The sequence below is a fragment of the Macaca mulatta genome, chromosome 12 (assembly GCF_049350105.2).
Source record: "Macaca mulatta isolate MMU2019108-1 chromosome 12, T2T-MMU8v2.0, whole genome shotgun sequence".
In the NCBI taxonomy this organism is placed as follows: domain Eukaryota; kingdom Metazoa; phylum Chordata; class Mammalia; order Primates; family Cercopithecidae; genus Macaca; species Macaca mulatta.
This window is the reverse complement of record NC_133417.1, coordinates 86,006,636-86,078,724: the sequence shown is the minus strand read 5'-3', so window position 1 is coordinate 86,078,724 and position 72,089 is coordinate 86,006,636. Positions and strand designations below refer to the sequence as shown.

General features: G+C 35.4%; 1 long non-coding RNA gene across 1 annotated transcript; it reads right to left on the bottom strand.

Moving 5' to 3' along the window:
• Positions 1-34,193: 34,193 nt before the first annotated feature.
• LOC106992647 (uncharacterized) lies at positions 34,194-51,092 on the bottom strand. The gene is made up of 5 exons (XR_001438672.3): positions 50,882-51,092; positions 49,111-49,197; positions 44,579-44,634; positions 38,580-38,610; positions 34,194-34,951 (listed from the first exon to the last, which is right to left on the bottom strand). It is a non-coding gene; the product is annotated as an uncharacterized LOC106992647 (long non-coding RNA).
• Between the last annotated feature and the right edge of the window lie 20,997 nt (positions 51,093-72,089).

The following is a 72,089-nucleotide window of genomic DNA, read 5'->3' as shown; positions in this document are numbered from 1 at the left end:
AAGAATACGACTATTTGGGGAAAGGACAGGGCACAGTATACAGGAAATTTTTCCTAGCAGTTGTTTTGAAATTTTAACATTTGAAAAAAATATCAAAATTGGCACCTGTGTTGTACAAAATGCATAGCTACTTAAGAAAATCTTATTTTTTTCTTGTAAAAACTTGTTTCCCCAGTTGCACTGTTTGAAAATGAATCATGTACCAGAAGGTTGTTCAGGATTATGAAACTTAATGCATTTTATCACAAGCAAATATAAACATTTTCAAGGAAAGCACAGGCAAGAGACATGAAAGACCATATGTTTTCAATGCACTCCATGTCAAAACAATACCAGTCTCCAGAAAATAACTGCTAGTCATATTGAATTATTTTGCCTGATATCTTCCAAAAGTTACTTGGAAGAAATTACAGTGCACTCATGTACCATATAATGGGTAAAAATAGATTTCCCCAGACCAAACATATTACATTCATGAATTATTTTATTGGCCATAATACTTTATAGGATTTCCCAGTTTTATTGCTCATGGGTTAGTGGCAAAGTTAAAAAGAAGATAAGAGAAATAGAGGCTTAATTTTCTGGAAAATATTTCTCAACAAGCTATGTAAACTTTTATTACATGAATAGTCTTACTATACAAAAATAGGCAGGGCATGTTCTCTTCCCAGAGACAGATATATTTTTTCTTCTGGTGAGAGCCTGTAACCATACACAGGTTCACACTTCTCCTGCCATGCTCCACTTTGAAGCTCAAACACACACATGAACAGAAAAAGAGAGAACAGCAGCAAATCCACTTGAAAAAGAAGAGGCTGAAATAGCGCTTCTCTAAGCAGCCTTCTGGCTTTAACATTTCGCTAGTCTCCCTTTTTGACCCATGTCAAAACACCGCTCAGGTGATTAGATGGAGCACTGCAAAGGATTTGTTCAACATATAATCCTTTTCACTCTGCTCTTAGAAATGGCCTCTTGCATTGCCAAACCATTTTCTAAATAATTATATCAAAAACATGGTAAAATAAATCCTCAAAAAAAAAAAATCTTCAACATCAAAGAGACAAATCACACCCTAGAAACAGCCTCTCACACTGCAGGGAGGAGGCAGGGCAGGGAGAGCGAAATGGAAGGATCCTTCCCTAGTGATGCTGGTAGGATTCCTTGTCCCTTTCACAAGATCATTCCTAATCTTTTTCTGTGTTTTGGGCCCACGGTTTACTTCCAATATTCCTTCTATTTTTGAAGGCCTAATGTGTACCAGACCCTTTGCTAGATGTTTACTATCCCTTACCTCATTTAATCTTTTCAGCAACCTAATGCACATCTTGACACATAGTGTGAGCTAGATAACTTGCAGAGCTTAATACAAAATGAAAATTTGGGGTGTGTGGTCCTAAAGGCAAGGAAAATTGTCATGACAGATTATAATATATAAAGCACTTACTTTTCTTTCGCAGCCTCTTTCTTAGGACATTCTTCATTTGCTAATTAATGTTGTGCTCCTGGGGCACGGGAACACTCACCAGGCGAGTGAAGATGCTCACAGGTGTCCCCAGTCTCGCCCTGTGTTGCGTGCACTCACCTGAACACGTGTAGCTCATCAGGTGCTAGATTGCCCCTCTTGCTGACTACCCAATCAAGGCTTCATGCCCCAGCTCTGGGGATAGGGGCATTGGGCCAGGCATCTTCCCTTCCTACTAGCCCAACTCCAACCTGAGGCAGATGGGACACACTAGGAAGGTACCTGGATCGCAAGTGGGTAAAAGTTTCATTCCCACCTGTGCAATGTACCATGACACCACTCCAAGACACTGCAGGACACGCAAGACCCTCCCCGTGCCTTCACCCTGGCCCCTGACAAGGAAGAAGGGCCCCAACAGGCACCACTAGGTGAGGGAGGCCAGTCAGGGCCCAGGGTGCAAAGGGGAGGGGAGCTGGCAGCCAGAAACACATCTGGGGTGGTGGGGAAGCCCCCAGCACTTGCTCCATTGTTATTTCTGACTTTATTTACAAATCAGCAAATGAAAGATATAATTACTAAGAATTTATAATGGTGACTATACAACCTTAAACTAAGTTCAGGACACTTCTGAGGGGGCATGGAGCTTTGGGTGACTGCACTGGTCACACTCCCATGAAATCAGCTTTGCTAACGAAGAGAAGACATCTAATAAATATTAGTTCCTTTCTCTTCCTCAACTATTCTCTCTAATAGCCCTTAGGGCCCCCACCCACCCAATTGAAAGCATGAGGTTTCTTTGACAAAAACATAGTAGATATATTTCCACCAAGAGAAAAAAAGAATCATTATTTTCTATTTCCTCGTTTCTTACAAATGAGAAACTGACTCGGAGAGAGATTAAGTAACATGGTAAAAGATCCATCTGGTATGCACGTGGTAGACCTGAGTCTGAAACCAGAGTCCTTGGCCTTTGTGTTACATGCAGCTGTCGGGTAGTAGGAGTGACAAATGCATGATGAACACTTCCTAATAAACGTGTTGATATCTGATAATGTTTTTACCTACTTTTACCACTGACTTTTAGGAAAAAAATAACCAAAACATCTTGACACTTTAAGCAGATGTTTATGAAATGTCCAACTTGTATGTTATGGTTTTAATGTGAATGCATCACTTTTTGAGAAAAATAAATCTCCTCATAGATAGCCATCACTAACCTGTTAATTGTTCATGTATAGTATAATGTATAATGTTTCATTGACTCATGCTTTAGAAATAAAGGGTACCTAGTTTTTGTAAACTTATTTTTGTAATAGTCTTAAAATATATTATAAGCTTAACCTTGCACATAGTCTTGAAATGCACATACATGCCATTACATAAGCCTATAAATTTTAGATAAATTTATGTTTTATTCTTTAATTAATACTAATCAAAACAGTATATTATATTATCAAAAAATTGGAACATAAGGAAAAGATAACAAATCACTCACCTGACCACTCTCACACAACCACACTTAATTTTAGTGTATTTTTTTCTAGTATTGTGTGATAAAAATATGAAATTATAGTCTAGCACTTTGTTTTAAATGAATGGAAAATCTAAAACCAACAAGCAAAGTCCCCACATATGATTTTATTATTTTGCCAAAGGCACAGAAGTGGACTAGAAAGTTTTAAAGTATCTTTTCTATATTGAAACTAAAATTACAGCTTTTTATTTTGAAAAATGTGAAAAAGAAAAAGTAAAAATCTCCCAGAACTCACCTATGAAGTAAAATTTTCTTCTATTCCACGCACTTAATTCTCTATGCTAGACTTAACTATTTTTAAAGTTTTTATACTCTTTAAAAATAGTTAAGTCTAGTATAAAGAATTAGATATAAAGGTATATATCTTGCTCAAAAAAGTTCTCAAATTCAAGATAGATAGATATATGTAGATACACATGAATATACACACTATTGTATTATAGGAGTCATACTATACATATTGATGTGTAACTGTATTCATATACTCAATAGCTTGTAACCTCCATCTAACTAACTAAAATGTTATATTTTGACCTTATATGTTTATTAATGTCTATAAAAGTAATTAAAGCCTACGGGGTAAGATATTTTCAGATCAGAAAATAACATTTTTCACACTGATATATCTAGAAGTCTGTTGGACATGCAGATCCTTTTTTCTTTTCTGTTTTTTTTTTTTTTTTTTTTTTTTGAGACAGGGTTTCACTGTGTTGCCCAGGCTGGAGTGCAGTGGCACAATCACAGCTCACTGGAGCCTCGACCTTCTGGGCCCAAGCAATCTGCCCATCTTGGCCTCCCAAAGTGCTGGGATTACAGATGTGAGCCACTATGCCCAGCAAGATACTTTATTTACCCATTATCAATGGGGCATCCTTTCGAAGCAAAAATACTTTGTTCTACCTCCTAACCTCTCTTGACCTTCATATGTACCTTTCTGGTAGAACTTACTACAGTCTGTTTATATTACTTACAGTTAAGAACCCAAGTCAATCCTCTCAACTAAATTACAAAATATTGTGGAAAAGAACAATATATCTTGTTTCTCCCGTACTCTTTAGAAAATAGTGTCTTTATTTCCTTGGTTAATGTTTATTGCTTAAACAAATGCATAAATCAGTAACTCAATTTACTTTGACTTGCTTCACTAACAGTAGTATTAGGTTTGCACTAATCAAACTCCTAATGTAGTTTTTCTTTGTGATGCACATTTGAGATGACAGGCCAAGTTCAGTGTGTGAGCATTGCCAAAACAACAAGTGCACCCATGTAACAAGTAAGCCTGAAGCTGTGTTCTCATATCCTGGTAATTAGCAGGGAAATTTCATTATCACTGTAGCCTTTTAAAATACCCCCTCATACATGACCATTTTTAATCTACTTGAAGAGATCATGACAGTGATAAGCTTCTAAAAACCTCAGCCTTTTCAGTCTCTGTAAGTAGAGACTAAAACCTTTTATTAATCGGAAAAAACCTGTAAGATTTTGAACTCAGTTTTATCGAATTGCACACATATGCTTTAATTTCTTAGTAAACACATATGCCATGTCTTTATGTGTTTGTTTTTCTATTCTCATATATGCTCAACCTTATAAATAGTATTTTTCCTTGTTTTGAGTCCCAATTTCTTCTAGATTTTGACTACATAAATTTTCAAATATACCTAAAAAAGAGTAGTATAATAAACTCACCCCACAAACTTCAACCATAATTTAATAAACATTTAGAGTCCTAAAAGTTAGATAATTTTTTTCCCAGAAAATTTTATGACATTTCTTGTCAGCCTCTCTTTCAAACTCTAGACAAAGTTCTACACAAAAGTAAACAGGAGAAGAATCACCTCAAAACAAACAAGCTTCAGGAAGTGAAAACCAGAACCACATGTGCACCCTGAACCGCATCTTTCAAGGCAAGACTGGCCTTATACTTAGGCACCTTGTTTGCAATATAAAGCAGTGGAATGAAGAGTTAAGAAAAAAGGATGCACATGATTAATAGGTCCTAAATGCTAGCAAAACTTTATGCACCTGGAACTGCACTGCATCCTGTAGACTACACAGAGGTGGGATAAGGCATGATCCTTGCCATCAAGGAGCTCACACATTTGTAGGAAATGAGAAATTACCTAATTACCAGGAGAAAGGTATACATTTAATTTGAAAAGTCAGAAATATATCATTATGATGGTGTTGAATCATTTATTTACAACCTATGTATTTTATTTTTTCTTTCAAAGCAATAATTCCTTTTTACTTTATATTACTAAGAGACATATTAATGATAATAAATATTTAGTAGTTTGGTAGAAGATTCCCACTTTCCTGCCTTTAACTATCAACAAACTATATCGTTAAAAAAGTTTTCATGCAGTACATATGTTACCAATGATCTCTTGTTTCTCCTGTAGCCCATGATCAACTTTGGCAAGCTAAGTGAAAAGGCATGTAACTTCTTTTTAGTTGACTTATCCACAGCAAAGTTTTATAGAAACTCTTCCTCAGCTTATCCTTTCAGTATGACAATTTACTCTGACCTCAGGCTGACTGCTGGGAGAGAAGGGGGGTAAAGTAAAATCAAGTGGAATTATGAAACTTACTCCAAATCATCACTCGCATTACGTAGTGTGGTCCAAGGGCCAGGAGCATAGGGATTCCCTGGGAGCTTGTTAGAAATGTCTTATCCAGCTCTCCTGGAGAAGAATCTGCATTTTAATAAGATCCCCAGCTGATTTCATATGCCCATTAAAGTATGAGAAGTACTCTTCTAAATTGTATTTGATCTCTATGCAGATCCTGTGACATCATTGCATGATTTTACCCCTCCTCTGACAATATGGTTGCTTAGGATTAGAGAAACAGCTTTCACTTACCTTTTCTAAATGATATACACACTCATGGATAAATTTGATTTAATAATCTTTTACATAGAAATCCTAGGTTTAAAGCCTTTTTAGCTACTGTCTATGAAAATTAATACTTGATGATAATACCTTTGATTTTTAGAAATCAATTAGAATTCTCAACTAGAAAAGAAAGTCATTTCACATTTCCATAATAATCAACAGATTTATCTATCTCTCTATGTAATACTCAGCAAAAGAAAGTAAAGAAAGATTAAACACTAAAACCAAAAATATTAGATAGAATAAATAGAATTCTTGCCATTAGCATACTCTAACCTAAGCCATTTTGAAAACGCATACGCACATAATTTCATAGCATATTCCACACCCATTTTCTACAGAGCAAATGTGGATTTAGTGTTTAAAACCTTTTGTTTTCTGAATAACTGCAAAATGTTTTTTCCACCTTGATTTTTTTGGGGTTTGTTTGTTTGTTTTGTTTGTTTGTTTTGAGACAGGGTCTTGCTCTGTCACCCAGGCTGGAGTACAGTGGTGCAATCATGGCTCACTGCAGCCTCAACCTCCCAGGCTCAAGTGATTTTCCCACCTCTGCTTCTCTATTAGTTTGGACCACAGATGTGTGCCGCCACACCAGGCTAATTTTGTTTTTTTATGTTTTGTAGAGACTGGGTCTCACTATGTTTCCCAGGCCAGTCTCAAATTCCTGGGCATAATCAATCCTCCTGCCTCAGCCTCCCAAAGTTTACAAAATACTTTTAATTGGAGAAAACCGAGAAGGCTAAAGTGCTTTTCATTTTATTATATTCCCCTCTCACATTTTAGTGGAGCAAACTCTGGCTTTTAAAATTATTTAAAATGTGAATAAAATACTTCTTAGTTCACTATTTGTTTCTTGTTTATCTCTAAATATATTTGCACTTCAGCAATGATAGCAATATATGTAAGTAACAACTATCTGCATGAGTTCACAAATATTCAACAAATCTCTCCAGAGTTACCCCTACTATTCAAAAGACACATCTGATTTCAATAAACTAACAGGTCCTTAGGAAAACTATAATTGAAGGGGTAGAAATGAGATGAACTGGTAGAACCAAAGGAGAATTTGGTTTTGATGGTAAATGAATGGATCCAGACATTAGTCATGTGGTTAACTCTAGTGTGGTGATGTGGTTTGGCTGCATCCCCACCGAATCTCATCTTGAATTGTAGCTCCCATATTTCCCATAATTCCCAAGTGTCGTGGGAGTGACCTCACGAGAGGTAATTGAATCGTGGGGGAGGGTCTTTCCCATGCTGCTCTCATGATAATGAATAAGTCTCATGCAATCTGATGGTTTTATAAAGTGAAGTTTCCCTGCACATGCTCTCTTGCCTGCCACCATGTAAGATGTGACTTTGTTCCTCCTTTGCCTTCCACCATGATTGTGAGGCCTCCCTAGCTATGTGGAGTTTTGAGTCCATTAAAACTCTTTTTCTTTATAAATTACCCAGTCTCAGGTATGTCTTTGTTAGCAGTGTAAGAACAGACTAATACAGTAAACTGGTACTGGTAGAGTGGGGTACTGCTATTAAGATACCTGAACATGTGGAAGTGACTTTGGAACTAGCTAACAGGCAGAGCTTGGAACAGTTTGGAGGGCTCGGAAGAAGAAAGGAAAATGTGGGAAAGTTTGAAACTTCCTAGAGACTTGAAGGGCTTAGAAGATAGTAAGATGTGGGAAGGTTTGGAACTTCCTAGACACTTGTTGAATGGCTTTGACCAAAATGCTGATAGTGATATGGACAATAATGTCCAGACTGAGGTGGTCTCAGATGGAGATGAGGAACTTCTTGGGAACTGGAGTAAAGATAACTCTCGATATGCAATGAGACCAGTAGCATTTTGCCCCTGCCCTAGAGATCTGTAGAACTTTGAACTTGAGAGGGATAATTTAGAGCATCTGGCAAAAGAAATTTCTAAGCAGCAAAGCATTCAAGATGTGATTTGGGTGCTGTTGAAAGCATTCATGTTATATATTCAAAGATACAGTTTGGAATTGGAACTTACATTTAAAAGGAAAGCAGAGCATAAAAGTGTGAAAAATTCGTAGGCTGACAATGCAATAGAAAAGAAAAAGCCATTTTCTGAGGAGAAATTCAAGCTAGCTACAGAAATTTGCATAAGTAAGGAGGACCCAAAAGTTAATTGCCAAGACAATGAGGAAAATGTCTCCAGGGCATGTCAGAGGTCTTCATGGTACCTCCTCCTATCACAGGCCTAAGAAGAAAAAATGGTTTTGTGGGCAAGGCCCAGGCCCCTCCCTGTTGTGTGCAGCCTAGGGAGGTAGTGCCATGTCCCAGCCATTCCAGCTGTGGCTAAAAGGGGCCAAGGTGCCACTGGGCCCATGGCTTCAGAAGGTGCAGGACCAAAGCCTTGGCAGCTTCCAGATGGTGTTGAGCCTGCAGGTGCACAGAAGTCAAGAATTGAGGTTTGGGAACCTCTGCCTTGATTTCAGAGGATGTATGGAAATGTCTGGATGTCCAGGCGGAGGTGTGATGGAGGGGTAGAGCCCTCATGGAGCACCTCTGCTAGGGCAGTTGAGAAGGGAAATTTGGGGTTAGAGCCCCCACACAGAGTCCTCAGTGGGGCACTGCCTAGTGAAGCTGTGAGAAGAGGGCTATCATCTTCCAGACCTCAGAATGGCAGATCCACTGAGCTTGCACTGTGTGCCTGGAAAAGCCATAGTCACTCAATGCCAGCCTGTGAAGGAAGCGGGGCTGGGTGGGTAGTTGTACCCTGTAAAGCCACAGGGGCAGAGCTAAGTCCTTGGGTGCCCACCTCTTGCATCAGTGTGACCTGGATATGAGACATGGAGTCAAAGAATATCATTTTGGAACTTTAAGTTGTAATGACTGCTCTATTGGATTTCAGACTTGCATGGGGCCTGTACCCCCTTTGTTTTGGCCAATTTCTCCCATTTGGAATGAGTATATTCACCCAATGCCTGTACGCCCACTGTATCAGGTAAGTAACTAACTTGCTTTTGATTCTACAGGTTCATAGGCAGAAGGGACTAGCGTCGTCTCAGATGAGACTTTGGACTGTGGATTTTTGGGTTAATGCCGAAATGTGTTAAGACTTTGGGGGACTGTTGAGACAAAACAATTGTGTTTTGAAATGTGAGGACATGAGATTTGGGAGGGGCCGGGGCAAAATGATATGGCTTGGCTTTGTCCCCACCCAAATCTCATCTTGAACTATAGCTCCCATAATTCCCATATGTCATGGGAGAGACCCGGTGGGAGGTAACTGGATCATAGAGGTGGGTCTTTCCCATGCTGTTCTCATGATAGAGAATAAGTCTCATGAGATCTGATGGTTTTGTAAAGGGGAGTTCCCTGCACACTCTCTCTTGCCTGCTGCCATGTGAGACATGAATTTGCTCCTCCTTTGCATTCCACCATGATTGTGAGGCCTCCCCAGTCATGGGGAGCTGTGAGTCAATTAAACATCTTTCTGTTATAAATTATCCAGTCTTGGTTATGTCTTTATTAGTAGCATGAGAACATACTAATACAGGCGGGGAGTTGGAGATGGAGGGGGGTAAAGAAAGTGAGACAACTCTTCCTCTTCTTCCTCCTCTTTCTCCTCCCCTCTTCCTCCTCCACCACCAAATTCTACATTATTTTCTTCACAGTTCAAAGGACTTCTGTCCTCAGCACTTGGAGAAAGCCAAGAAAAATATTCTATAGACTACTCTCTACAATTAGCCACAGGTAGTTTGCTACTAACTGTCCCTAAAGACAGAGATAGCTGGAGGTCTCCACTGTAAACTAATTATATTCATGTTTTTAATACAACACAAAATAACAGATATGATCTTAGTAGTTAGGAAACCCCCCTTAAGTTTGTACTAGGACAGGTGTATACCCAATCCTGAACCATAAACGTAAGAGCAACTCAGCATCAGGCTTGCCCAGACCCAGGCTGCCTAAGAAAGGGATGACAGACCTAGGGCTGAGAAATGAAACTAACTTTATCATGGTTCCAGAGGATGTAGTTAAAAATCAAAAGTAGATCCTCTAAAAAGGATATAGAGAGGTCAATTCATGCTTGGTCCATTTTAACATCCATAAACTTTGGGATCCAAACCTGTAGTAGGTGGCAATAGGAGTTGCTGGCAGTGGCCATCCTGTAGATAGCCAGGTGGCAGCATCCTTCTGAAATATTTTCTTCCTCTATTAAATGATTTTATTCTCACATTCTACAAATACATGTATCTTCAATTCTATATTCCCTATATTTGGGAATCGGAACATAGGTATCTGAGGGTACAATAATAGTTTCTAATTATTTTTCCTCCTGAGAAATTCTTGGTATCTTCCTCTTTTTGGTTTCCCTATGCCCAAACCCTCTCAATTCCTAAATACTCTTCACCAACCTAAGGTTATTTTGACAGACTTGCATTCTGTAACAAGATGTTTCCTCCTCTTGTCAAACCCATGTGTTTTTCATCATGAGCAATGGCATTTTTAAAAATTATGTTCTTCAACATTATTTGTGGGCTCAGTGTTTCACTTCCCTTATTCTTCTTTCTATGCCAGACTTCACAAATGCAGGAGGAGTTTTATTGTTGTTTTTAAAATTCCACCTGTAAATCCAACCTTTTCAGTTTCTACCTTAGAATTAAAATTTATAAGAAATACATTCTAAGCCATTTTCTCAGTGATATCATTTTCTTCTCAGTATATTCACAAAAGCATGAAGAAGTTGGTGGGTTGTAAGAATCTTGGTATGCCTCATGACTTACCATGGAAACTACCCAGAACAGGTGGTCTCCAAATATCACCAGGATTTTTTCTCCAGGGCTGACATAAAAAATCATTATTATTCCATAGAATGCGAGAACCTTCCATTTCATCAAAAGACCAGAATTTATAGTTTGTGAGAAGAGCCTCATCAAACTCCACAAACACAGTTTCTTCAAATTTTTCTCTGCGGCATATCTATCTTCACTTACCAAGATTTTAACTCTAATATTTGTTTTCATCTGTCTCCTCGAGGTAGTTTATAATTTATTTATAAGGTATTTGTAATTTATTTTGTTTCTGTGTTGTGTGTGCTAGCATTTTGCCTAGCTCTTCATTCTTCTAAATAAACTGAAGCCAAACCAGATATTCCTCAAGAGGTTTCTTAAAGTTTTGTTGTGTTTTCCTCATGTAGTAGTAATATTTTTTACACACTTTTAGTGTATTTGAAAGCACTCTATATTTTTAAGCCTACCTTCTCTCTCAAAATGCTATATTCTCCCCAGAATATACTATTTATTTTCAAATACAGCCAACCACCATCACCACCACTGCACCTAATACATTCATGACATCAACTAGTGATCCAACAAGTGCCTGTTGAATTACAAAATGGAAAAAAAACCACACACAAACATTCTTTTGGTGGCCATAATTACAAGTGAATTATAATTCACTTTAGTGAATTATAGTAGAGCACCAGTGAAAATTCTTGAATGATCTGGGGTGGTGGGTGGTTCTTTGAACTCTGACTGTTCACTTCTTGGGTATAAAAGCTACTAATCTTCTGAGTGTTAGAAATTAACACTAATGTGCATCACCCAATGAGGCCAAACTCTTTCAGAAACCACAATAGCGTTGTAACAAAATCTACCCTTTTCCTGCCTTTATCTGTATTTCCTATTGCTCCTTGCTTTTGGTATATCAGATTCCTGGAAATGCTGTTTTAAAGACTTATTTGGCTACTTTCCAATCTCTTGATCCTTTCTGTTAGAAATTTTTTCATTTTTAATTGAAGAAGACATTAGATTCCTAAGAATAAAGTGTATTTATGTCTTATATTTATATATTTTTACTTTTACATAATCACAGTGAAACAGAAAATAAAACTATAAATCCTTGTGTAATATTTCGGCAACTTGCTATCGGTTTTCTTTCTTTTTTAAATTTTTTTTAGATAGGGTCTCACTCTGTCACCCAGGCTGGAGTGCAGTGGTGTGATTACGGCTCACTGCAGTCTTGAATTCCCAGACTGAACTGATCCTTCTACCTCAGCCTCCTGAGAGGCTGGGACTACAGGTATGCACCATCAAGCCTGACCAATTTTTTTTTTTTTTTTTGTAGAGCTGGGGTTTCACACTATTGCTCAGGCTGATTGCCAACTCCTGCGCTCAAGTGATCCACCCACCTCAGCCCCCCACACTGCTGGCTGGTATGAGAGGTGTGAACTGCCACACTTGACCCAGTTTTCAAATATTTTTAAAAGCCCTTTTACAATTGTATAACAGCAACAGGAAAAAAACAACAGCAGATTCTGAAATAGATCAGAGAAACAGTAAACTCTAATAGTTAGAATTAGAGATCAAATTCCAAGGAATTTACAGTTAAATAAATACTAATTATCATCAACATACTGCTCATTGAACCCACTCTTTGGTCTATTAATCTTTATAAAAATTATTCATCTTGAAATCTCCAGGACTTAGCATTGGGTCTAGTATCTGATAAGTAAGTGTAGCGAATCTATAGACAATATTAAATCACGTACCAAGGAGAGTTAATGATAGAAATAGGGAACATTGGTTTATTCTTAAGAAATTTCAGTTTAACAAAGTTGCAATATGTAACAAATGTAATCTGAGTGTTAGAGTATATATATATATTTATAAGATTGGATACAGAGTGAAATTAGTTTCTTCATTTATAAAGCACTGAAAACTTTTTTTTTTTTTTTTTTTTTTGGGATGGAGTCTCACTCTGTCACCCAGGCTGGAGTGCATTGGAGCAATCTCGGCTCACTGCAAACTCTGATTTCCTGGTTCAAGAGATTCTCCTGCCTCAGCCTCATGAGTAACTGGGATTACAGGCACACACCACCACACCCAGCTAATTTTTTTTTTTTTTTGTATTTTTAGTATAGACGAGGTTTCACCATGTTGGCCAGGATGGTCTTGATCTCCTGACCTCATGATCTGCCCACCTCAGCCTCCCAAAGTGCTGGGATTACAGGCGTGAGCCACCGCACACCTTAAAACTTTTAATGTGTTTAGGTACACTGAGAAAGGTAGATAACAGTGAGCAGAATTACCCAAGTTTAGTTGGGCACAAATTTCTTCCCTCACCCCTCCCAAGGAACACTTATTAACATCTTTCAAGAAAGCAATGTTTCACGGCCTGGTGCAGTGGCTCACGCCTGTAATCCCAACACATTGTGAGGCCGAGGTGAGTGGATCACAAGAGCCCAACAGTTCAAAACAAGCCTGGGCAACATGGTGGAACCCCATCTTTACTAAAAATACAAAAATTAGCTGGGTGTGGTGGCACACACCTGTAGTCCCAGCTACTCGGGAGGCTGAGGCAGGAGAATCGCTTGAACTAGGAGGTGAAGGTTGCAGTGAGTGAAGATCGGGCCACTGCACTCCAGCCTGGGCAACAGTGTGAGACTCTGCCTCAAAAAAAAAAAAGAAAAAAGGAAAGGAAAGAAAAGAAAAAAGCAGGGTGCAGGGTTCCATAAAAAGCCCTTTCTGAAACTGAACTAATGTGATGGCAGTGACTGAAATAAGACATGACTAATCAAAAAAAGATTCACAGGCAGGAGTCCTGAACTGTGTCTTGAAAAAGGTTGGCATGTTTAGAGAATATGGGAAAAGGTATGGCAAGACAAGACTAATATTATGTTCTGTAACTCTTACTTATTATGTAAGGATGTAAATAATTGACTATAGATTAGCTTAACTTTAATTTATGAGTAAACCAAAGATGTCAAGAAAGGAATGTTTAAGTAGAACTTACTAGAATAAATAAAGAATAGTCCCTACTTTAGAAATAGGTTTCACAAAGATTGTACTTGTGAGTATACCTGTATAGATGTGATTATGGGTACGCAAACCATAAAAAGATGAAAATAGATGCAGTTTGCTAACTATACTAGGAGATACAAATTTAGTGGTATATCCTGCTAGTCCAAAAATGAGTTCCATTATCTGCTTGAGAGACTGAGGGTCATGTTTCAGAGTGCCTATTTGGGTGAGGTGAAATGCATTTAAGATTTTGTAATTTTTTACTGAAAGGAGGAAAAGGAAGTATGTGGGAGTTGGAAATTGGAGGAACATGAGGAAAGATATGAGAAAAAATATAATGGGATGGCCTGGTGTTATTCTGCCAAACAGTTCTAAGGATGGGTTGGGCAATGAATGAGGAAGAATAATCAAAGTCAGCACTAAAGAAGCCGTTGTCCAGTGAATCTCTAAGAGTATGGGCTCTGGCACCTAGTAATAAGTTTAAAACTAATATGGAAAAGGAATATCCCCACCTCTGGACTGAAAGAGAGTAGCAATATCCGGTGGGGTCTGAACGGCACCGGCCAAGCAGTGGTAGCCACCCTTGAGGGCAGTGGAGTCTCAGTGAAGGTGCTTTCCTCACAAGGGCTGCAGTCCTACCTCAGCTGCAGAGGCTGTGGTAGGACAACTCCCTCCAAAGAGTTTCTGGCAGCAAGGTAAAAAACATGAGTGTTTTTTTTTTTTTTTTTCTTGTACGTGTGTGAGATATCCCTGGATATATGCAGAAATATGTGGGGCTGAAGTTCTACAGTCATATATGTAGAATAAAAGAAACATAATTAATTAGTATTAACATTAATGAGACTTTATTTGAACTTGAAGCGTGGTTAGACCTGGTGATGTTTATGTAATGTAAAGAAATAACATTTCTGGCCGGGTGCAGTGGCTTACGCCTGTAATCCCAGCACTTTGGGAGGCCGAGGCAGGAGGATCACGAGGTCAGGAGATCAAGACCATCCTGGCTAACACGGTGAAACCCCGTTTATATTAAAATTACAAAAAAAAAAAAAATTAGCTGGGTGTGGTGGCAGGCGCCTGTAGTCCCAACTACTAGGGAGGCTGAGGCAGGAGAATGGCGTGAACCCGGGAGGCAGAGCTTGTGGTGAGCCTAGATCGCGCTACTGCACTCCAGCCTGGGCAACAGAGCGAGACTCAGTCTAAAAAAAAAAAAAAAAAAGAGATAATATTTCCATATGGTCCTTGAAAACATACTTCTGGATCAGGGATTGCAAACACTAATATCTACAGGGGATGTGCAATAACCACAAATATTTGTGATGTGTCAGATAGAGCACAGTTGGTGCAAAACAACTCATATTCTAACTAAGCATCACTCTTGTCATGGGATATCACCTTTTAAAACATTATCCAGGTATGATCAGAAGGCTGTATAAAGCTAACATACCTCCACAATTTCACCATTGCTTTTGATGCTTCTCTCAATTCTTTAATTGATATTCTAGAATCCAGCTGAAAACATATTATGAATGAATAAATAATAAATACATTTTTTCTTACTGCTAAAAGCATGGTGGTGATAAAAACTAAATTTTGTAATTTTTCTTCAAGAGTTTGATCCCGTATTTCTCCATGAAATGGACATCAACTATAGAACAAGGATATGACTTAATTAATGCTACAAGGGAAAGTAAGAACACTTCTAATTCATTTGCAGTGTCCCATCATTTGACTAAGAGACATGTACACCAAAATTTCTGCTCCAATTCCTCACAAAACTGCAAACCCTTACAAAATGGTTCCGCATTCTTCTTTAGCTTATTCAAAACTAAAGAGACTGACTTTTGCCCTATAGACTGGTCTTGTGCGTAGACGCCGTAATGTCTCCATCATTTCAGCATCACCTTCCTCCATGGCCCCAAGATCCAGCACATCAAACTTTATCCCTATAGACCATTTCCATTCCATCCAAATAGATACACACCAAGGGCAGTCACTATCCCCAAATACCCAATTTCAATGCATGCTGTAATGAATTCACACTGCTACAAGTCTATAGAAATATTTTTTTCTCTAGTTTGGCTAAATTAATAATGTTAATAATATTCATTCCATATTACTCTCTATAATAGTCATTGAAATAAAATCCATGCACCATAAAGAAAAGAGTATAGCTTTGAACACATTCTGTCTTTGTGAGTGGTGCCCATCACCATAATTAAATGGACAAGCAGCCTCCAAATTCTCATCAAGATGCTATAGATAAACTACTCCATTAAAATATAGCAAATGTATTTGGTTGAAATCACCAAGACTCACATATCACCAAAGTAGAAACAGCTTTTCTGAGTTTTAGCCTAGGAAAGTTCAAAAGCAGGATTTTGAAATACCATTTTTGGCCACTCTGATTTCTCTCACAATAACAAAAGCTGAAATGTAATAGCATCTTTTAAAATTTGTTTCTCTTAAAATTATTTTGAGTCCTTAGATATGTTTGAAGAAAATGAACAATGGCCAATGCGTGACTATTTACCAATTGAGCCAGAAAAGTAAAATGGTGCTAAATGTAACCTTGAGGTTATGGAGTTACTTTCTACAAGAATCTATGTTGTAACAACTTGGCCAGGTTCATCATCCCACTTTTACTGATGAAAAGTCAACTCAAGAAGCTTCCTAGTTCTCTGGTGCAGATGCTGCCTCCTGACAAGTCTTTCTTGTCTGTAACTGCCCTGGCAGACATGCCGATTACATATGCTTAGTGCATGGATGAAGTTTCAGATGCTTGAGTCTTTAAAAGCACCCAGCCCATAGGATCTGGAAAGGTTACACCACAGTGACCCCTCTGATAAAGCATAGCTGACTCCACTCACCATTCAAAAGGTTGATTCATGTAAAGTTGTTTGAGTTCTTTGTAGGTTCTGGATATTAGCCCTTTGTCAGATGAGTAGATTGCAAAAATTTTTTCCCATTCTGTAGGTTGCCTGTTCACTCTGATGGTAGTGTCTTTTGCTGTGCAGAAGCTCTTTAGTTTAATGAGATCCCATTTGTCAATTTTGGCTTTTGCTGCCGTTGCTAACCCCATCAAAAAGTGGGCAAAGGACATGAACAGACATTTCTCAAAAGAAGACATTCATACAGCCAACAGACACATGAAAAAATGCTCATCATCACTGGCCATCAGAGAAATGCAAATCAAAACCACAATGAGATACCATCTCACACCAGTTAGAATGGCAATCATTAAAAAGTCAGGAAACAACAGGTGCTGGAGAGGATGTGGAGAAATAGGAACACTTTTACACTGTTGGTGGGATTGTAAACTAGTTCAACCATTATGGAAAACAGTATGGCGATTCCTCAAGGATCTAGAACTAGATGTACCATATGACCCAGCCATCCCATTACTGGGTATATACCCAAAGGATTATAAATTATGCTGCTATAAAGACACATGCACACGTATGTTTATTGCAGCACTATTCACAATAGCAAAGACTTGGAATCAACCCAAATGTCCATCAGTGACAGATTGGATTAAGAAAATGTGGCACATATACACCATGGAATACTATGCAGCCATAAAAAAGGATGAGTTTGAGTCCTTTGTAGGGACTTGGATGCAGCTGGAATCCATCATTCTTAGCAAACTATCGCAAGAACAGAAAACCAAACACCGCATGTTCTCACTCATAGGTGGGAACTGAACAATGAGATCACTCGGACTCAGGAAGGGGAACATAACACACCGGGGCCTATCATGGGGAGGGGGGAGGGGGGAGGGATTGCGTTGGGAGATATACCTGATGTAAATGACGAGTTGATGGGTGCAGTACAGCAACATGGCACAAGTATACATATGTAACAAACCTGCACGTTATGCACATGTACCCTACAACTTAAAGTATAATAATAATAAATAAATTAAAAAAAAAAAAAAAAAAAAAAAACAAAAGGTTGATTCAAATCCATTGTATTTTTATGTCGCATATCCAACATCCATTTAACAGACTAAGTGCACTAAATCTAAGAGCTTCAAAGAACCACAGGCTTCAGATGGACTTTGAGAAATCGCTGAAGACAAATTCTTGCATATAAGCAATGCTATACTTAAGCCACCCCAGAAAACTACCCTGTTTTTAAAGACCATCATAATGTTTTTAGTCTGCCTATATATCCCATTACAAGCCCCTAGCAGTCTTCTTTCTCAAAAAAAAATTATTCCTTATAGATTATCTAAATCCTTCATATCCTGGCTGAAGCATGCTTTTTCTACTTCAATTCTTTGCCAACTCACCATCTCTCCTACAAATTTTCATGGTTTATTTCAGTTGATGGCATCATTTTCTTAGTTATCAATGATCCAAATTGTAAACATCTATCTACTGTGACGTCTTAGCCAACACTTTACAATGATCACCAGTCAGTGATTACTTTGTAACTTTCCTGAATCCATTTGCCTCCTCTATATATCCAGAGTCCCCATCCTAGTTCACTACGCTGTGCAGTAAGTGTGGTACAGTGGAAAGCATGTTGAACAGAATCCTGGAAACTTATCTCTCACATTGGTTCTGCCCCAAAACATGAATAGCGTCTGATAAGTCCCTGCACCTTCCAACTCAGTGTCAATTTTCTCCTCGGGAAAGTAAAGTAATTAAATTTCTCAGATCAGTTTAACCTCTATTGTTTTGTGAGTTTTGAGGCACTTTCACATCTCGTTAATGGGCTCTATTTGTGTGTTCCCTTCACCCTGCACACTGTCATTACATTAAAATTACTGTTACCTCCTCCTGAGGAAACTGAGGCTTAGAGAGAGTCACTTGCATTTCCATGGTCACACACTCCACAAATGATAGAACTGGGATATATTGGGGGTCAGGACTAGGGTCAGGCAGGCAAGGTGTACAGGGTACAAAATTTAATGAGATGCCCTAGGCTAGCACAAGTGCGGAGCTGGAATCTGAAGGTGCACCCTGGGTACCTTGCTTGCCACATCTTAAAGACACATGTTCTCTTACCTTTGTAATCATGTGATCATCAAGTTTTTAAATGCATTTTACTATTACTTGTAGTCTATTAGAATTGGAAAGATACATAATTTGTTTATAAAAGTATTTACAGTATTATTCATTTGAATAAAATGAAGAAACATGCATTCTGCTTCATTTTGAAATACGATAGACTTCCAAGGTAACTAAACAGTAGGGTGAGACATTATATTTACAATATTTCTCTGTTTACCTATAAATAAACAAAAATGACTTATACATGATATTCACATTATTATATTTTGGACAATACACCATAATGAAATATGTAATACTATATTTTGTAACCATCCCTTGAAACCATTAAATCAGACGGGTCAGCTTCCTTATGAGGGAAAAACGAAGTTTCCTCACAAAGACCCAGATGGAATCACTAATCTTCTGATGTGCAATGCTGGTATAAATTGTGGTTAATGAACACGTGCTAGGGTGCAGTTAAGTTGTGTTCACTCTAGGATTTAAGTGTGAGTAGTCATAGCTACTTGGTTCCTGAAGAAACCCAGTCTCCTAGACTGAGTGTCTAAGAAGTCTCTCAGATAAAAAAGAGAAGAGAAAGTAGAACTGTAAATATCTCATTCAAGAAAAGCAGGTCAGCTTCCAAGGACAGACTTTCTGTCAAGTGGATTGCCCCCTGCCATGGGCTCATGAATCTATATAAAAGGCTAATAATCAGAAAGCATGGAAAAATAAAGAGAAATGCTTCCCAAGAATTTCCACAGGCTATTAAGAAGATAAAGTATCAACTTCATTAGTACTAATAGTTTCTGCAGTGACAAGAACACAGTACCTTCAATGTCTTTGATGGATTAATGAGTATTACTGATATAGTATAGATAATTTTCCCCTCCAAATCTCACATTGAAATTTGACCTCCAATGTTGAAGGGGGCCTGGTGGAAGGTGTTTGGGTCATAGGGGTGGATTCTTCATGAATGGCTTGGTGCCACTCTTACAGTAATGAGTTCTCACTCTTTTAGTTCCCTTGAGAACTGATTGTTTAGAAGTGCCCCGAACCTTCCTCCCCTTCTCTCTCTCTTGCTTCCTTCCTCTTGTGATGTAGTGCAAATCCCTTTCCCCTTTCACCATGATTGGAAGCTTCCTGAACTCCTCACTAGAAGCAGATGTTGGTGTCATGCTGCTTTTGTACAGCCTGCAGAACTGTGAATCAAATGAGCCTCTTTTCTTTATAAACTACCTAGCCACAGTTATTCCTTTATAACAACACAAAACAGACTAAGACAGGAATCAACACTAATCTTAATGTATTTAGCTGACATTAATAACAAGTATGTGTAGTAAAGAATTTGGCCTAATGTATCAATTTAAAATTTTAAAAAATATACGTTAAAAAATAGAATTTGATCTTGCCCACCAAGAAGCGCTGGCCTTTAGGAGGTAATTTCAGCCAGGAGATTTGTGAAGGGTCTCTCCTGATAGAAGTGTCTTTGTTTACCTTAGGCCATGCCAGATTGTCCAACAATATGATTTAAGTTGGAAGCCATACCAGATAGTATTTAGGGTGGGGGATAACCACGTGAGAAAGACCAATTATTACAATGTAGAGTTGGGGCTTTAGGTCATGCCCAGAAGGGTTGAAGAATTCATAATGGAGCCACCAATAGAAACTCTGAACACCAAGGCTCAGGCAAGCTTCCCTGGTTGACAATACTGTATGTATATTGTCATGCACCAATGGCAGGAGAGTCATGCATCCTGACTACACAGGGAGAGGATAACGGAAGTTCCACATTTGGTACTTCTCCTGGATTCTGTGTATATGTTTCATTTCTGACTTTCACTGATTATAATCTGAATCTACTCTCTGTAATGAACCAAAACCATGAGTATAATAGCTGTCGGTGAGTTCTGTCAGTCCTTCTGAGAGAACACAGTGTTCTTAGGATAAACATAACATAAACTACAGTTTCTATAATAAATCATTCATGATGATAATGCTATAATATAAAACTATTTAATATACCAAATAAAACCCAATAAAATATAACCCATTATTAAGAGAACAGAATTAAAGCCCACTCTGAGATGACACAGAAGTTATTATAACTATTCTCAAGAACATAAATGTAAATATATGTAAAATGAATTAAAAAACAACATCTCAGCAGAAGAATAGAAAGTATAATAAGAACCAAATGGAAATTCTAGACCTGAAAAATTCAATACCTGAAATTTTTTAAATTTACTGAATGAGCCTGAGAGCAAAACTGAAATGACAGAAGAGTCAGTGAACCTGAAGATAGATCAATACAAAGCATCCAATCTGAAAAACAGAAAGAAAAATAATTAGAAAAAAATAAAGTGAGACTCCGCATTTTGTGGAGTATTAAAAAGGTATAACATGGATATAACTGGAGTCCCAGAAAAGTGAAAGAGAAAGAATGGAATAAAAATTGGAATAAATAATGGCAAAAATTTCCTGAAATTTGGTGAAAAGATAAATTTATAGATTTAAGAAGTCAACCACAAACAGAATATCCTCAAAAAACCCATATGCACAAATATCTAATCTATTGTAATAAGCTGCTGAAAATGAAATAAAAACAGAGAAATGTTAAAAGAAGCCAGATAAAAATGATATATTTTATATAGGAGAACAATTCAAATGACTGCAAATTTCTTATCAGAAACAGAAGGGGCTAGACACAGAGAAAGAATATCTTTAAAGAGTAGAAAGAAAATAACCTATCAACCCAGAATTCTATATCTAGTGAAATTTGAGAATGAAGGAAAAATACACACTGGTGGATACCATGCCAGAATGCCAGGTACCTAAAAATTATTTTCTGTTTTATGACTAAAAATAATTTTCTGGTTTACCACTGCCTCCTTGAATTCCATAGAAAAATGTTTCCCTAATACACCTCAAAGACTAAAGATTTATAACTATTAATGTAAAGCATTCCCCACTCCTTCAGTCAGTATTGTGGGGGTTAACTGCTGGTTTACCCATTATAATAATAACATTTATGGGATTGCAGATCTCCTTCTACAGGTTTTATATATCTGCTACATTTATGTCATTGAGTTTTATGAATGTGAGGCATGCTTCTAACCTCTAATTTCCTACCAACAAGAAAGCTGCTAATATTTTCCTTAAGAAGAAAGGTAGATAAGGCCTTGGGTTGCCTCAATATTTTGAGAACCATATGCTAAAGGACTTCAGAATGTTTTTTACAGCAATGTTAAAAGAGCAAGCTGTTTGGCACTCATGTGGATACATAGGGGTTTAAATTTATATAAAATGTTTTTAATTCCTAGTATAAAATAATCATGTAAATACAGCACATTATTTTAGACAAACTTAACATGAAGATAATATTAATAAATATGAACAATACTATGTCCACTTTTGACCTCTCTCATTCCTAAATTTACCAAAAAAAATCTTCTTTTCAGAAATCTGATCCAGATAAAATTTTCTTTTTATTTATTTTTTTCTTTTCACAATTATTAATCCTTAGTGACAGGAAAACGCTAAGTGTGTAATGGCCTTTTTATGCTTAGAGTATTTGCTAAGATTCCTGAAGCCTATTTTCCTTTCTGAAACATGTGAATGTGAAATCAGAAATGCTAACTGATTTCCAAGTTTGAGAATCAAAGTAAGGAAAAAAATTTTTTCTCAGTGATACTTGTTTCAGAGAATTGCCATTAGCATTTCTGGTGGGAGTAGCGACTCTAGAACTGAGGCAAGCCACATGGAGAATTCTGTTGCTGGCTGAAAGGGTCTAAGCCGAATAATGTATGGAGAACTTTGGCTTTGTGGGTTGGTTTTATACATCAACCATCTCATGTTACATTCACTAGTGTTAACTTTGATATGAACCCTTTAAAATTGAAGAGTGATTTTTAAATAAGTATTTTCCCATCACACAAAGCATTCTGTAAGAACTCTGTAATCACAAACCACATAGTAAGATTGATGTGTTTGAAACTCTTCCCTCATATTGGGCATTTTCTTTCTCTTACATCCTACCACCCTAAGTTATTCTTTAAAAAATCCACCTCAGTACTTGTTTGAGAACCTCAAATTATTTTCCTTGTCTTAGAATTTTGTAATCCATGCTTTGCTTCTAAAACTCAAATTATATATCACAAAGTAGTTCAATGTGATCACTAGAATTAGGGCCATGCCAGTGAATATCTCCACACTTACAAAGCTTCCTCCAGCTGTTGAATATTGCCCCCTCTCTCCTGCTGCTAAACATTGCCTCCTCTGTCCTTGGTCTTTTATCTACCGTTTACTGTATGCTTACCAAGTGCCAACTACCTCACTAAGAATTTTGTATATGTCCCTTATTTCATTCTCACAAAAAACCCAAGACAATGTTATTTTTGCCATTATAAGGTTGAAGACTAAAACTTAGGGAAATTAAGGAAAGTACCCAAAATAGTGTAGTTATTAAGGGTCAAACCTAAACTCTGATACATGTGGAGTTAATAGTAACCCTTGTATATACTTATATAGTCTAAATTTTTCTGTTCTTGTGTTAAAGTGACAAATATAAAGCTTTAATAAATAATCCTAAGCCTCATATTTTGTGCATTATAAACATTTGGTTTAGAAACAGCAGCATGTTTCTTTGTGGTCCCTTCAACTCACTTTTAAAACACATGAGTTTAACTTAGTATTTTGACTTGATTAGCTTGTTTCTGCTAGATAAAAGCACATAATCTAATGAAAAATGACATTGAAATAAAGGAGATTGAGGAACTAACTTCTTCAAGATCAAAATTTTAAAGGACTAAGATCATCTTGAAAAAGATTATTTAGTTTTTTAAAGGTATGCACTAACATCAATGTACATATATGTAGGACTGATAAATATACCTTCTTTTTTGTGGCAGATGAAAAAGGTTTAAAACACAAATTTGACAGTTTGCAACATTCTTTGCATAAGCTGATGCTTGGAAATATTTTTTAAGCTGAGATTGTAACTTGCCAGAAATGAGATTCCTTATATTTACCATTCCTTAATAGCATGGCATGTCTAGCAACAATTTCAGACAGAAATGTCATTGTTTCTGCATAGTTTTTGGCAGGGCAGGCTGTTTTATGGGGATTAAGCAAGGAGGAATACAGGCAGAATACAGGAAGGAAAACTGTTGAGCTCTGGTATTAAAAATAAAGTGTGAATCCAAATTAGCAGTTGGTGAGAAAAATACACACAAAAAAAATACAGGGGCAAGATAGGAAGATAGGCAGCCATTAGTTTATTAACAGGTGTGAATATAACTTAAAACACTTGAAGGGGAAAAAAAAGTATAAAACAAAGTGTCAAATAAATTAAGACCATGTTTACAACTGTGAGTCCTCAAAGAACACTCACCAACCAGGCTAAGTAAAGGTCAAGGAGCCTTAAAAATACTGTCTACCCAGAAATGATGTAATTTCCATAGCAGTAACAAATAATAGTAGTCCTGAAAAGGCTATGAACTACAATCTTCACTGGGTTACTGGCTGGGGGAATTTTGACATTTCCTGTTAAGCGTTTTTATAACTTTAAACTCTGCTCTGTTTAACTTACACTTGAACCATGAAGAATTACAGTATGCATTTCATTCCCAAGAGATTAAAAAGTATGTCTAAGTGGGAAGACACAGTTTAATTTGTAATTTAGAAGAAGTGTGGGAGACAAGACAAAAAGATGATGGGTTATCACTAGAAATTTTTGAGGATTTTTTCTCTAGTTTAGATTTGTCTTGTACTTTTTGTTATTAACAAAATTCATACTTGCTCTTTTGCAATTTATACAATTTTTGGCTGTAAAATAGCTTATAATTCTTTACAATCAGTGAAATAAATTATTTATTATCGTAGACTCTTCTGTTTTAATTTCACCATTCTATATATTTATCTTTTCTAGTTCTCCATTATGGATATTGGAAACATAAATGACGTCTGATAAAAAGTAAAAATTGGATTGCCACATTGATTTAATTAGTGACCACTAAACGAGTTCCTTAAGTCAGAATTTTGCTTCTGAAGAAGCCCTTCTCCAATGATAATCCTTCAGCAGTTTTCACCAATGTGGTCTCCGAGGAGCATAGCTTCCATATTCCCCCTGACTGCATATAGAGGCTGGGAGAAGTCTCATTGTTTTCTTTCCCAGTAATCTATCTCCTGTATTTTCCCCCAATAGGCTTCTCTATCTACAGAGAAGAGTAGAATTATCACACAAAAGGACTGTTATTTTTAGACTTTTCTATTAATTTTTTAAAGATCTTCCATGAGGAAATTTGAGAATGTCACAAAACGTAACTATTTTGTCTGTTTTATCGTTTTCCTCAACTCCATCCTGCCCAGAGATAGCAGAATAACCTATCTAAAATGGAAGTTGAAGGTTTAAAATTCTCAAATAATCATTCCCCTCCCTTCAGAATATCCGGTCTTCCCACCTCACAGATAGGCACCAACAACAGAACTAGCATACCAAACTCTTGTTGCTTCCGGAGTTTGGTTTATACATCTTCTTCCACCCTCCATTACCTGACTCCTCAGGGTCATACAATTCAGTGTCTGCTCCCCAGGATTCCTTCCCAGAAACTGTACTCCCCACCCTATCTCAGGTGGTACTACATTTTCTTTCTTGAATGTTCTCAAAACCTGTGTCTAACACACGTCACTGCTTTTGCCATGTTGTATTTCATTATCTATGTATCTGTCTACATCATTACATTGTGATCTGGAGGGCAAGGACTTCACAAATTATTTTATTTTTAAATTCCAATGCCATAGCAGATATTCTAGCATATAGTAGACACTTAGTAAGTACTTCTTAAATTTAAAAAAAATCAAATATATTGAAAACTCAGCTGAACCATCTGAATTTAAGGCTGATTCAATTTGGCTAATGCGCATCTCCGTGGACGCTGTTTGCCTCAATTCTAGTATCACAACTTTTGTTTACCAGAGTATCTCTTATGAACGCTAGAGTGTGTGTATGTATGTGTGTGCGTGTGTGTGTGTGTATGTGTTTAATTTTATATTGTTCTGCTTCTTTAGGGTGTTTTTTGGTTTGGTTTTGCATTTTTCTCAAACGTTGTCTGTTTTCCATTTTTCTTTTGATCTAAGTTTTAACACAGCTATTATATGGTTACTTAGTAATGGATTAGAGTAGTTGGCAAAAACTACACCACAATGTAAATCTTAAAGACTGCCTTCAAATAACTCTAAATGCAAGATGTTAGAATAACTATATCAAAATTATTTCAATGTATATGTATTTGCATCTATTTTGATCATCTTAACACTCAAAATCAAAATCACTCTATAAATAAGCTTTATTAACTATTGCTTTCAGATTATAATAATCCATGGGAATTTCAAATTTATGTGTTCTTAAAGCTGGGAGTTTTGTTGACTTTTCCTCCTCAACCTCAAATTTTCACAGCTATCTTTCCCTCCTTAATTGTATTAATTGTATTAAGGTATATGAGCAAATAACATACTAGGGAGAAGAATATTTTGGTTGTTTATAAAGTGATTGTTCATATATGATTTATAACATATAAATCACATATTATATATCATATATGTTATATATCACATAAGATATATTATAAATTACATATACTATAGTATATGATATATTATAATACATAGTGTCTGATTTGATGATGAGATTGAAGGTAAATATGGCTATCTTTATGATAGTTTTTAGTATCTAAGAGTAAAACTCTTCATCATCCACAAGTATAAAACAAAAGTTGTGCGTTATATTACACTGAAAGGCAAACAAAGCAACACATAAATCATGCAGAAAAAAACACATTATAGCACAAGTAAAATAATTATCTATCCTCTCTGTGATATACACACATACATTCCAGATGTGCCTATGCAGATGTGTGTATATATACACATGCCTGTGTAATATATAAAAAGAGAGATTGACAATCATGACTGAAAGAATAATTGTTTAAATTATGTTTTAGATTTGGTATGCTAGCAGTATGCCAAAATTAAAGCAAGGCACATCAATACCATATTACATTTCTATTTTATGACTTAAATAATATAATAAAATGCATAGGAAAATAAATTTAAATATAACAAAATGTTAACAATACTTATCTATCAGCAGAAGAAATACAGATTTTTTTCTTCTTTCTGCTTTTCTGTATTTTCTAGTTTTCAAAAACAAATCTAACAGAAAATATAACCTCTGTTTAAAAAAGAAACAAACAAGGGTATGGTCTTTTCCTTTCTAGCACTCACACTTCAAGCTACTTGCATATTTTAAAGCATTTTCACATTAATATATCCTTTGATCCTTACAAGAAAACAGATTCCTACAAAAGAAAACACAGTAGGCTGAGAAATTAAGGAACTTTCTCAAGATTGCCCAGCTATTGAATGGCAGAGACACTTTTAAAACAAATTGTGGATGTATTCTAAGCACTGGCTATTTGATGAAAGAGGGAATCATAGAACAGTGAAGAAGGTATAAGAGGAAGAGGGAGAGCCACAGACTCAGGAAACAGGAAAGGCCCCTAGGTAGTAAAACCAAGGAAAAACTCACATGGAATGAGGGTATACCATGTGCTCCACTGAGTTCTAAGCATTTGGTACACATAATGACCTTTAATTTTCTATGAGGCACTTAATATTACCAACCCCATTTTACAATGGGAAATTGAATTACAGAGAAGTTTTTTAAATTGGTCATAGTCACAGAGAGATAAGAGTCAGAGCAGGAACTCAAACCCAGGCATTCTGATCTGTTAATCTAGACTCTTAATCACCACCCTGCAGTGCTCTAGCGTAAGCCACAAAAGTCACCATCTAACGCCCTCCACTGAATTTCAGGTTTTCCTGAGAGACCTAAATGGTCAGAAATAAATCAACTGTTAACCATTTCGGCAAACTAAAATGCTTAAAATGTATTATTTTCCTAGAATATTATTTTTAATTTCTTTTAAAAGGTAAAAGGAAACCAAAAGATTAGCACAATGTAGGGGCAATTTAACAACCTAATTAAAAAAAAAAACTCATTATGGGAGAAAAATGCTTTAATTGCATGAAAATAGAAATCATCTAGATATATTCGTCATGAACTATATTCAATAGCTGAGTAAATAGTAACAGAATAAATAACAACAAACAACTATCTAAACTTGAAACCACAATATACAAACACCTTTAACATAGGCATTTATCAATAAATCTAACATCCTGCCTTTGGTTTTTCTTCTGCTCAGAGCTGTAGCTGTAATCGTTTTAAATGGAGATGGGGTAATAGATATACAGTCTAATGTATTGATATCTGTGGGGGTATCCAGAAATAATATAGCTGTCTGTGGATCTGGTATCTGTGGAGGTATCCAGGAACCCCCACAGATACCAGATCCACAGATGCCCTAGTCCCTTATATAAAATGGTATAGTATTTACATATAACCTACACATATCCTTCCCTATACTTAAAATCATTTTTAGATTACTTATAATATCTAATACAAGTACATGCTATGTAAATAGTTGTTGTATTGTTTGGGGAGTGACAAGAATAAAAGTCTGTACTTGTTCAGCGTAGATGCAGCCATACTTCTTTTCTCCAAATATTTTCCATTCACCATTGGTGGAACACAGGGATGTGGAACCCCTGCACACGAAAGGCTGACTCTGTGTGTGTGTGTGTGTGTGTAACAGAAATATATTGAGAAAGAGACTTTTTATGAGTCTTCTTTTCTCATCTAAACCCACAGAGGGAGCAATTTTAACCTTAGACTTTTGCTAGACTTCGTTGAAAATAAAAACATTTTCTCACCTGTGACTACTCAATAAATCAGAAAACATTTCTTTAAATCTTTAATTTCTGTAAAACTAGACTTGAATTTAACCACTTAGCTTTTCCAGATTATATATCCCTGTTCCCACTGGTTGCAGACCAGTTGAAGATAAATGATTATCTATTTCAATCACATTTGAACATGGTACAGCCAGTAATAATTAGTACAAGAGCAATGCAACTAGATTCTAGTATAAATAAAATAAAATGCCTCCACTTTATTTCATTTTCTTTAGGCTTTCTTGCAGAATTTAGTGAATCAATTATTAAATATTAGTATCACTCATTGAGTTAGATAACCTACTATCTTCATTATTCTAGTCTTAACGTATTCATTCTCTTTGTCTGGACTGGTTTTTCATAGAGATACAACATAAATTGGCAGGCTAGATTTAAAACTCTTTACCTTTAGGTATTTTCTTTACTATTCTTTTTTTAAATATAATCCTTGCAAATTTAGACACCACAGAAAACTGTTATTTGCCTCATAATAGCCTCTTCAGTGTGTTTCACAGTCTTTTGTGGAAAATAATGACATAATGATAGTGTTCTCAAACCTATATTTCTACTTGATAAACTAGCAATTATATGATTAAAGCATTTTTAGAAACTCACATTAAGTATATGATACTCTAGAAATCAGTCCATCATGTAATTACACAGTCAGGGGAGAAATAATTTACATAACTAAAAACCATCTGAAACACTGTTCAAGACCAGTATGTGATTTTTTAATGAATAAAAATTTAAGAAATATTTAAATATTTATACATATAATATACTTTTAATGTTGATTAGAGCTATGAATTTCATATTTTATAAGTTGGGTTTAAATTATTATATTATAAAAGATTTTACTAAAGGGATGGGTAAAAAGAAGCTATGTTAAACTCTATTGGAAACAAGTGTTAATGTGCTGAATACATTAGGATGAACCCAGATAAACCTGATGATTTCTCTTTAAATAAAACACATGCTTATTGAGAACAGAGGCAGGCAATGCTTAGGCATTTGAGCTCTGTAATGCACACAAATTTTGCCAAGGATTTTTCTTAGCTATATATTAAAGGCTAATTTAACTAGATCTTTGTGATGTCCTTTAATGTCAAATCATTACACCAGCATTGTGGTGAGGTGTAAGAGATATAAATATATTTATACACATCATTTATGAGTCTTTTTAAGAAAGAAAAATAAAATATATTTTTATTGAGTTACAGCTATTAAAAAAATCTATCTCTTTAAGAATACACAAGAAACCTATAACACACATTACCTGTCTGTGGCCATGATGGGGAAGAATGTGTAGAAATTAAACAGCAGGATGGGAAGGAAAGAAGGCTTTTCACAGATATCTATATACTTTCTGGGTTTTGAATCATTTGAATATATTACCTACACAAAAACTATGTCAATCATAAAAAAGAAAGAAGCTTGGTCCTTGTGTGGAATAGGGACTGTGAGCTAGATCAAGTACATTCTTGGCTAAGATGCAAAGTGAGCTTTAAGAGTAAAAGACACCAAAGTTAGATGCCACTTGTTACTGGCATATTCCACCACTACACTCCTCAATGGCATTGGCTTGTTTTCTAACTCAAGAGAAATAGGAAAACATGTCATATTTTATTTTATAATTACAGCAACATGGCAGAATCAGGCCACCACAGGGAACCTGGGTATCCATGCCTAGTGATCAGCATAATAATACATACTTTTGACAGTTTTTGACACAGATGGTGAGGAAACCAGTAATGGCCAACAACTAAGTACCACTATTCTATATAATGCTTAACCTCAGCCCTCAGTAACGTCATTGGGACAGCCATTCTCAAAACCTCTGCCATTTAAAGCACTACAAAGGGCTGAGAATAAAAATAAAGACAGCTAACAAAGTACACCCATAACATAACAACCATGCTGATCTCAGCAAACTTATGTGCAATTATCTGGTTCTTCTAGACCTACACTTCCTGAGTCATTCATTTTGTGACTGTGCTGGTATTTCGAAGCAAGGTAAAAGAATTGTTAATTTGTGAGCTATTGTATAAAAGATAAATATGATTGAGAAAGCATGTGACAGTAGTGTAAAGCTTCACAGAGTCACCATACACAAGATGGTGTGGCTCCACTATAGCAATGGGAATTAGGTAGGGCTGGAATTATTAGCTATATTTTTCTGTCACTTAGCAGTGAAGAGCCTGTCTTAAGACTAGTAAGTAGCAGGACTAGAACTCCCTCCCAGGTCTCTGAGCTCATGTTCATTGCTATCATCTATCATGTGTCCTTTTCAGCATCAGGGTTTTTTCTCCTTTACCAAGTAGCAAAGGCTTTTCACAATTGTGTTGCAAAGACCGCACCAGAAACAAGATATATAATACTTAATAACATTTTCTGCTTCACCGGGGGAGGACTACAACAACATGTGAGGTTTTCTGGTCTTTAATGTAATTTCTTTGAAAAGGTCAAAACCATTAAAAAGGAACTACTGTATTTTGCTAAAAAACATAAACATCGATTGCAACATTTGAGCTTTCAACTCAGAATATAAGAACATTGCCTCCTGTGATTTTGATTTTAGATAACCAACTGCAAATTCTGATACAACTCCTGGCTGACCTATCAGTTTATATCTAGGGATGTTCAAATTAAAAATAAAATTGAATTCATTTCTTTATCATACTCTTACACAGCCATAGATTTCCCATCTTCCTACCACAGTAGAAGGCACTGCAGCAGCGTATCAATATAACACGCTATGGAAGATTCAAAACCAAACCTGATGGGAAATGCAAATCATACTATTCTTTGGGCTAAGAAAAAAAAAAACACACAACCTTGAGGAAGTCTTTTCTGATTTTATTTTCACTGCACTTTGCTATATGCTGGTAGAGTTTCAGTACATGCAAGCGCTGAGTCCCTCAAAGTAAAAATATGGAGGTCTTGAGGTCAGACCAACTACCCTGTTGTCATTCATTTCCTGTGCTAATGTTACACTGAGGAAGTTTTAAAACTTTGATGTAAACAGAGCAAGATTAAAAAGAAAACTGGAAGAAATCAAACTTTCAGGAAAATAAAGGTCATAATTATTACATCACAAATTCTGCCCTTTGTGCCTTAATAATATGACATATCATAAAATGCCATTTTAATTGTTTTACCATCTATTTAGATGTTTTGTATTTGTTATTATTCCCAGCAGCTAACAATAAGAAAATAGCAACATTAAGCTCGGTTTATTATTTTCTAGAAATCATGATTCTAATGAGCTCTGAAGAAAATGTTGTTAATCATAATTCCTTTGCAGTCTTGTAAAATAAATACTAATGCTCATGTATAAAGTATATATAAGAAAATATATATGTGTGTGTATATCTTGAATGGTGATTCTCTTTTTAAAATGATTTCATTTTTCTCTTTTCCATAGGAAAAATTGTTTAATCAATTTTACTAAAATTTCACAGCAGAACTCAAACAAAACAGAACACATTGCAACAAAATATTTCAGCATATACTGAATAGTGCCCACACCCTGTCTACGCAGATGTGTATTCCAGAAGAAGATTGTTCTATAAGTTTCATGCAATTAAAGGGCTTTGTCATAGAAAAGCCTTTGCACTGGACCAAAGTCAGAGAATCTATAGGCTAGCCCTAACTTAGCCATCTACTGTATGCTTGAGAGCTCTAACACTCACCTTCATATTATTAAAATGGATATAATTATGAAATATTCAGAAGAATTAAATCTACTATATAAGTAAAAGCACTTAATAAACTGTAGAATAATAACACAAATGTAACTTATTCATATTATTAATACTACCTGGACCTTAATGCCAAGGTCAGTATTAAGATTCCAGTGTATAGATTCAAATAACTCAAAAAAATTTTAAGTGAATTGAAAGAATAAGATAGGTTATCATTTTAATTTTTATTTCATTATATTTTTGGAATTATAATGAAGATGACATTTATATTTGGGGAGAGCAAAAAGACTCCACTTATTCTTAAAGATAAGTGTTCTTCTCATGCTTCTACTTATGACAAAACACAAAATGTTCATTTCCTACTCCTACTTCCTATACAAAACTCAAAAATCTTAATTTTTTAAAGAAAGCAGTAGAGCAGCTGGGTTTTAGAATCCTGTGAATCCTCAAATCCACCAATTACTTCTGTGACCAGGAGGTAAGTTACCTAACCTGTTTCAGTTTCTTCTTCTCTGAAACATAGATGACAACAGTACTAATATCTCAGAAGACTGCTGAGAATATAAATGAGTTACATAGGTTTAGAACTTAGCATGTCTGACACGTAGTTATAACTCAACAAATGTTGTTACAGTATGACTACCTATTTCCTCGCATTGGCATTTTGGACACAGTGATCAATTCCTAATCTCTACTTGTGAAGACCAAAAAGATTAGCATCCATCCCAGATTCGTCTTCTTTCATGTGTCAAGGCACTTTCCATGTAGAGTCCGTTCAGATGAAATTACAGCAATCCCCTCTTTCAAGTTCAATATTTTTGCCAAAATCATCTGATCCAAGAAAACTGTAATACACTTAGGTAGCTTAATGCCCATAATTTCTAGTCTTAAATAATCACAATAGACTTAGTAAAGATTTATTTCAAATTCTTGCCATGTGACTTCATTTTTTTTTTCATTTATCTGAAGGAAAAAAAGGTGTTTATAGAGCCGCTACCACATCGCAGGCATTATTTTAGGTTGTGGGATACAAAGTTAAGCAAAATCAAACAAACAAACAAAAACTGAAAAGCATAATCCCTGCCTTTGTGTAATAAGAAAGATCAATATTAATCAAAGTAATTACACAAAATAAATGTAAATTTTCATCTATATTAAGTGATATAAAGGAGAAAAACCCAGTGCTATGGGAGTATAATTCTGTGGGAAAAGAACAAATTATGTTGGAGAGGGAAAGCTGCTCTGCGGAAGTCATAACTGAGTTAGTATTTGAAGAAACCGTGAAACTAACAGAGCAAAAGCTATGAACAATCATGTTTCAAGTACAAGGAGCTACGTGTGGGTAACAGCGAGCATGGGGCTTTCAGGGCATGAAAGAGGGAAAGTGAGACTGGAGCTCAGAGAAGGGAAAACATGGAGTAAATGAGATGAGGCTGGAAGAGGAAGCCAAGCCTTGTAAGCCATATTGAAGAGTTTATTTTCTTTTCCTAAGAACAAAGGAACACCATTAAAGAACTTTAAGCATAGGTATATAGAAGAGAAGAAGGGGTTAATATAATCAAATATGAATTGTTCATGCAAAAACCAATTTAGGGGGCATCAGAGTAGCTATGGAGAAACTAGTTGGGAGGTTGTTGCTGGAATTCAAGAAAGAGAAAGTGGAATATTAGACTGAGCTAGAAATTTTGCTAGTGATGGAGGAAGAGCTTGGTTTTCCACAAAATATAAATTATTTTCTTTCATTGCCCAGGCACATTTTTTTTATATATAAAGACATTTCCCTTTTAAAACATTCTAAAGAGTCAAAGTAGAGGGTAATAGCGAATAAAAGGATCCCATATGCATTTGAAGCCATGAGGGAACAGTTAAAATGCCAGTTTCAAAATAATCAGTACTATTTTCCTCCAGGTGAAAGTCCTTGTTTAGTATTAATATAAAACAACACTGAAAATGAACCAAAAGGAAACAATTTTCATTGAAACACATTTTTATTATGAAAATGTCATAGGTAAACAATCATTTATGAGAAATCAGGTGAAAGAGTAGTAATACCTTTGACTTCAGGTTGAAAGAAAGGAAAACACATTCAGGAAGTTAAGAGAGTCACAGGCAACAGATCCTATAGTAACACTTGCAAAATAACCAAAGGCATCATCTTTGGAGCCAGCCAAAAGACCTAGTTGCTGCCTTAGAGAGAATATGTCCCACGTTTTGGCCACTAAGCAACCATGCTTTATATGCAAAAGTGATACATATAATAGCCAAGGCACCTTCTTAGTACTTCACAGAAACTGAGCAAATGTAAACATATATACACATACACACACACACCCCTAAAATACATAAGCTCACAAAATACACAATCTCACAGATGTGAAAAAGTAAATCAAAAGGAACGGCACAAAACAGACATGCAGAAACATTGATTACAATTTTCTCTAATAGTATCTCTCCCTAAAAAAACAAAAAACAAAAACAAAAAATATCAAATGAAATCATTGGCAGTCTAGTTCTCCCTGAGTAGAAGTGAGACATCAATTTAGATCATCCTGCACATCGAAAAGTTACTGCACTGCAGGGATTTCCAATTACATAATGCAGAATCAGAACTCTGGGTGTTACTTGGCTGCCAGCATCCATGGGTGAGTTGCGTAACACTCCTCTGTCATGTAGCTCATGTGAGAAAAGACTTCTGCTGTTCCAAGAAATGGCACTCTTCTTGGAGACCTTCCCAGTTACACAAAAGAGCATAATTTCCACATTATCCTCTGGCATACTGTCTAGGATAAGTCTATGATAGCTTTATGTATAAATTATATACACAGTTCTGCTAATGACAGGCATACAGACTGCATTTTGATGGTAGTGGTGCAGAAAAACAAAATCAATTTGTTTTCCAATTTTTATAAAATGACACCTGAACTATCTATAATAATCAACAGAGACTCTGAGGGTTAGATGGTAGGTAGAGTAATTGCAGTTATTATCTAACAGACAAGTACTGGGGTTGGCAAGCAATGTCAAAAGGGTGCAGACTTACCAACCACCTCATAACTGGCTTATTTCAGTATTTTCATTTTAAGTCTTTCAAACTTTTAATTTCATTCTTATCTCAGCTTTTCATCAGGGACTGCACTCTTTTGCATGGTGGTTTAATTTTTTACATATGAAAGAATATTTGCAAAAGAGAGACAAAAAAGTAAGGGAAAATGAATATTTCATATATTTATTGTCTCTTTGATGCCAAAATTCCATATGTAGTGCATACTGTTTGCCGAATATGAAGGATAATCTGGAGGATAAGACAGTGGTCTTTTCTGTAGAAGCTCACAATTCTCTCATTAACAAGTCTAAAACATGAAAACTTTTGTATACTGGCTATCAGCATTATTTGGAAAGTTTCTTTTTAGTTTATTAAATTCAACAATTTTAAACTACATAAAAATGAAAACTAGAAAATAGAAGTAGTTATTATAATACTTAATATTTCTTAAGCATTTACTATGTATACAAGTTTTGCACATGTCCTTATGTTATCACTAGATTTTAATCTTCATTTTAAAGATGAAAAAATTGAGGCTCACACAAGTTAAGTTTCACATTACAAATCTCATAAACATAGCCTGAATTTAAATTACTGTTGTCTCATGCCATGGTCCTCTCTCATTCATTTCTCTATATTGCTCCATTTTAACATTTGCCATAATCTCAACATTAAGGCATTAGTGCCTCAGGTTTTTTGTTTGTCTATTTAATTATACTGCTTGACTTGAAAAATTTGCTTCAATTTATTGTCTTTTTCTCTTTTCATGAGGATGCTATTGAGGAAGTTTCTGAATGTTTCCATTGTAGTTGAAAACATAACTATGTGGCTCTCTCAAATTATTATTCTAATGATTTAACGCTAAAATTTATGTATTGAGCAGCTGCTATATGCCAAACACTGTGCTAGATGCTTTATGAGTAAAGATGTGGTCTTTGTCCTATACCTGCAGGAAAACCAGAATCAAATAATACATAAAGGTCTAATCAGTGACATGGTAGGAAGAGTACAGGGTGCTAAGGAAGCATCTGCCAGCAGAAGACTCAGCCCAGACTTCCTGTAGGAAGTGGAATTGGAACTGCTGCTTAAAACTTGAGGAGGACGTGGGCTAGTTTTAATCTTTGCTTTTCCCACGTTGGCCTCACCTCCCAGAATTTGGCTTCTATACATATATTCAACTGAATTTCCATTCTCCATGGCCACCAACCATCACCTAATTTCCAAATGCAATGACTCATGTGGCAATATACACTGTCCACCAACTGCAGCTCTTGAGATTTTCTCTTCCCTGGATAGCCCTACTTCATATCTGTTTTTCCTCCCTCCATTCCTGACCATCTGCATTCACTTTTCTGTCTCCTTACTCTTGCTGTTCTTCTTCACACTTCTTACCTGAAATTGTCCTCAAGTCTACTCTCCTTTGACTTTTTCTATTTTCTCCTAAATTCTCTCTCTTTTAAACTCATGATTTAAATGATTTTCTTTTTGTAAAATTTTTATTTATTCATTTTTACCTCAGTCCTGCTCCTTCTGTATTAGGTGATTTTATTGTTTTTCATTTTTATGCTTATTTCCCTCTTATAGCATAAGGAGATTCATATATATTTGCACATAAGATATAATGTATATTATATATATTCTATATATAATGACATAAATAAAACCAAATTGTAAATTGTTTTAAAATGTTTAAAATTATAATCTTATCTTTAAAATTTTTAGTAAGTTATATGATTCACTTGTGTATTATATATGAAACTAACATATGCCAGAATTTTTTTAAAAAGAGAGAGATTATCTGTGCTTGGAAAGAACGAGAGAGAGGGAACGACAATGAATAAATAAGGTTCATGCCTAAAATGCCATTGTCCTCCCTTCCACTCAGATTTACCTTTTGCATTGTCAAGGGACAGAGACATTAATCTCTTTGACTAGATAATTAAGGGCAGGGGAATCAGTGGCATTGTTTCCCACAATTATTAAAGTTTAAGGAAATATTATCATTTCATCAGGGAATATACTTCATGTGGAAACTTCTATGGCTTTTCAACAGCTTAACCACTTGAAAATATCAGAAAAGTGAAATAAACACTAGATTGAATGGGATAAAGTTAAAAACAAACTGTTTGTATTCTCACAATGATTTAAAAAAAAGGTTTTCATGAAGTCAGTTGAATTTATTACCATTTCTTATTTTGATATGCCTATTGTCCTGGCTTGGCCAGTAGGAACTCTTTCATGCTGGCTTCTGTGTATTTGAGTATGTCCCATTTATTCATTGAGTACTTTCTTACATTCTGGCACAAGAAGGCTCAAGGTGTACATTCTCTTCCCAAACTCTGGGATTAGCTATTTCTCCAAGTATCTCTGTTTTCTTGTATGGAGGATGGCATTTATAAACAAACATCTGGGTGATAGATGTATTTATTGCAACTGGGATATCAATGTTTCCAGGTTCTCCCAGTGAATGGAGCTAGTCTCTATATATATGCATACATATATTTATACCTATTTGTATTTTTGCACATGTCAGTATATATTGAAAACCTTGACTTTACATTTATACTTCCATCTAATCCAACACCATGAAGTTCTTTCTAATGTCCTCCCTTTCCATATGGATATCATATGGATAGTAAAAAACCTGGTTCTCAATATCTTCAGTATATGTACTAATCCGATGTCCCTTACATGTAAAATCTTTCAGCACTATGCCTGGCTACTTCTGCCCTCAAAATGAATATCTTCTTAAATCTTTCACAGTCTGCAATTGCGTTCCAGGCTGTCTAGTCATCTTTTCCTCGACACAGCCAACCTCCTAAACTCGTGTGGGCTCTCATCTCATAATATCATGCATCAGACTGAGCCACTATATTCCCATCATCCCTTATGGACCCCTACCTCACTGGGAAGGAAGAGAGGAAAGAGTCAAGGAGAGAAAGAGGATTTTCTTTATAGGCAGAATATATCCCATGAGTTTCTGATGGGCTGTTAACACCCATAATCTCAGTGTTCTCCTTTAATCTACAAAGATGGCAAATTTAGGAAGCATATACAATCTTAAGTCACATCAAATCATACCACTTCCTTTTTATAGTAAATTAAGTAAATATGGCAAAATACAGATACATCTATTCATTTCCAGCTTTGAAGTCTGTTTTCAACTAACAGAGTAGAAGCCATACCTTTGTATTGCATGGCTACCATACTGCTCAACTTGTCACTAATGTGAGTATGCCTAGCTATAGTTGGTTGAAATCTCCCAGGGGCAACAAGTTACATCAGTGTGAAGAAGAAATAAGCCTGTGTTACCTTTGATCTTGTCAGTGCAGTCTGGTCTCCACTGAAAGAAGGAAAGGGCCAACAACTTAGATCATAAACTTTGACAAACCAGTTTCTATGTGGAATTCCAAATATTAAAGTGTGCCACATTTTTAAATGATTGTGGAGAGGTTAATCCCTGAACCCACATTCCAACAGACAGGTAACCATGCAGCAGTAAGCAAACAAAAAATGGACCCAAAGGCTGATGTTAATTTAATAGCTGTACTTTTGTGATTTCTAAATATTCTAGGAGAGCTAGACTCATCATTAGCTGGCTAATATTAAGTACGAAATATTTGGCAACTCACAGAATCTTGACACACACATATATGTATATACATATGTTGTTTTCATTACTAGAACTTTGTAATATAATTTGAAGTCAGAAAGTGTGATGCCTTCAGCTTTGTTGTTTTTTATCATGATTGCTTTAACTATTTCAGGATTTTTTGTGATTCTATAAAAATTTTAGGATTGTTTTGCTATTTCTGTGAAGAATGTCATTGTTATTTTAATAGGAGTCAAATTAAATCTGTAGATAATTTTGGGTAGTATGGACTTTTTAACAACATTAATTCCTCTAATCCTTGATCATGGCTATCTTTTTGTTTTCTATACAGGTGTGTCCTCTTGAATTTTTTTCAACAGTGTTTTACAATTTTTCTTGTAGAGATCTTTCACTTCCTTGGTTAAATTTATTCTTAGCGGTTTTTCATAGTTATTGTAAATGGAATTGCTTTCTTGATAACTTTTTCAAATTGATTGCTGTTAGTATATAGAAATGTTACTGATTTTTGTGTGTTGATTTTATGTCCTGCAATTTTCATGAATTTATTTCTCAGTTCTAAGAGGTTTTTGGTGGAATCTTTAGGTTTTTTAACATATAAGATCATGTTATCTGCAAACAGGGACAGTTTGACTTCTTCCTTTCCTATTTGGATACCATTTATTTCTTTATATTGCCTAATTGCTCTGTCTAGGACTTCCAGAACTATGTTGAATAAAAGAGGTAAAAGTAGTAATCCTTGTCTTGTTCCAAATGTTGGTAGAACAACTTTTAATTTTTATCTGTTCAGTATGATATTAACTGTGGGTTCATCAAATATGTCTTTATCATTTTGAGGTATGGTCTTCCACAGCCAATTTGTTGAAAGTTTTTATCAGGAAAGGATGTTAAATTTTATTGAATGAATGCTTTTTCAGCATTTATTAAAATGATCAGATAGTTTTTTTCCTTGATTCTGTTGATGTGATATCTCATGTTTATTATTTTGCATGTATTGAACCATCCTTGCATCTTTGGGATGAATACCACTTGATCATGGTGAATGATCTATTTAATGTGTTGTTCAATTCAATTTGCTAGTATTTCACTGAGGATAAATCTTTAAGGTAATATACGAAGAGACCAAGTTATTTCTAAGTAACTGAACTCTACCCTAGAACAAAGCTCAGTAACATATATAGGAATACAAAAATACTGGCACCCAACAAGGTAAAATTCACAGTGCCTAGCAGCCAGTCAAATGTTACCAGAGCTTGGGAAACAAAGTGAGACCCTGCTCTAAAAAAAAAAAAATTAAAACAAATTAGCTAAGACTGGTGACACATGCCTGTAGTCCCAGCTACTGTGGAGGCTGTGGTGGGAGGATAACTTGAGCCCAGGGAGTTAAGGCTGCAGCGCACCATGATGCACTCCAGCCTGGGTGACAGAGTAAGACCTTGTCAAAAAAAAAAAAAAAAAAAAAAAACAGGCATGGAAAGAAGTAGGAAAATATGACCTATTTTAAGTATTACATTTTAAAAAAAGAAAGAATCAAAATGAATCAACTGAAACCAATCCAGAAATGATACAAGTGTTACAATTAGCAGACAAGGGTGTTTTCCATATTTTAAAAAATTCAAGTAGAGACATAGAAGAAGATATTAAAAAATAAAACTTCTAGAAATAAACACTAGAAAGTCCAGGATAAAAAATATAATGAATTGTATGAATAGCAGATTAGTCATCGCAGAAAAAAAGATTTAGTGGACCTGAAGATATGGCATTAGAAACTATCAAAATGAAAAACTGAAATAAAGATAATTGAAAAATAGAGTTTCTCTGAGGTATGAAATTCATCTAAAAATGCAAAGACATAGACTAGTCAAAACAACTTTCAAGGCAACTTTTTAGGCGCGGTGGCTCATGCTTGTAATCCCAGGCGTGGGAGGCCAGAGCGGGCAGATCACGAGGTCAGGAGATCAAGACCATCCTGACTAACACGGTGAAACCTCATCTCTACTAAAAACACAAAAAAATTAGCCAGGCATAGTGGTGGGTGCCTGTAGTTCCAGCTACTCGAGAGGCTGAGGTAGGAGAATGGCATGAACCCGGGAGGTGGAGCTTGCAGTGAGCCGAGATGGCACCACTGCATTCCAGCCTGGGCTGCAGAGCGAGACTCAGTCTCAAAAAAAAAAAAAACAAAACAAAAAAAAACTTTTTAAAAAAGAAAATAGTTGGAACACTAATAGTACCTAATTTCAAGATGGATATAATCTATAGTAATCAAGGCAGCATAGTTTTGACATCAAAATACCCAAATAGATCAACGGAATAGAACAGAGAGTACAGAAACAGACCTACATATACGTAGACAACTGCTGTTTTGGCAAAGGTCAAAAGGCAATTCAACTGAGAAAGAATAGTCTTTCAAAAAATGGTTTTGGAACAATTATATATCCATATGTGGGAAAATAAACTGATCTATACCTCATACCATATACCTAAATTAATTGAAAATGGATTGTAGACCTAAATGCAGAGCATAAAACCTTAAAACTTCTGTAAGGAAATATAGAGAAAATCTTTTTGACCCTAGTTTAGACAAACAATTTTTAGATATTATGCCAAAAGCATGATACAGCAAACAGAAAACTGGTAAATTATACTTCAGCAAAATTGAATATGCCTGCTCTTTTAAAGACACTGTTAAGAGAATAAATGAACAGGCCACAGACTGGAAGAAAATATTTACAAAGTATATATCTGCCAGAGAACATGTATCTCCCCCAAAAAACTATATTACATATTCTCAAAACTCAATATTAAGAAACAACCAACCCAATTTAAAAACAGGGAGATGATTTGAACAAATACTTCTCCAAAAATGAATACAGATAGCAAATAAGCACAGATAAGATACTCAACATCATTTGTTACTAGGGATATATAAATTAAAACCAGGACACTAACAGTACACACTTATTAGAATTAAAATTACAGTACTGACCATAGCAAGTGTCGCAAGGATGGAGAACAGCTAGAGGTTTCATACACTGGTAGTGAGAATGAAAAAATACTACAACTATGTTAAAAAACAATTTGGCAGCTTCCTAAAAATGTAAACATATACCTACCATATGATCCAGCCACTCCAGTTTTAGGTATTTACCCCAGAGAAATCAAAACCTATGTCCATACAAAGGCTCATATGCAGATGTTCATAGCAGCTTTATTTGTAATAGCCCCAAACTGGAAACAACTCAAATGCCCACCAACAGATGAATGAGTAAACAAATTGTGGTATAGTCATGCAATAAGATATTACTACTCAGCAGCGAAAACGAGTGAACTACATTCAATAACACATGCAACAACATGGATGAATCTCAGAATAATTGGGTTGAAGAAAAAAAGCCATAAACAGAATGATTAAAATACTATTTCAAATGGCTGTTTAATATTGTATCTTTGTATTTTGCAGTTTTTAATATTAAAGCTGCAGATAGCCTTGAAATCTTCAAAATACTATGAAAACATGGGTTGAAGAAAAAAAGCCATAAACAGAATGATTAAAATACTATTTCAAATGGCTGTTTAATATTGTATCTTTGTATTTTGCAGTTTGTAATATTAAAGCTATAGATAGCCTTGAAACCTTCAAAATACTATGAAAACATTTCATTCATTTATCAAATTATTCCATTTTTATAAAATTCTAGAATATGTAAACCAGTGTATACAGAAAGCAGATTTTTGGATGCCTAGGGACTCATGATGGGGCAGGGGAATGGGAGGAATTACAAAAGGCATGAGGAAACTTGTGGGGTGATCATTATGTTCACTCTTTTGTTTGTAGTGATGGTTTTATGGGTGAATACATATGTAAAAACTTACCAAGTTGTACACTTTAAATATGTGCAGTTTATTATATGTCAATTATTCTTCAATTAAGCTGTTACAAGGAAAAGAAGGCAGAGAATCAGGAGGAAGCAGAACAGGAGGAGGAGGTGGAGAGGAAGGAGGAAGAAGTTGATATATGCGTTTAGAGAAGAGGCGTTTGCTAGAAATATAAATTTGGTAGTAATCAATGTATAGATGATACTTCAAACCTTGGGAATGAATGAAATCACCAAGGACAGATTAGTCAGAAAAGAGAGGTGACCTAGGATATTGCCTTAAGAGAACACCAAAATGTAGAAGTTTAGGATGAAGCAGGTCATGGTAAACTGTTCAGTTTTTTTTTTTTTTTTAGGTGGTTTAAATACAATATCAAGTGAAACATCTAATAATTTTATTCACTACAGGCTGAACCAGTAGGACTACAGATACATTCACAATAGTTTGTAACTTCACTATTTTCATGATTTTTCATACTTGTTTCTCTTCATAAGTTCAGGATATTTACAATTATTATTGATGCAAATTTATAGGAGTTGTCCTTCCCCCCCCATGTTAGTATTTATAAAAGTTCCATTCAAAATTCTCTATAATAATGAAAATATTTCTTGGATTTCTATGAAATATGCTAGCATATTCTGAAGATACAATGAGTTCTAACTTAACATTAAAATAACAGCATTATAGATGGCATATGTCATCAATAGAACATAAAATATTAAATATTCACAGAAATAAAGATGTGGAAATTTGTCATTTTAATTATTATTTATGAAACACGTGCCAGTACATCCTAAATTAACCTTGTGAGAGTTTAAAAGTGACTACAATTTTGTATTTAAGCTTAGTGTAAATTCTTTCAAGTGGCTAAGTTAATTTTGTCTGTTTATTTCTACTATGTCATCTTAAAGCTACAGCCCTGAAACCTTCTAAATAATACAGAAACATTTCAGATTAAATCCATGTATTTATATCAGAAATGGAATTCTCTTTTCAAAAACTGGAAAATCAAATGCATCTCTTGCCTCAATCTTCCTTCCTGCTCGGACTATGTACTCTGTCTCTTTCAGCTTCTCACTCAACACTTTCGAGTCACTTTATACTCACTGGCTCCACATCCCATCCTTGCAGCCACGTCAGTCTTCTAAGACTGCTTTCTAAAAGGCCACCATGAATTGTCAGTGGCTAGCATCCCTAAACCCTGTTCTGTTTTCCAGCTACTTGAGCTTTCTGCAACAATGGATAATGCGGATGGCTCCATTCTTTTCACAATTCCCCCCTTTTTTGTCATCTGAGATGTTACTTCCTTTTACTTTCCAGATTATCTCTTTTCGGTTTCTGAGTTTTTCTTCTCTGTTTAAATTGTGAATTTGCATGGTTTTATTTTCTACTCCTTTTCTTCTCTAACTTCTTCCTGGACAGTCTTAGCTCTATACATATTTTTAGCTCCCACCTCCTTAATTATTTGCATTTTCATGAAATAAAAACTATTTTTCCTCTTGGAGCCAAAGCAGCTTTGCCTACCTCAGTTTCTTCGCTAACTCCAACTGGACTTGGAAGACACAGGTCAACATAATATGGAATTCTTAACAGCTTAGAAGTCATATCTATTCAATGATAAACAAGTCTGTTAGCAAAACATAAAACTTACTAAACAAAATGACAATCAGACGGTTACTTCTAATTTTTGACAAATTTACTTGAGCGGTAGTTTTCAGGAAAACAAACAAATATATAAACTTGTACTTGTCAGACAGTGGCTACTATATAAAAGCTGTGAGTAAAGGTATTAGAGAATAAAATAAAGGAAAGGGTATGAACTCACTTTGCCTGGAGCCGGGACTCATTTTACATTAATCTTATATTGAACATGCTCTTTAGCTGAAAGTAAACAAAAGTAAATTAAGGTAAAATTTGCAACCAAAGCATACTGCACTATGCTGAAACTTAGAGAAGCTCTGTTTGTAGTATTTGTGATGCTTCACTGTTGTAGATGAAACCGACTTAAAGTGCTGACACTGATTTATGAAATTTACTGGATAAGGTCCAAGATGTTCCTATAGTGAGGTCCATCTTAGTGGTTAAGGAACCCAGAAATTTTGAAAAAGCTTTATTCCTGTAGATGCTGCTAATGGAAGAATATGTCTTATTTTCACAAAGCAACAATAACAAATTTATCTTAATTTTTAATGTACTCACTGAACAAATTTTTCATCTAAATCACAGTTTATGAGCAATAAAGCATGTAAAATTTGCATCTATGAGTTATTATATGTAGTCATTAAAATTAGCCTGTACCAAGTAATCAGCTTTTATTTCTTAGAAATATTTTCTTTGCATTTTCTAAATAAAATTTTAGTGCTTATATCTGTCATCATCTGAAATTTCATATAAACCTCAATTTTTACATTTCTATCAATATATTACATTCTTGCATTTGATTTAAAAAAAATATGTGTGTGCTTATGGAGAAAGAGAGATAAGGACAGAGAGAAAGAATACAAAAGAGAATGGGTTTAATAGATAATATATAAATTTAAAAATATTTATTCAAGTTAATTCTTATATAAGATAATTACTATGTGTATCATAAAATGAAATATTAGAAATTTTGCTACACATAATAAATTTTAAATTATAAAATTTAAAATATGCTTATTTTAAAGATTTCCATATTCATGTATGAAAACATTAGTATACTGTTCATTATGTTTTCCATAGCATGCCTGTTTTCCTTGAGTTTTGTGATCATTTTTATATCTGAATCCTATGAAAACATTTTTCAAGTTCTCTAAATAAAAATTATTTTTATTACTATTCCTCTCTCAGCATTTCTTATTTATATAGTAACAGAAAACAGTATGATGTAGGATTTTTCTTCCCAGTCACTTTGCAAGCCAGCGACCTCTGGCTGACGACACCCCACCCGGGCCCCACTAGGCCATGCTGGTGTGTCCCAGCTCACTTGTGTTATAGCTTATACCCACATTCTGTGGTTCCCCAGCTCTTGTCCTGCACCCAAGAAGAATGAGGATACGCTGGACACTGAAGGGTGAGGAGGACAGAGAAGAATTTGATTGAGCAATGAAACAGCTTTCAGTGGAGAGGGGATGTGGGAGTGGTACCCCTACCCAAAGGCAGGAAATTTCCCCGTGTGACTTGGTCCAAGGCCTTTGATGGGTTGGGAATGGGGAATGCATACTAATTGGTTTGTGAGTATGCAAAAAAGGTTAAAGTGAAGATACCACTCAAAGGTGGGCAGGACAATGTAGAAAACCAATTAGGAAAGGGTACGTATATGCAAAACAGGTGATGGGTGGGGATGAATCAGAAGAATGCGCCAAACAGGAAGAGAAGTTCTCAACCCAGTCTGAGGATTTAATCTGTAGCTTGGCTATCAGGCTTTAAACTGTCTTTGACTTGGAGGTGTGGTTTAACCAAAAACACAGCCCTATCTGCCTAGGCATTTGGCTGCCTCCTGCCACTCTCAGTCAGTACATATACACATTTAAGAAATAAAGACATTGTGTTTTGTATTATTTGATGGAGCTTACTAGAAATAAATCATATGCATTCAGTTTTAACATGAGAACAGAAAATTATAAATCTTAGTGGAGAGACTACAAGTATAGAGTAGGTAGGTCAATGATATTTATAAAGAACATTATCTGAAACAACTGTCCATTAACAAGCTCCTGAGCATACTGCTTGGCAGACACATTTAAAATACAGAGAAGAGCCTGCTAAGATCTTCATTTCAATTACTCTGAAGTTTCTTGTGGGGTAACCTTAGATGTCCATGATGAAAGGCCGTTGTAGTTAGTACATTTTTTATAACTAATAAGATTGAAGTACATTATCTAGTTGAGTTTTAGGTTTCAAGAGTTTAAAAGGGGTAAAGATGTTAAACTTTGCTACGAAGCAAAACCCTGTAGTACTGGAGATTCCTCTCTATAGAAACCTGTCTTGTCAAAAGTTTTTGAGTTGATGTCTAATATCTATACTTACTTTTACCAGAACATAACTGAAAGTACTGTTGCATATTAATAGTGAAAGCAAGCTTCTCAGCTAATCAACAGATGCAAACTTCCCCCATGGTTCTAATAATGTGGGCTTTCAGAATTGTTTTATGATCCAAAAAGTCCAGGTCATTAATTTTGAAAAGGACACTGCAAAACATATACAAACAAAAAACATTTTGTGAAAGAGTTAAAGCAACAAAAGGAGAAAGCTCATCATGAGTCTGATGGACTGCTCTTTATGCAAAAAAGGTATTTGCACTTCTTTATTTATTTACATGTTTCCTTTGAGTTCTGTGGGTTCAGGTTCACATAATCAAAAAGACTTCTGTCCTAAACAAGTGATTGTCACAGCCCAGCATTTAACACAAAAGCAAACAATTACAAACTGCTACAATTTGTTGCTGTTTCATGATTTTTAAGCATGCATGTGAGAAAGTTAAAATTGTTACATCACATTAGTCTATCACTCCCGACTTCTCTGCACATTATATATATTGTCTGAGAAAAGAAAAGAATTTGGTTTTAAAAATGTGTTGATGGAAGAAACTGCTCAAAGAAAAGCTCAGAAAAATAGACTCTTCAGATTATTTTGCCCAACAGCAGGGCTTCAACATATTTTTTTCCTCACTCAGAACAATTACTTTTTAAACTAATTTTCTAATACCCAAAATGGCTTATGACGTGAATTGATACAGTTTCTTATTGTACTAGAATAATCTTTAATGTTCTTCACAAGTAATGCCATTGATGTTCATCTTTAAAACAGTAATAAGCTGGAAACCCTCTAAGGATATAAGTAACACACTTGTATATTGGCAAAACCTTTGTATCTTCTCAAATGAAAATCACTACAAAATCTTTATTTTGCCTCAGCTTGAGTTTAGAACTAACATTCCTAAATTATTTTATTTAAAGTGAGAATAGATAGGTGCCTGAATATTGCAATCCAATGTTAACGAAAAAAGTACACACCCCTCCAGCTCCTCCTTAGAGTTGGTGGAAAATACAACCAAATTAATGAATATAAAATTTCAAATGACTGAATGCCATGATAAAGGGGATATAGTCTTACTCTAAAATATAGGGTTTCTCATCATTAATTATATTCTTAATTATCAAATCGAATATTTTGCCTCTGCCTTCTGGCATTTCTAAGACAGTGCCACTTTATTTGCAAAACATTTACTGTTTCTAACTTGAGAATGTTTCCATAACTTTCCATCGGGGGCTGTGTAGAGTTCTCTTTATGTATGTGGAGCACATTATCATTGAATAAATATCGTTATTCTCCTAGTCACACTTCCCTGGCTCAGGAGTTTTATGGGCCCCAGTGAACCACAAAAGTCTAAATTGTCTAGAATCGATTTCATAGTTTTTCCTCAAAACCCACCAAAAGTGATCAGCAACAGTCGTAACAACATCAAGGACTCATTGCATAGGCAACACGGGCAAAACACATCAGTAAGAGACAAATGCCTTTTTTCAAGGAATGCAAAGAGGTTCTAAATAGTAGTCAAAGACAAGACAAGTTGACTGCGTGGAACCTGCATTTCAGCATGGAAGCGTTGAGCACCAACACGGAATTCCAAAGGAGAGTAATTAAGGAAGGCCAAGGCAGCAACAATGGGTCAGAGTTTGACACTAAGTCACAGTGTGGGCGGCAAGGGAAGGAAGATATGACTGAAGTTGCTCTGAAGTGTATCTAGCAGAAGCAAGTGAAGATGTATCTCAAACTGGCAATCATTTTACATATTTCAGCCAACTTTGAGCCCTCTAGTCTCTGTTTCCATACCCTGTTCAACAAAATCACACTGCACAATTTCCCTACAAAGCTAACGCTTACAACCTGGTGAATATCCTACGATATCCATCATTCTTATGCGATGATAGATGGATCAAATAGATGGATAGATACGTATATATGTAGATCATTGCTCAGGGTCCTATTATACAAACTTTTCTGCATCTCCACTTCTTCCTTAATAATAAACTTTGAAACTCCCTGGATGACATAGATCTAATTCTATTCTTCTCAATGACTTGATCATGTTATTGATATGCCACAATTTATCTAACGATTCTCTTACCAAGTATATTATATTTGTTTATTTTTTCATTCATTTGCTACCACAAATTATTGGTGCAACAAGCCTTTACTTAATACCCTCTATGTGCCTGTTCAACTCTAGGAATAGAGTAATGAACAAAACAAAGTTCCCACTTTCATAAAGAATCCATTCTAGTGGAGGGGACAGGCACTAATTTAATATGTAACATAATGTTATATTTTTATGAAACTAAATAAGGGGATACAAAGTTACATGAAATTACTTACTACTTTGAAGGGGGTGGCCAGGGAAGAGCTCTCTGAGGAGGTATTTGATCAGAAACCTGAATGACTTGAGGGAGTAAGCCACGAGGCCTGTTAAGAGAGGAGCAATCCAGTCAGAAGGAACAGCAAAGCACCTGAGTTCTGAGGGAGAGATACTCAGCGAGACTGTGAACACTTGTGAATGTCACTGCAGTAAATGCAGAGTGACAGAAGGGCAGGAAAAGCGGTCAGACATATATCTTGCCTAAGGTCCAAGTGATGCTGTGCCTGATAGGCTGTAGAAGGAACTTCAGCAAATGCCACAATAAATAGCCATAGATATTGCTAGATTCATCTCCAAAAAGGCTATCAGAACTCACACTTCTATAAGCAATCTATAAACATAGGCACTCAGGCACCAAAGTCTACGCAGCAGCTGTTTGTCAGCCATTTGAGTTTGCTTTTAAAAAACATGTATCTATAACTCGAAATAGTATTAGGAGAGTGAAATATCTGTATATAAAAGCTATACAAATGCAAATATTCTTGTTAGTTTATCACATATGTCAAACCAGAGAGCTCTGTATATTAGACCCACCAGTAGGAAACCAGACAGTTTCACAGTGAAAAAAAATCCTCCGGCTGAGAAAAATAAAAGAAAATTGTGGTATAACCTCTGGTTCAGTTTCCTATGGAGAAATAGTTGACAGGACTAGAACTGGGGACTCCAAAATGGCAGTGTCAACACAAAGCTATAGGACAGAATAAGTTGCTAAGAGGCCTAACATGTAACAACATGAGATAGAATTTTCTAGGTTGGAAGGAAATGGTCTTTTTAATATGCCAAAATGTTGACTTCCAACTATAATCATAATAAAGCAATTTATATCAATAAAAACACATAAAATGGTTAAAAATAAAAGCTAAAGGAGATTGTTTTAGTCATTATTGTCCAATCTTTTTTTAAAACCTCTGGTTTCATCTTCTTTCATTGACATCTTACATTCTGTGAAGGAGGAAGTAGGGGGATGGAAACGGCTTTAAAGAAGCACAAAAGGCTGAAGGTCAATAGGGAGGCAAATACTCAAAGAATAAGAACCACAGATATCTAATAAAGTCTATGTTGCCTTTTCATGCAAAAGGCATGAGGAATGCTTAATCATCCAATATTTACAACGTAGGAAAAAGCTATTTCACATTGAAATTTGTAGCATTTTTGGATGATTATGAAACACTCATTTAAAATAGCTATGTATCCTGTATTTAGCAAAATAAGACTACAAGAAATCTTAGACATGACATTAATTCCCCAAAGTTTAAAAGTCCAGATGTGAAAAAAAGCCAGAGAATGCCTGCTGTGTAATAAGGCCTATATCTCTTCGGAATCATAGATTTAATTAAGTTTTAATTTGCATATTGGACAAAAAGATAGACTTTTAGAATGAAACAAAGAGGGAAAAAGCCTTCTAAACAACAAAGCGTCAATAAAATTTTAGTTATATTCTCTAGCCATCATTTGGCTTTTAAAATTCTGATAACATTCCCTCAAAAAACAAAGCATTTCCTTTTGTCTAGACAACACAGCCTGCTTCTGTCTCAGATAGGCCACTTGGGAACCCAGGATCTGACTCATATTCCTCACACCATATATGATTCCATATAAAACAGGGCTATATGTCCCTTCCACGGCCCAAATAAGGATCCCCAAAAGGCGGTGCTTCCTATCATTCTTGGGCCAATGTTTTCACCAAGTTCTGTTTGAAAATGTATTTGTTCCTGTTTTCTTTGCACTTACCTTGTGAGGTCTCATTCCCATGACATCTGACAGTGGCTTTGGGTGTTGCCTAAAGAGAAAGCACAAGCAACAGTTACAGAGGTGGTTTCCTGTGGAGCAAGTAACTTAACATAGCTAAGTTCAGGTCATTCTCTGAATACTAAAACCGAGAAGTCAACAATAGTGTAATATCAGACAGCTAATGTTTCACTATACCCACACATGGAGTAGTAAAGAATTTAGGCTACTGAATTTTCTTTAACTACAGAGTTCTGCTTTTTAAAAAACATTTTTTTTTCAACTTACAACGACTTTTATAACAGACTGCCTTTTTGAGACTGCCTTTTAAAGAAAGCCTTCTTTCTTTAAAATATGTTATCCAGGAACCATTATATGCATCCCATATAATGTACTGCTGATACATCTTAGAAATATCTTCAGGAAAGGGTCTTATATTTATTTGCATTCCTTACTGTACCAGTACAATGTGTTCCTAGGAGTTGAATGTATGCATGCATATGGCATTTGCTTATTTGTTCATTGATTCATTTATTCATTCAATGAATTTACTGAACATATATTGAGTTTTTTTGTGTGTGCCCTGAGGATATAAGCACAAATAAGACATAATCTCTGCCCTCAATAAGTTCATAAAATCTTATGATTTTATGGGAAATCATAAGATGAGAAAAGAAAACTGGACAAAAAATTATGAATATTATGTGAGAATTACAACAATAGGAATTTATACAGAATACACTGGACCCCAAGTGGGGAAATGGACATTCTAATTAGGGTAAAAGAGTTGATCAAAGGAGTTGATTCTTGGACTGTGGTAAAGAATATTGTGTAGTCATTTCTCATGCAAGGAAGTGCATTCCCAGCTGGCAGTCTAGCATATTCAAAGATCCAGAAGCACAAAACAATACAGCACTTTCTGGTAACTGCAGCTAGTTCTATATTGATAGACTATAGAGGACTCTAAAAAGGAATAAGACAGATATCAGCAAAATGATTTTTAACATCAGGAGGCATTTCTTTCAGAGAACAAAAATAAATAACAAGTATATCCATGAAATACTTCTTGAGAAATATTTTGGTTAAAGATTGAACACTTTAAAGAACAATGTTAATTAAAAGTATTGAAATGCTTTCAATACTTTGGCTCATATCTGAAAAATACATAGATACTGCATATTTTCACAATGGCAAATACTCAGACTAAGTGCTAACACATGAGGCTGAACTAGATTATAAAATGCTAATCCCTTTTGAAGAAACTATGTTCACTTTATTTTTATGTATCAGAATGGCTTAGAGCCAATAGAAAATTACAGCCTGTATAATAGTGTCTGGCACAGAGTAGGCTCTCAACAAATAGGTGTTGATGGAAATACCACATTGAGGCAGCTTTTGGCAAACAAAGAAATGTTTTGGGCACCAACCCAGGCTCTCCAGCTTAAAACTGTTACTGCTCCTTCTGCAATTAGAGACTTTTTCCCTTGGGATTCATAGAGTTGCATTCATTATATCTCTTTTTGGTCTCTGCTCCTAACTAACCTTCCTCCTAGCTCACACATACCTAGAGATACCGGAAAATGTTTTCTCTAGGTATGTCTGGGCAGGTTTGAAGGATATAGCTATTATATCATTGGCCTTGGAGGCCAAAGAGGCACAAACCAAAGAGGCACAGTTGCAGTTGCTTGGTGGCAATTCAAAATGCTCAAATCAAAAGGGGAAAAGCAAGAGATCCATGAATAACCACAATAAGAGAAGCAGAGCATCTCCTCCTTATTCTACCTTCTACCATTCGGGTGCATCTAGTTGGGGTAGAGGAGGTATGACAGGGAAAGAAGCGTAAAAGAGAGAAAAGGGTAACTAAAGAACAGGTATGCTTAGCAGAAGGGGATCGAAGGCAGCAACACAAAGTCCTGGGTCAGACCCAGATACCATTTCAAAATGCAAAATGTCCCTCAAGACTCACTGATTTCTCTACCTAGTGCATCACTTCCCAGTATGTCACCAACCACTCCGGCTTCCTTCTGGTCCTCTGAAAAGTTTTCTCCTTTTGGTTCTGCAGCTACTTCACTTCTCTATTTTCATCAAAAATGAATCCAAGGTCTTAGAAATTGTGTGCTGCGTGGCACTTTAGACACTAAATTCAAACCTTTTGTTTCACATTTCAAGAAACATTAGATAAGAGAAGTTGATCGTTTTATTCAAAATTGTATTTCTGGTATGTAAAAGAGATGAACCTCTGTATCCTGACAACTATTCCGTCCCCAAGTCCAAGGCCATTTTGACTATATCAGGCTATTTCTGCCTCTACTCAACTGGTTAGAAAATGATTGTGGCTTACTATAGGTTTCACACATGAAACCTGTACTTCTCCCTCTCATTGACTCTTTCCAATAAATCACCAGTTGGTATTCAGTTCTTTTTTTCCCACATTCTGTACTTTTGTTTCATTTTCATCCACACTTAATCAAATAGTTTAGATCCCAGCCTCAGTGATCCTGCCTTTCCACGGGTCGTCAGTCAATCTCAATTCTAATGTATAGCATTCTTTCCCTCTTCTGAGCTTGTGTTAGCTCATCTGAATCATTTATTTTGCAAGCATGTATTTACTTTCTTAATTAAACTCTTGAATTGTTATTTGACTTTATCTTCTCACCAAAAAGATAATCTTCTTGAGGGCAAAAACCACATTTTATTTGTTTCTATATTTCCCCATCAACTGGGATCATGCACGAAGGAGAGAAATTCAAGAAATATTTGCACAATGAGTAGACTCTGGTAACAATGGATGCTTTAATGAAAGAAAGTTGTAATGAACGATAAGCATTGCTTGTCACAGGGCCTTCAACTATAACTGTCTTGCTATATGGCTACCTTGTACCTTACTAACAAGTAAAATAGGCCAGTCAAAGGTGTGGATATTCTTTGGCCCTAACCCATGCTTATGAATTAAATGAAGAGGGAGGAGAAAGAGTTGTTATTCAGCTTGTTCAGTTTAGAACGATATGCGGAACTTAATCATATCTAAAATTCCATCCAGCTCCTAAATTCTAAGTGCTATGATCCACATTGATTGTCAGAATTTGGATCTCTTAGATTTGCAGTTTTTCAGTTGTCCTAGAAACCCATAGTAAATCTAAGTAAATAGCTTCATCCTTCAGCCCCTTACTTGATGAACCTTTGTCTTATTTCTGAGAAAATATAGGAGGATGTGCTCTAATCTGTGGGTATTCAGTTTATTCATTTTATGTCAAGACCAGAGGTCTGAAACCAAATATGTTGCAGAAAATTCATTTAAAATTCAGAATATTTTCCCTTATTAACAATATACTACATGGAGAATAGGACCTAAAATAGAATTAGTTCTATTGTTGAAGTACATTATGGGTAAAATAAATTTTACTAGTAAAACTGAGGAACTACTCATTTCATTTTTATGTATAGAAATTTGCATATAAAATTCTAGAATGCCGAATTACAAATTAATATTTGGAACAAAATCTGTTCATAATCTAGGGACATATATGTTTATACACTACCTACATTTTATCTAGTGAAATCAATGTTCTTGAACTTATCTTTCTAAATAGAATGTGGTTATATATTTGCATGTGTTTACAGTCTCACCTTGATCAGTCCCATAAGAAGGAAGAAAGCTTGATTAGCATCAATTTGAAATTACTTTGCAAAATCTCTTTTACTTCATCAGGAAGAAATCGACCACCACAGAGCACTTACTACATGTTACTGCTCAACACAAATTTCACGTCTATATATGAATATTTTAAACCTTAAATCTTTAAACCAAGCTTGTCCTATGCACACCCAACACAAATTCGTAAACTTTCTTAAAACATTAGGAGATCTTTTCCTGCAATTTTTTTTAAGCTCATGGGCTATTGTTAGTATATTTCATGTGTGGCCAAGACAATTCTTCTTCCAGGGTGGCGCAGGGAAGCCAAAAGATTGCACACCCCTGCTTTAAATCTTCCTTACAATTTGAGATTTAGTAATTTATATTCATTTTGAGTTGAAGCAAAACTTGATCACTTAGTTTGGTTCAATTTAAATTACCTCAGCTGAAAAAAAATAATACTACAGAGTACTGCAGAGGGTGTTTTTCTTTTTAAAAATAGTGTCTTGCTCTTATTTACAATTGCATCGTATCTAAAAAGATGGCTTGCATATGTCTTACAAACATCTCTCTATGTAGAAGTGCAGCAATAAAGATTTTATTTTAACAAACTTATTAACTACCAATTACATGTAGGAACGTGTACCAGTCTAATATCAAAGAACCAGTTGAGTTTGAAATAGATTTCCTCTGCTCTTGCTCAACCTTTATGACTTACTGGCATGTATCTGATGTCTTTATCCACATCACTCAGAGGGAATCTCAGTCTTTGGAGCGAGATAGATATGGATTCAAATCCTGGCTCTGTCTCCTGTTAACGGGATGATTTTTGAACATGTTAATTTACCTGTCTAAGTCACAATGTCTTCATCTGTAGGATAAGGCCCGCCTCTGGGACTGATGGTCAGCCAGCACGCAGAGGTACTGACTGCCATGCTGGTTAACCAACAGTGAAACAGTTTCATACATTGGTAAATAGCTGCTATGAAAGCCCACCAGTTCTCATGTCCCATTCTACACCAGAATCCTTTGACCTCCCTAAATTCAGGAACCAAAGTGTCAATGCTTCAACAAGTAATGAGGCTTCTGGGATTATACTCCAGTGCTGCTATCCTGATTGGTCAGTCCCCTTTCTACTGGTTGTTAAATATTTTTAAATTCCCTCTTACCTACCTCATAGAGGTTTTGTTGTTGGTTGTTTGTTGTTTTAGCACTTAGTGAGACAGCAATACCTAGGATTAGCAAGGATTTACTGTCTTATCTCTGCCCAATCTCATAAAGCTAGATTTGTCTGCTGTGGCTTATCAAGAAAATTCTCATGTGAAAATTCTTACAAGAAATTTCTCACGTGAAAAGGTCATAGAAGCTTTTTACACCCAAATTATTTCCTCCTTTCTTGCACTTATACTAAAGATGTGCAGTCATCACTGGTAATGCTGATCCATGCCTGTAGTGTAAATGTAATTAGCAATATTAAAACGTAGGAAAAAAAATGTCTAAACTAGATTAAAATGGGTTAGCAGACTCAGTTTGAATTTTGAATGACTTATTTTTTACTTTTACACAAATCCATTTAATTAATGAAAGGCTATATATTATTTCTGTTTATATACTTGTATGGTTTGTTGATGCTGTATAATCATAAGTTAAATACACACAAAATAACAGAGAGAAAGAATGGTTAGTGATTGTTTTTAATTATAAGGTATTAACACAAATAATTGTAATTTCTTCATTTTAGCCAAAGAAAGGTTTAGTTCTCAAGATAAATCATAAGATAAATTTCCTTTCTCCAAGTTTATGGTTAAAAAAAATGGCTAATTCAGAAATACAAAAATTTAAAAACCATATCAGTATTTGACTTTGAAAAGATCAAGTGTATAATTAAGTAAATAGATGCACTGTGAAGATGTTTCTTTCTTCCTAAGTTTACTTACTACTCCGTTTTATCCTGAGATGATCATGTGAATGCACATCTCTATGTATTTCTACTCAAAACTGATCTGTGTGCATTGCATTAGAAGTACTTCTGCTCCCTCACAATTCCTGCTGGTCTGATAGGGTATAATTAGTGTAGAATATTAGGTAGGGCAGAGATCAGGTAGCTTGCCAATCAGATTTACTATTGAAACAGTGGGTGTTGCCACTTCTAGTCATTTCTGACAGTACTGTTAGGAATTAAATCATGGCATTAGCTGAGTGCTATTTGGCTGTGGAAGCCTAGTAGGTCATCAGTTTATTCCCCCACCCTCCAGACAAGTGGCAGGTGGAGCAGCACTAGCCCCTGCTAATGCCATGAGCTGAAGGCTCTGGCCAGTAGATGAGAGTTTACGGGGTTTTGTTTTTTTTAATTCATCAGGCCATATGCTGCCAGGCTCTCATGCAAACAGACAAAATTACAAATAATAAAAAAAGAACCAACTGTTTTAGTGGTTGGCTGTTTTCTGTCATCATTGCCATCTATGTGAGAGGCCAGTTAATGAAAGAGGGGTCTTGGACTCCCAGTGACATCGACCTAAAGAGATAGATACTTCAAAATCCAAGCTTCATTCAAACCATGTTAAACCTCTGCCCTAAGGTAACTCAGTGCCAAGTGTCTCTTTGGCTGACAAGCAGGGAAGCTGGCCTTCCAGCTGGCCTTGAGACTGGGCAAGCTTCTCTAATGCTCCCTGCAGCTGAGGCCCATTGTCCACTGATGTGAGAAGAGAGAAAGGCTAAGTTTCGCTTAGGTTGTGTGAAGTTGGGGCTCATGGGTTTATCAGATTCAGACACACTTTGAATAAACAGCTTTAGAAATAGGAAAGGTGAGTCAATGCAACTTTCTGTTTTAAAATTATAAGTAAATTACATTTGTAGGCTGTTCAGAAATCCCTAACTTTTTAATATCAAAGACTGCAAGAAAATCTCTCCAAGTAGATTCTCAACTCTTGAAATACTTGCATTTAAAATTAAAATGTTGCTAAACTTTTGTATAATTTCTGCTATTGCTATATATTCATAATTATTACCAAGTTTCCAGTCTGTACAAATGGAGAATTTCACACCCTTGATAGAATTCACACATTTATTTCCCATTTTAAGGCAGTAAACCCTCAACCAAAAAATGAAGTAGACCAATTCTGAATTCATATCTATATGCATATATTTAAAATAATTCCATTTTAGAAATGTTGTGCTAACATTCATTTGCACCTCTATCAGGTCACTTTGAAACCATAATTTGCACCTTTTAAAAAGACAATTCAAAACCAGTTTTACTCAATTAATATGCAATGTGTTGCAGTTCAAAAATAGTCAAAATAAAAGTATCGCATAAATATGTATACATGCATGTGTGATAGTGAGAGAAGTTTATGATGAGAGTCTCTTGTTCAACTCTTGCTACACAGCAAGGATATACTGAAGAGTGATTTTGTCCACAGTGGCCAAGGCACTACAAATGTCTTACAGGCAGGCAAATAATTTTCTATCCTGTTTTCTCTGCCATGTCACCAAAACCTGTGTTCCTTAAAGTCTCACTGGTTTTGTTTTTACCTCTTGGCTAATTTGTAATCTAAAGTGTGGTTATGAAACACACATAGGCTTAGCTTTATTGTGAGGAATGGTTCCCAGATCCATTGGGGAACAAATCATAATAGAAAGCTGCAAATGTTTGCCTCTAACAAACTGTCATAGTTACACTCCACCATAACTTGACAGCTTTTCAATGAAGAAAAATTGTTAGTTCATTGATGAAACTGGCATTGTTAGAAAAACTAGTTCCTGTTGTATATAAATAATGACAATGAAAGATAATGCCTTTTGTAATTTTTCAAGAGACTTATTATTAGAAAGTCCCACAACAGGGAATAACAGGCTCAGTTGTCACTGATTTTTGTGATTCTGTATTCCAAAGCAATTTGATTTTTTTTTTCTAATTTGAAAAGGTTTACTTCACTGGGAGAAAAGTTTCATTGGTGATGTTCACTGTTTAATGTCTTACAAATAGAGATCTACTATTCCAACCAATTTAAAGCCAGAAAATAGCAACCAGATTGACCTTAACTTGAATCTATGTTGACAAAGTAATTCAGTCAGTTTGTGAAGGATAAATGACAAGATGTTCAAACATTTTTATGTTATGGGAAACTACATGAGTGAGATGTAGAAAAGAATGTATATTCTAATAACTCAATAGGAAATTTCAAGATATATTGCTATTCACAATGAATTCTAAAATTTACAATTCAATTTTAATGGTGACAAACATTCTTCTGTCATAAGACAATACATGCCAATAATAGGCAAATTTATTTACCTAATGTAAGAATGTATCTAGATATTACAATGTGCTCAAGTATATTGAGTACATTGAGCCAATCATAAATTTTAGGAACAAAATAGCTAATCAAATTTAGTGTTTAAAAAACCAAATGCATTAACAACTTTCTTATGAAAATCCCACTCTTGATTAGCTAAAGTAATAAAGCCATAAACTAGTAAAATATAGATGGTTCTCATACATAGAAAGCAAAACATTTAATCATTTCCTCTATTAATTATTTTACATAAATAGTAGATTCAACCATTGCTACATCCTACTGAACTCCCAGTGATGTTATTTTAAAGAATAAAGACATGGCACCCTGGAGATAAAGTTGAATTCATTCATTCATTAATTCAACAAATATTTACTGTACTGGACACTGGCCACCTGTGATCAAGACAGTCTCAGGTCTCACAGAAAGGCCAACCCTAAACAGGAAAATAAATAAATATACATGATAATTAGAGGCTGTGATAAGAGCTATAATGGAAGTGAATAAGTTAATGTAAGAATAACTTCTAGATAGTTTAAAATGATTCTTTTCCTGATGTGAAAGCATCGTTTACTTATGACATACTCAAAGACACACAAGATCACAAATCCAAATCTTTTCAGAGCCAAAAAAGGCCTTAGAGATCATTCAATGCCACTTTCTCACCTTATAAGAATAAAGCTGAAGTTTGAGTGGGTTAAGTGGCTTACCTAATGCAGACATTAGCTGAACAATAAGATTTTACTGTTAAAAAGTAAAGAAGCATCATTGATGTATATTAACTTACTAATTATTTCATGTTGGTGAGACATGCATTGAAATGGCATATCTAAATCTGGTTATCAATCTAGTTACAATGGCGAGAACCTATATAAATAATGGTCTTCATCTGATTAGATTGTTTTATAACTCTTAGATGGCAGGTGAACCTGGATATTTAACCAAGCTCCCACTTTCTTTCCTTCATAATAACGATTTTTCTTTCCAGAATGATCTAAAAAGATTATATTCCTTGGATACTACATACAAACGTAGAGGCATAGCAAATATTAGCAACAAAATGCTCCTCTAAACTTTGTAAGAAGGATCATACAATATGAAAAATTTATAAGGCTAGATCATATTTTAAAGTTTACTTACTATTAATAATAATAGAGGGCTTAAGACCATTTTATAACTATAGAGCATTTTATTACTATTTTCATAATTGAATTTGATCTTCAAACAAATTAGAATGCTATAAATAGCGAAGATATTATTATAGTTCTTTTGATCTTCAAACAAATTAGAATGCTATAAATAGAGAAGATATTATTATAGTTCTTTTAGAGGTGATAAACTGAGATTCGAAGAGGTTAAGTGACTTGCCCAAGTCACACAGGTGGTAAGCATCAAAGAGAACTGAAACCTAGCCTTCTCATCCCAATCTTCATGTGCTTTCACTAGAACATCTACCCCTCATAAACATGAATTACAGAGTCATTGGGTACCCAACATAGTGCCAAGATCCAGAGAAGTTATGAACAAAGAGATGTTCTTGCAAGTTCATAGTCGAAATGTAAATATGACTGTGTACACACACACATACACACACACACACACACACACACACTGACCAGCTAGATAGAATAATTAGAAAAAAAATGGCCCTCAATGGCAAGGTCTTTCTACATAGTATCCCATTCACAAACATCTCCCTCTTAAAATGGTCCACCAGTAAATTCTAAGGTGTTAATAGTTTCCAGTATTGAAGCACTATCTTGCCAACTTGCGTTCTTGCTTTTTAAAGGCCGTGTTAAAGATGACACCAAAGAAGAACATGTAAATAGTTATAATAGGCTAATTTGCTTCCATTATTAACCTAAATGCAGTGTATTTAAACTATAATGAACAAACAGAGGCAGTATGAGAGAGGGAAGTGCTTCAGCAACAAAACAGTTTCATTAACTAGGAAACTTGTCCTACCAGGCTAAAGAACCCACTATGGAAAATCAATTATTCCACCATCTTGCAGCTACTTTTAGTGTTATTCAAGTCCAGCTCAGTACAGCATCCCTGACTACAGAAGAGCCTTCCAATGGGATTATCAATTGCTTGCTCAGAGATTTGTAAGTAAAGGTCTAAAGTAGCCTGTTAAATCATGTGGTTTGGAGGCATTTCATGATCCTGACTTCTAGAATAAACATAGATAATTAATAAGGCTGACACAGCCCATTATTTTTATACTCAAATGCATCATGTTAAATTAACAGACAGAGGTCACATGAGGCATGACACTTTTTCCACTGATAATCATTTCTGTGGTGCCACCTTTGCTACCACACTTTTCTTTTCCATGGGCTGGACTCCAGTAGCCAGTCACTAAACAGCTATTCTATCAGCTCCCACTTTTTTTTTTTTCCTTAATTGAGAAAGCTATTTTGAGTCCTTCTCACTGGTGGTACTCTCATGTGGTGGGAAAGAAGTTTGAATGAAAACAAAGTATGGGCTAAAAGAGAAACAAAATATAGAGCTGACACTTCTTGAGATCAACATATTTAGAAAAAAAATATGAAACTAACTTTAAGGTTAGAAAAATAATTTTGACTCTACACTTCATATTTACAGAAGTGACATTTGTTGATCCTAATGAATTTTCTTTTAAAATGCAGCTATCTTTTGAGGAATAAAGGATAATATTCTACTCTATAGTTTCTAATTATATGATCTGTTATTTTATAAATTCTCATTTTCCTACATGAAAAAAGCTAAAAATTATATTATTGGTAATAATATAGATAGTGTACTAACGTATATAGTGTGGCTTTCATTATAGAAATAATGATCGATAAGTGATTGTTAAAATTAAGTAGCATATAAGCATGAAACCAACTGCAGAACAGTGAAACCTATTTGGGACAACACATTGGAACTGGAACACATATATTCAAAGGTTTGTGGCCATGATATGATAGTTTCTTGTGTTTGTTTGTTTGTTTGTTTGTTTGAGAGACAGTCTGGCTCTATCGCCCAGGCTGAAGTGCCATGCTATGATCTTGACTCACTGCAGCCTCCACCTTCTGGGTTCAAGCAATTCTCTTGCCTCAGCCTCCTGAGTAGCTGGGAGGCGCATCACCAGGCCCCGCTAATTTTTGTATTTTTAGTAGAGAAGGGATTTCGCCATGTTGGCCAGGCTGGTCTCGAACTCCTGACCTAAAGTGATCTGCTGGCCTTGGCCTCCCAAAGTGCTAGGATTACAGGAGTGAGCCACTCCACCAGCCACAGTTTCTTAAGAAGGAATCATGAAGCCAGTGCTGTTTCCATTTGGAATGAAAGAGAATTTTCAATACAAATGAGGAAAATTGTTCTTACTTCATAGTCACAGTTTCTTTCTTTTTTTCCCCTTCCTTCTGTACATCCTTCCTTCCATCTTCTTTTATTTTTTGACCTAAAACAATATTTTAAAAAATCAATCATTTGAGTAATTTACTATACGGTATATGGCTCCAGATGACCTTCATAAGTAAAATTTCAAATCTACCATTAAATATTGAAGATTTGCCATCAGTGAAATATTCAGTTGCCATTTAACTCATATTTGTGGTGTTACAAACATCTTTACTTGTAGAACTCAAAGTAATAAAAAATATTATCCCTGAAACACTGTACATTTACTAATGTTCAATATAGCTACTAATTTATTTCATGATAGGACATTTCTGTGGCTATGTAAAAAAAACATTTACCCCAAAACATGAGCTATCTGAATTACAATAAAATAATTTAGCTTTCAAAGCAGCACTCTGACTTATTAGATAATTAACCTTCTAAGTCTGCTATAAAACTTTCACCTAGGGATGCTACCTCTAGCTAGCAAACTCTTTTTTCCAAACCCCTACATAGCCCCATTTACTTCTCCAGCTTTCTATACTTAGGTAGTATTATTGGCTAAGAATATTTAATTCTAGATTTACCATTCAAGTGATTTCAAAGCACTCTATTCAGAGAAAACATAATTTATCATTGTGCAGATACATTTGAAACATTAGCAATGAAAATATTCTGATCATCTCTGAGCTTTGTAAGGTAGACTTTATCCAAGACACTGCTCTAGGCTCTATGTCTCACTGATTAAGTCTGTCATTTATTGGAGAGCTGCAGGCTTCTCCCTGTCAGCTCAGGTTTGTGTGCAGATAAGTCATGTGTTTAAAGCACACTGAATGTTAAAGCCACACTAACAGATATAAAAAAAAAAAAAAAAAAAAAAGACAGGAGATATGGTTGTCACTTTTAAAGCATCTCAGAAATGAAATCATCTGTGGAGGCAGTCTTAAGGACCCAGTGAGCAAAGGTACCTTGTCTATGATTGTCATAAGCTGGTTGGGTTACACAGCATTGGCCCCTTAAATTCTTTCAGACCTGTGAGGGGAAGTATCCCTGTGTAGAGGACTTGACCTCACAGGACAGAAGCCAGTTGAGATCCTGTGATTCAAAATGATGCGTTTGCCAGGTGTGGTGGCTTACACTTGTAATCCCAGCATTTTGGGAGGCCAAGGTGGGAGTATCACCTAAGCTCAGGAGTTTGAGACCAGCCTGGGCACCATAGTGAGAATTCATCTCTACAAAAAAACTTGAAAAATTAGCCAGGCACGGTTGTGTGATTCTGTAGTCCCAGCTACTTGAAAGGCTGATATGGGAGGACAGCTTTAGCCTGGGAGGCTGCAGTGAGCTTTGATCGTGCCAATGCACTCCAGCCTGGATGACAGAGCAAAATTCTGTCTCAAGCAAAAACAAAAACCAATACATTTGAGGAGGTCACCAATCCCTCAATATTACCCTTATTGACTTCTAATCATAATGGTGTCTTGATTTCCTTGTGTTGGATTACAAAAATTGAGAGGAAGAAAACAAAAAGATGATTGAAGTACGTAAAGCCACTACAGATAAACTTCATTTTCTCACAATCTTGTGTGGGACTTCTCTTGATTCTGAAGACATAACTCTGTGTAGATAAAGATGTAAACAGTCTTTCTCCATTAAGATTACCTCCTTTTCTTCTCATATTTAAGGTCCAATAAATTAAACATATTTTGAAAAAACTGGCATATATAAAAACATTTTACTAGATGGATTTGTATCTACTTACTGATTTTCACTACAATTTTAGGATTCAAAAAGTATAAATCCTAAAAGTTAATTAAATATCACGTGTGAGAATATGAGTGTTTACCTTCACATGCTGGGATGAGAAAGTCTGGCCTTTAGCCACTACATCACCATTAGTATCCCATTGCTACTTCTAGAGTCTAGAATCTAGACCATTCATCCTTCTCTCAGCTTTGAATGCCATATTATCATACATTATCACCACTACTCTCCCTCTGGATCATCACCAACTATTGGGTCATTTCCCATCATTGTTTGAAGAATCATTCCCAACTAGCTCTGAAAACCCCATATCCTAAATTAGATTTCAGATTTTATCCAATCCTTTTAAACAAGTCTTCCTTCCTCTTTTAATAAAACTTGATGATACCTACTTATTTCAGCTCCTCCACAAAAGCATTTCATAATCCTTCTAGCCCAGTGATTTTCAAACTTTACTTTGGATCACTTGGGCACTTTGATAAAATGCAGACTTTGATTCAACATATCTGGATGGAGCCTAAAATTATTTATTTCTGAAAAGCTCTTAGGTGATGCCAATGCTCCCAGTTCTCAGACAAACGTTGAGGAACAAGGTTCTAGCCTACCATGGTATCAACTTACTCTAAATTCATACAAGGCAGGCAGGCACCATATACGATTTATTCATCTTTGTATCTCCAGTGAGTCAGAATGCTTGACATATCACAATGCTCAATAAAATGTTTGCTAAATAAATTGATGGGCTGAATGAATAAATGTGTAACATTCCCTCTGACACTTAGAAAATTCTACTTAAGACAGATTTTTTTTTCTTTTTTTGATATAGTCTTGCTCTGTTGCCCAGACTAGAGTGCAGTGGCACAGTCTCAGCTCGTTGTAACCTCCCCCTCCCTGGTTCAAGAGATTCTCCATATCTCAGCCATCGGAGTGGCTGAGGTTACAGGTGTGTGCCACCACACCCAGCTAATTTTTGTATTTTTAGTAGAGACAGTTTCGCCAACTTGGCCAGGCTAGTCTCGAACTCCTGAGCTCAAGTGATCTACCCACCTCAGCTTCCCACAGTGTTGGAATTACAGGCATGAGCCACCACATCCAGCCCAGACAGAATATTTTTATATGCACTTTTTCTTTGAAATGTAATTGAGGGCAGGTATCATACTTCTCTGTATCTTTAAAGGCCTGTACATGCCCTTTGTGCCCACAGAAAATAGGCAATCAATATAAATATTGACTAAACAATCAATTGATAAAAGGATTGATGGAATTGATTGAATAAGTAACTGAAAAAGAAGGGGCACCAGGTATAGTCTGCACTTGAGGTACCTAGAAGGTACGAGTCATTTAACAAGGTGGCTGTACTTATAGACAGAAAGCTTCAAGTCCAGCATAGGCAGAGCTAGAGAGCAGAAATATTAAAATGAGTAACCAGGAAAATGCATTTTGTAGACACAGACACAATCTAATGAGAAAAGTACTTCAGTTCGTTAAAATGCCAAGCCAGTGGTTGATATGCTTGGGAATAAAAACCAAGCATTATTGCATGGGTAGGCAGATGGTGCTTTTTTTTTCTTAATTCAACGTTTCATTTTTGTAAACAACAATGGAAATTGAAAAACTGGCATATATTAAGCTTTACAGACTATGTTAAGGGTTTTCAGAAGTGAATTTCCTCAACAATTTCTGCCTTTGGCATATTTAAATGTATACTGGCTTGTTGTATTGTTTATTCAATATTTCACATCTATGTGTTATCTTCTCAACTGGGCTGTAGCCACCCAGAAATAGGGACTTTATTCATGCACATGGTGGGCACACAGTGATACTTGCTGAAAAAATAGAAAATTAGAAAAACTTGGATGATACACAACTCTAGTTTCTGGTATTGAACAGAGAAGAGCAAGGGTGGGCCTGGAAGTGAAACTTGAGGCATATTACTTAAGAACTTCTCAGACTGGAGAAGAAAACTCCATGTACGTTAGATATGAACTTCTTTCTTTCTTTTTTTTCCATTATATTCTCAGAAGATGAACTAACATAGAATTCTGGCAATGACTGGTTCTTTAAAAATAGCATATCATGTAAATAAATGAAAACTGTAGTGCCCCTGAAGCTTTCAGAATCATTTTACCAAATATTGATTCTGCCACCAAATTACAAATAAGCCAGACGCAAATAATTTATCAGTAGGAGCAATAAGAGATTATGTTTTGACTACATTATATTTGTCAGAAAAGTAACTAAGGTGTTGATTCTGAGATAGGGAATACACACACACACACACACATATACATATGTATGGGTTTAGAAAACTATACAGTTCAAAATATGCCTATGATGCTTCTGATTCATATTTTAATCTATTAACTACCTATTCTATAATTACTTAGAAAATTATGCTTTGATTCTGGTTAAAGATGGATTCTGCGAGAACATAGAAGCTTCTCATGCATACAGTATTTAAAATAGAATGAAATTAGCAATCCGTATCTTGAAATTATACATAACATTTAGCTTCATTTAAAATTAGAGTGCTAGAAGAAGCAGATTTCCATGGCATTTTCATTATGCAGAGAGGTAAACAACAAATAAATAAGCCATACATGAATATGAAATTAACAGCATGATAATTGCTTTACTCCTACAGTGTGTACAATATTAAATCCTCAAATAAACACTTACTTAACCTCGTTCTCATGTGTGCCTATTGCTATCATCAAAAGCAGTATACCTAGAACTCAAACTAAGACAACTTCCATGATGAGGTACGAAGTCCACAGAAATCATTGCCATGCCCTGGAAATTTCAGAGTGATTTCTTAGGAAGTTCTGGTGCTGGTGGTACATTTGAAAACAGTGAACACGAGAGAAAATTTAGAAACGAATTAAGAACATACATTTCACATATTATTATTATCTTGCATATTCCATCATACTTAATTTCTTTGCTAATTCTTAAAAAGCTTCATTCAGATCATCCATATAGGCACTCCAGGGAAGTGCTACCTTCCTGCTGAGACCACCTCCAAACTCTCTTTCACTCTAACACAGACCCCTGCTGACTTGTTTTACAATATTTAGGCAGGAAACTGTTAAACCTTATTTCTGTTGAATTGTTCCTTCTCTGCGTAAGACAGAAATGCTTTTCATAGTTTTCTTACGGCTCTTAACAACAGCTAAAGCCTGTCTTGTGCTCTGGGCCCAGCCTTGCCCTAAATTTAACCCTAAGTAATGCTTTCTTCGTCTTAGTCATAACCTGAAAGTGAGTCATTTATAAAGAGGCCACTGGTACAACTGGAGTTTTCCAGTAAGTAAAGGTTAAAAGGTCAGCAATAATGTTACTGCTACCCTTATGAGTATGCAATTGGTGGAGTTCAAAGTTATTTGGATGCAACCTGACAAAAACATCTTATCATTTTCCACAAGGTACTCAAGAGTAAGATTCAGAAGAGATCTATGGCTTGTGTACACATGAAACCGTCTTTCCTAGCCAGAGACATTAACCGCTTCATTGGAAGCCAGCGACTAAAAAGTAATATAAAATAAATTAAATTAAATTAAATTAAAAAGAAAAAGAAAACAATTATGAGATCCAAAGAAAGGAAAATCTTGTTGTCCCAAATAAGCACTTTTAAACATAATTGTTTTATTGTTCCAGTGATAAAATTAGTATGTCTTTGTTGATCCACTTAAATTTGACTCAATGGGTAAATTTAAGCCTGAGGCTTTTATGCCATTATCAGAGGCTCTGTCAGTGAGTGCTTTAACCTAATTACATTTGATGCAGCAAATCAACAAAACCACTGCTGGTATGACCTCTGCCAAGAGGACTAGCGAGCTAGACAAATGGAGCTTAAGATGTTATTAGTTGTTCTGTTGCAAAGTTCCAGATACATCCCGACAGGAGGCTGTTGCATGACTTGGGCATGCATCCTCCAGATGGCATTCTGCATTGGCTTGTGGCAAGGCTCACAGGGATACTGGCACATTTTCTCTGTCAAAATGAAAGTTTTCCAATTACAAGGAGATAATGTGAGGAGATGCAAACTTAATCTCTTGAACAAAAGGTTGCAAGCTGTGTAATAGTCATTTCAGGGGAGAGATTTCACTATAGTTCAATTGATTTAAACGTTGCAGATCACAAAATGGGCTATCTTTCCTAATAAAACCAAAGAATCAGCTGCAGTTGGTGCTATTTACTGGAACAGTGCTATAATGCTTTCATCATCTAAGAGATGCTTCTTTTAACAGTGTTCTTCCATGGAGTTGAAGTCTGTGCTCATTTTTTGTTTTTTTCCTAACGTATAAACAGGTACAAATAAGCCATTTTCCTTTTAGTTAAACACCAAATGCCTTAAATGAAGTCTTCAAGTTTAATGTTAAAAGATACCAAATCATAGAATTTCATTAGGAAGACTACAAGTTAAATGGTAAGAAAGCCCTATTCTCATCAAAACCTGTAAGACAACTTAGCTAAAATGCTAACAGTATTTTCTAACCCAGGGAATGCTAATAAAAATGGCATGTAGAACTCTCAGTCACTACGAGAATGAGGTGATACGCCTCAACACTTATCCAAAAATAACTGACTTATCCAAGTAAATCAGTAAGTGCCTTGTTGTAAGGTTACTTCTTAGGAAGATAGGGATTTGCAAGTTGACATAAAGACGCTAAGACAAAGCAGGGAAGCACTTGTAGATCCCTTTCTACAAATCCAACGAGGACACTACATGAGAATGTGTGCCAGCTCTAAGAAGAATGTTTTACAGGATAACTACAACCACATTCTTGTGCTAAATGCATTAAACAGAATTTCAGCAGAGTTTAAGTGTTGAAATGATCATACAGTTCTAACGTAAGCAAAGATTCTTCAATATTTATACTGGATTCCTTTCTTCTGTGGTTTAAAGAGAATTAACTGATCCAAAATTTCTAACCACATATTCAGAATATTAAAAGAGAAAAGGCACATTTCCAAAAATTAAGGTAATTCATACACGGAAAAATATTTTTACCTCAAATTTCAAAACATTTAAAAAATATATGTTAGCCATTAAGATGAAGATCAATGACACAAGGTCATGCAAAAACACTGAATTGCAGTCAATAGGGTAAAATCATAGTGGGCAGCTGCCTTTTGTCATTTCCATAGAAAGTAGCTAGGAAACTGTCATGTCTTTACTGAAAATTCAGTCAGCTAAATAAAGCAGGAATATATATTCTAAGTAGTCTCAACTGCAACATTGTAAGATCTGTAAATCAGCCAGAAATATAAGCAAGGCCTTTGAATCTCTCAGAAAACTTAACAGATTCCTACCGAAGAGTTAACGTTTTCATGCAAGGAGCATTTTTTAAAAGCCTCAGCATCAACATAAAGTGGTCTATAACAGCTGTTGTAAAGCTCAACATCAATTTTATGTTGGCTCAACTACTAAACAGCAATCACAATGGCATCCCTTAGGAGGTATTTAAGGGCCCAAGAGTATAGCAATTTAAAAACTTAGTTGGAAATCAAAACAAATTCTCAGTCTGTTTACAAAAATACTTCTCCCTATGTTCTTGTACCACCACCTAGTGGTTACACGGCTCTCAATCTGACCATTGATAGAAACCAAATAGAAGAAAGGAAGAGGGAAGGAAGGGAGAGGGGAGGAAAGTAAGAAAGGCAGGACGAAAGAAAAAGAGAAGACCATGAAAATAAAAAGAAAAAAAAAGGAGGAGAAAGTAAAAACAAACAAACAAAAGCAAAAGGAAGTACACATATAATTTTCAGATCTTAAGATCTATTTCCTAATAAAATTCATAGCATGTTACCAATTTGAACTAAAACACCATTTAAAACTATTTCTCTTTATACATTTATTAAGTACATGAAAATTCTATAGTCAATATAACAACTCCCTCATTTTTTTTAAAAAAGGAGTTGAATTTCTAGAGATGTATTTTACACTAGAGAACTTACAGCTGTATTTTCCTGTGTGTGACCTGATATAAGTACAAGATTATACCATTATTTTGTAATAGACTCATTATTGATCAGTAGAGCTATTTATATAAATTATGGTACATTCATAAGTAAAAATGAAGTGAATATTTATGTCTTGCTATGGCACAATCTCTAAGACATTTGGCTAAAGTGGAAGAAAAAGCAAGATGTGTAATCCTATGTTTTGGGACCTACCCCTTGTATAATGATATATATTTTCTTTTATATGTGTACGATATCTCTGGAGGGATGGACAAGAAGCTGGAAAAATTACCTCAACAGAGAAGAATTAGGTGAGCTGGAAGCTAAGGTATAAGGGAGACATTTTGTTGTTTTGTCGTTTAAACCATGTGAATATATTACTATTTAAAATTAAATAAATTTTAAATCACAAATCACAATCACAAAGGATTGTGTTTCTTAAATTTATTTAAAATTAAATAAAATTTATTATATTAAATTAAATTTAATTTAATAATTTAATTTAGATTAAATACATTTTAAATCTAAAAACTGGCACATGATTTAACAAATCTCTTATCTGAAGATTTTATAAATTAACAAAACCACCCTCCAAAGTTTCCATTAAAAGAAATATTTGTCACATTTAATGTGAATATAAATTTATTGTAAATGTAACAGAAATAGAAGCTTCACTCTTTCTCTGTAAAAAGAAATGCAGTAGTTTAAAGGGAGAAATTATTTGTAAAAGGCAGAAATTAAAGTAATAAAATACTAAAACCATTTCCATCTCATACTTTGACAAGCTCTACAGGCCTGGGTTGAGGACTGTTCTCAACAAGAGAGTTGGAATAGCTCAGGCTTTCTGTGCTCCTGATTGAACCGTTAAGTACATTGGAGACAGCAGTAGCTGATGCCCAGATGTCCAAAGGTAGAAAAGTTGGGAACTATTAGGAGATGAAAAGAAGTAGGGAATGCATAAAGGGCAGTGTCTCTTTATGCCCTGGAGGAGGAGGAAGGGGAATGGAATTGGGACCATGTGAACCCAGCCTCAATTTTCACAAAGGATTGTGTTTTTAGACTTCAGCCTTTATCTTCTAAAAGAGACTGCACCCATTGCCACAGGGAGAGGCAGATAGGAGTAGCAGAAGAAAAGGGTCCATTGTAAAATTATGTGTTAAAATATTCATCTGTCAAATAAAACACTTAACATAAAGCATTATTTTTGTACTCCTGATATAGTAGTTCTTTATTTTTCATTAGTCTTTAAGCCTTAAAAAACGAACATATCTGAGAAGTCCTAGAGAAAATCTTGAGTACTCAGGGGAAGCTGTAAAATAGGGTTGTAGAGGAAAAAACTCAACATGTTTTGGCTCATGCGACCTGAAGACACCAACATAATGGGACTGGAGCAGCCATACAAGATCACCAAAGGAAGCTCAGCATGGGTGAGGCACAGAAGAGGCAGTGTATCTGCAGCTCCCTAATACAAGAAAAATACTTTGGAATACTTGATTTTTGTTTCATGCCCTGATAAAAACTTTCTACTACTGATATGCCTATTTTCTTCATTTGTTGATATTCATATTATTCACAGTGTTTCAAAGGTCAATATAAGCAATGCCACTTTTCCAGGTGCTAAATTCTATAAAAAGTTCTTAAATGATATGTAAAATACTTAAACTTATTAACTACAAATAGATAGTTGTTTGGAACCAGGCATGAAATCAACATTATATTCAACTGAGGTTAAAAGATGTCCTTAATTAACACATGCTGTGAACTCAGTATTTGAGACACTGAAAATATTATTGAATAATATAGACTATTCTCTAATCAGAAGTGAGCGGGTTCTGTTTGGGCAAAGGCATAGGGAAGAACATGTGTCTAAGAAGTAATCTTACAAAACGAGATATTCTCACGACAAGGTTGGTCTTTGGTTCAGCCTCATAGCTAGCTTTTGGACAAAATTGCATTGATGCTAACTAGCATAAGCATTGACACTTAAAAACATTAGAGCAAACTTACTTCTGATTTAATTTACATACTATTTTTATATGATTTTAAACATTTTTAAAAACCTTTAATTTTATTGTATTTTGACATGCAGTTGTAAGAAATAATGCAGAGAGATCCTATGTACTCTTTACCCAGTTTCTCCTAATAATAACATTTTTAAAAATTATAATGTAATATCACAACCAGGATA